This window comes from Ovis canadensis, chromosome 5 (assembly GCF_042477335.2).
Source record: "Ovis canadensis isolate MfBH-ARS-UI-01 breed Bighorn chromosome 5, ARS-UI_OviCan_v2, whole genome shotgun sequence".
Classification (NCBI taxonomy): Eukaryota; Metazoa; Chordata; class Mammalia; order Artiodactyla; family Bovidae; genus Ovis; species Ovis canadensis.
This window is the reverse complement of record NC_091249.1, coordinates 55,490,319-55,562,407: the sequence shown is the minus strand read 5'-3', so window position 1 is coordinate 55,562,407 and position 72,089 is coordinate 55,490,319. Positions and strand designations below refer to the sequence as shown.

At 42.0% G+C, this 72,089-nt stretch overlaps 2 protein-coding genes and 2 pseudogenes across 2 annotated transcripts; 3 read left to right on the top strand and 1 right to left on the bottom strand.

The window, feature by feature from the left end:
- Nucleotides 1-1,828: 1,828 nt before the first annotated feature.
- LOC138440600 (olfactory receptor 2AJ1-like) lies at nucleotides 1,829-2,573 on the top strand (annotated as a pseudogene).
- Nucleotides 2,574-8,326: 5,753 nt separating this feature from the next.
- Nucleotides 8,327-9,274, top strand: LOC138441814 (olfactory receptor 2T29-like). Its single transcript, XM_069592874.1, has one exon. The coding sequence runs from the start codon at nucleotides 8,327-8,329 to the stop codon at nucleotides 9,272-9,274; it is 948 nt and encodes a 315-aa protein (XP_069448975.1).
- Nucleotides 9,275-29,680: 20,406 nt separating this feature from the next.
- On the bottom strand, nucleotides 29,681-38,933 carry PGBD2 (piggyBac transposable element derived 2). Its single transcript, XM_069589664.1, has 3 exons — nucleotides 38,672-38,933; nucleotides 34,828-34,890; nucleotides 29,681-32,283 (listed from the first exon to the last, which is right to left on the bottom strand). The coding sequence occupies exons 2-3, from the start codon at nucleotides 34,842-34,844 to the stop codon at nucleotides 30,519-30,521; spliced, it is 1,782 nt and encodes a 593-aa protein (XP_069445765.1). The 5' UTR covers nucleotides 34,845-34,890; nucleotides 38,672-38,933; the 3' UTR covers nucleotides 29,681-30,518.
- Nucleotides 38,934-57,938: 19,005 nt separating this feature from the next.
- Nucleotides 57,939-58,700, top strand: LOC138441813 (chromobox protein homolog 1 pseudogene; annotated as a pseudogene).
- The last annotated feature ends 13,389 nt before the right edge of the window (nucleotides 58,701-72,089 follow it).

The following is a 72,089-nucleotide window of genomic DNA, read 5'->3' as shown; positions in this document are numbered from 1 at the left end:
GACTATTTTAATGGGCATCCATGAACTGTATGGACATCAAGGTGTATAACAGCATTTTATCAGATTATGTGACACAGAACTATAGTAATTATTCCACTACTGCCTGTGGTTACAGGATCAAAGCTCTGCAGCAATCTAAAGGTACCAATCAATTTAGTTAGTTATGTAGTTTAAGAGAAAATATGAAATACAATTTATGCATGTGTCTCTGGGGTTAAGAGGAGAATGTAACACAATGCACAGATATCACTACTGAATATGGACCCTATAGCTTAGCCAGGGGGCTTCCCAGGTGGCACTAATGGTAAAGAACCTGCCTGCCAAGGTAGGAGATATAAGAGACTTGGGTTCAATCCCTAGGCCAGGAAGATGCCCTAGAGGAGGGCATGGCAACCCACTCCAGTATTCTTGCCTGGAGAATCCCATAGACAGAGGAGCCTGGAAAGCTACAGTCCATAAGGTCACGAAGTCAGACATGACTGAAGTGACTTAACACGCATACACAGACCTTCTCCAGGACCAGGCTTCTCAAGCACAGCCTATATTTCCAACATCAGAATCACATGGGCTCCACTTACAGATGAAGGTTTCAGGAGCTCATCCTAGACCTAAGCATCCAGTTCTCTGGGAGTACATTTTATTAATAGTAAGCAGTCCATGTGGTCCTGGTACATAGTGATGTCTAAGAGCCACAAGTAAAAGCTCAAAGTGGTCCAAGAAACCAAGTAGAAAGAAAGAGACAGGGCAGCACCTCCTCCCTCTGGCTGAGGGACTCAAGGCAGAGGCCATTGTGTTCACAGAGATTCAATAAACTACTTTATCTGCATTTCACTCAGATATTTGGGTATTTCTTTTTCTGATGGATTAGGTTGGCTATCAATGCAAAGGGTAACTGGGGGAAGCTGTAAACCCTTGAGGCAATTTCCTTGTTTCTCTCTATATAAATGAAATAACATTCCATCCAAGTTGACTCTAAAATACAGTAAGAATGGGCATCAACTTTAAAAGTTGTGTCCTTTCTTATCCTTCCGAGAGATATCAAATTTAATCTTTGCTGCTTGTTTAATCTCTGAATACATTTGGTGCAGGAAGACTTAGAAAACCCATTCTACTAAGGGCAAATTTTTCTGAAGACCTAGTATATTTCAGCATTCATTGGCCCCTATCCTGAAGGAAATTCAACATCAAGTCAAATATGTGATATTAGAGTTTCCCAAAATACAATTGTTAACTTCAGGAGATGTGTTTAGTTCATGTTATACCTAAATTATAGATTTATTTCATTAAGGTATCCTTGTGTGATACCAAGATTGCATTGACTGAAACTAGGAATATGAAAAGATGCAGAAATATTAGAATTGTTCATATTATCAGAAGAAGATAATTAAAAGTGAAAACGCTTGCCTACAGGAAGGGTTAGGACACTGGTGGGGAAAAAAAATCTAGTGTCACTTTTATGCTCTAGTTATTAATTTTTCTCCTATGGTTTTAGCATCTTTATGAAGCAGATAAAATTCTGTTTTCAATCCTTCCAAAATGTTCTATGTTATGCCATCACTTACTAAATTTATGTTTCTGGTTTAATTCCTTTCTCATTTACACATGTGTTTAAAAGTCTCCATTTTCTTTTAGGTGAAGCTGGTAAGGAGACAACACGGAGACAGGAAACAAGACATTGAGCACAGATTTCATTCTCTTGGGCCTTTTCCCAGGAATGAGACATACTGATCTCCTTGTCTCTGTTGTCCTCCTCATCTACATCGTTGCTATCATAGGAAATATCAGCTTGATTCTTCTCATCTGGACAGATCCCCACTTTCATACCTGCATGTATTTTCTGCTTAGCCAATTCTCTCTCATCGACCTGATTTTCATCTCTTGCCTAGTCCCCAAAATGTTGGTCAACTTTTTCTTAGGGAAGAGAAGCATTTCCCTGATTGGCTGTGGGGCCCAGATCTTCTTTACCTCGACTCTTGGGATAGCACTGTCCCTTCCTGACACTCATTGCTTATGACCGCTATGTGACTATCTGTCATCCTCTCAAATACTCAATCATTATCAGCCACTGGGTCTTCCAGCTGATGGCTGTGGGGTCCTGGGTGGGAGGGGCTCTGGCATCCTTGGTCCACATGGCTTATGCCATGCACTTTCCCCTCTGTGGCTCCTGAGAGCTCTACCACTTTTTTTGTGAAGTCAAAGCCCTCATGAAGCTGTCTTGTGAGGACATATCTGCCTATGAGAAAGGACTAGTAGTGACCAGCATTGTTGGGGTTCTTCTCCCCACAAGCCTCATTCTGACTTCCTATACTCTCATCTTCCTCCAGGTCCTGCAAATGAACTCCCCCGAAGGCAGGAACGAGGCCCTGGCTACTACTCCTCCCATCTTACTCTGCTCACATTTTATTATGCCCCAGCCATGCAAATATACACGAGGCCTGGATCTTCTCACACCTCTGTTCTGAACCAGGCTCTCTTTGTTTGACACCATCCTCACCCCCATGCTGAACCCCCTCATCTATAGCCTAAGGAACAGGGAAGTTGTGGGCTCAATAAGGAAGATGCTCAGGATGTAACCTATTTCAAAGCAGGCTCCTATGTCCCATTGAGTAGACAGTTCAGAGTTAAGATCTCCCTGGAGGCAGTAGGATCTGATAAAACCCAATGAAACTCTCCCTGTCTTCATTTTCTCTCTACAAATGTAGACTTTATACCCTCTCTCCTGATAAAGTCAGTTTTAAGTAACTAAATCAATGAGTTCTCTGAGAGCAGAGGAGCACAAAAATACATCACTTCAAAGTAAATATATACGAGGCCTGAATAACAACCCGTTCTCTGTGTAAAAATAGCCTTTCTCCTAATCCCCTCAGCTTGCTTCATTTGTGTTGCTGGAGTGATAGGTCCCTCTTCTTTCGTTCATTTTTTAAAACTTATTTGATGACTGGAGGAAAATTGTTTTGCCATGTTGGGTTGGTTTCTACCGCACAACAACACAATTCAGCCCTCAGTTCAGTTCAGTTGCTCAGTCGTGTCTGACTCTTTGCGACCCCATGGACTGCAGCATACCAGGCCTCCCTGTCCATCACCAACTCCCAAAGTTTACTCAAACTCATGCCCATTGAGTTGGTGATGCCATCCAACCATTTCATCCTCTGTTGTCCCCTTCTCCTCCTGCCTTCAATCTCCCAGCATCCAGGTCTTTTCTAGTGAGTCAGTTCTTCAAATCAGGTGGCCAAAATATTGGAGTTTCAGCTTCAACATCAGTCCTTTCAATGGATATTCAGGACTGATCTCCTTTAGGATGGACTGGTTGGATCTCCTTGCAGTCCCAGGGATCTCAAGAGTCTTCTCCAACTCCACAGTTCAAAAGCATCAATTCTTTGGTGCTCAGCTTTCTTTATGGACTAACTCTCACATCCATACATGACTACTGGAAAAACCTTAGCTTGGACTAGATGGACCTTTCTTGGCAAAGTAATGTCTGTGCTTTTGAATATGCTATCTAGGTTGGTCATAACTTTCCATCCAAGGAGTAAGCATGTTTTAATTGCATGGTTGCAGTCACCATCCGTGGTGCTTTTGGAGCCCTCCAAAATAAAGTCTGTCACTGTTTCCACTGTTTCCCCATCTATTTGCCAAAAAGTGATGGGACCAGATGCCATGATCTTAGTTTTCTGAATGTTGAGTTTTAAGCCAACTTTTTCACTTTCCTTTTTCAAATTCATCAAGAGGTTCTTTAGTTCTTCTTCACTTTGTGCCATAAGGGTGGTGTCATCTGCATATCTGAGGTTATTGATATTTCTCCCAGCAATCTTGATTCCAGCTTGTGCTTTATCCAGCCCAGCATTTTTCATGATGTACTCTGCATATAAGCTAAATAAGCAGGGTGACAATATACAGCCTTGAAATACTCCATTCCTGATTTGGAACCAGTCTGTTGTTCCATGTCCAGTTCTAACTGTTGCTTCCTGGCCTGCATACAGATTTTCAAGAGGCAGGTCAGGTGGTCTGGTATTCCATCTTTTTAAGAATTTTCCAGTTTGCTGTGATCCACACAAAGGTTTTGGCATAGTCAATAAAGCAGAAATAAATGTTTTTATGGAACTCTCTTGCTTTTTCAGTCATCCAACAGATGTTGGCAATGTGATCTCTGGTTCCTTTGCCTTTTCTAAATCCAGCTTGAATATTGGAATTTCACAGTTCATGTACTGCTGAAGCCTGGCTTGAAGAATTTTGAGTATTACTATACTAGCATGTGAGATGAGTGCAATTGTGTGGTAGTTTGAGCATTCTTTGGCATTGCCTTTCTTTGGGATTGGATTGAAAATGGACTCTTCCAGTCCTATGGCCACTGCTGAGTTTGCCAAACTTACTGGCATACTGAGTGCAGCACTTTCACAGCATCACCATTTAAGATTTGAAATAGCTCAGCTGAAATTCCATCACCTCCACTAGCTTTGTTCATCGTGATGCTTCTAAGTCAGTGGAAATTTCCCAGGTCATGCAGGTATTAAAAAGTGGTGAATCAGAGTTTAAATCTCATTTTGCTTTGACTTCGCATTCCAGGATGTCTGGCTCTAGGTGAGTGATCATACCATCGTGATTATCTGGGTTGTGAAGATCTTCTTTGTATAGCTCTTCTGTGGATTCAAATGAGTCATCTCTTCACACCAGGTGGCCGAAGTACTGGAATTTCAGCTTCAACATCAGTCCTTCCAATGAACACCCAGGACTGATCTTTAGGATGGACTGGTTGGATCTCCTTGCAGTCCAAGGGACTCTCAAGAGTCTTCTTCAACACCACAGTTCAAAAGTATCAATTCTTCAGTGCTCAGCTTTCTGTATAGTCCAACTCTCACATCCATACATGACTACTGGAAAAACCATAGCCTTGACTAGATGGACCTTTGTTGACAAAGTAATGTCTCTATTTTTTAATATGCTGTCTAGGCTGGTCAAAACTTTCCTTCCAAGGAGTAAGCATCTTTTAGTTTCATGGCTGCAGTCACCATCTGCAGCGATTTGGGAGCCCACAAAAATAAAGTCTGACACAGTTTCCACTGTTTCCCCATCTATTTGCCATGAAGTGATGGGACTGGATGACATAATCTTAATTTTCTGAATCCAGGTTAAATCAATATTAGATATTTTGTAATGTGATTGACTCTGAAAAATTCATCTTAAGGCTATTATGACCAATTAGGATATACTGTTCACACTCATTATTACATTTAGCCATGAGGGCAATTCGATGAGAAAGTCTATTGTTATCACCAATTTGTAGATGAGGAAACAGAAGTGAGGAAGTCAGTGGAAATTTCCCAGCTCATGCAGGTATTAAAAAGTGGTGAATCAGAGTTTAAATCTCATTTTGCTTTTTAACCATCATCCTGCTGAGCAGATGGCTGAGAGTGACTTTTTTCCCTGAATGAATTTGGCTTTGCCCCCTGATAGCTGAGCTAATTACCTACCAGGGCTGGACTGAGCTGACACATTCCCCAGAGTGTTCACGGTATCTCTCTTGTCCACAGTGCTGTATTTAATCTCTGCTTCATGGCCTACCAGAGATATTCTGGATCAGCTATGAGCTTGCAGTACCAACTTAACCAAGTTCATCAGTTATAAGACTTTATTCCACTCATGAAGAGCCTAATGTTTGACTTGATGAGCTGCACAATACAAAGGAAGGTATAGAAGAATTAAGAATCTCCAGGAGGTGACAAGGATGACAACACGTATGATAACAAGGTAGCCCACAGTGGAGAAACAAGTAATTGTCTTAAGCTCTTGTGGGGAGACACAAGAATTAGAAATAATTTGTGACCCTCTGTGTGGGTTAACATCTTCAAAGTGCTTCAGAATAAACTCTCAGCTGTATGATAAAACCCTCCTGGAGAGTTGAGCAGCTGCATGAGAATTCAGTGAATTGCCAGACCCTGAGGCAGATTATTGGAGAAGGCAGTGGCAACCCACTCCAGTGTTCTTGCCTGGAAAATCCCATGGAGGGAGGAGCCTGGTAGGCTGCAGTCCATGGGGTAGCTACAAGTCGGACACAACTGAGCGACTTCTCTTTCACTTTTCACTTTCATGTATTGGAGAAGGAAATGGCAACCCACTCCAGTATTCTTGCCTGGAGAATCCCAGGGAGGGGGGAGCCTGGTGGGCTGCCCTCTATGGGGTCACTAGAGTCGGACACGACTGAAGTGACTTAGCAGCAGCAGCAGCAGCAGAGGCAGATTATATGTGATAAGTTCATGGGTCATCTGTATTTACATATACACAGTTTATAATGCTATTAAACTGATCAACTACTAGTTAGTAACTGGTGAGTTTAAGAAAAATAGTTAAACTCTTTGTGTTATAAACATTGGTGCAATCCTTTGTTCTCAGAAATGTGGTTTAGAGTCTCTTTTTTGCCCACCTGAAAATAAACATTGTTAATTGTCTATATTCCAATATAAAATAAAAGGTTTTTCTTTTAAGTTATCTTTGTTGTTTTCTAGGCTTTGGAAAGAAGTTCTAACTAAGTCAAATTTCAAAAAGAGCATCTTATTATTCAGGCTTCCTTGGTGGCTCAGTGGTAAAGAATCCGCCTGCTGATTCAGGAGCTGTGGATTTGAACCCTGGGTCAGAAAGATCCTCCAGAGAAGGAAATGGCAACCCACTCCAGTATTCTTGCCTGGGAAATTCCAGGGACAGAGGAGCCTGGTGAGCTACAATCCACAGAGTCCCAAAGAAGCAAACACATCTTAACATCTTTGTTGTTTTCTACTTTGGAAAGAAGTTCTAACCAAAACCTAGTTTCAAAAAAAGAATATTATTCAACATAGTCATAAATATTTAAAATACTGGCTTCAGATTTACACATTCACCAATGTATGCCCAAATTCATGCTTGAATTTGTAAATTCAACATACAGTCATAAAGGCCAGGGCAGGGCTGTATAGAACCCTCTCCCTAGTCACTCGTTTGTGAGATGAACCCAGTTCATTTGCTTACTTTAACACAAGGATATCATGTTGGAAAATCACTTTTTCAATTTTTTAAACTCAGAGATATGTGTGAGATAGCCATATCCAGAGCTGGAAAATTCATGTTGTTCATTTTGATTTTGCACAGGCCACCTCCCCTTAGTCGAAAGTCCAGCTCCACTCCACTTCTTGCTGAGCAACTCTAGGACCTTAGTTGTGCATAGAAGCTGGAAGAGCTGAAGAATGAGGCCAACTTGGATTTGGAAAATCATGGAAAATGCCAGCAGATAAAGTTTCTTGGGAGTAGAACAGAAATGTCAGCATGTGATTAAGCCATTTATATAATGATACTCTGCTAGGAATTCTGGTCTTTATCCCTGTTTTTTCAACTCTCTCTCTATGTATAGAAGCTTTTCATCCTTTTCTGTGTCCCATAAATTCTGATTGAGTGCCTGGTACCTGCCAGGTTCTATATTGGCACTGAGGAAACAATACTTAGTCAATTCTTTGCCCTCAGAGAACCTTCATTTTCACGGGGGGAACAAACAATAGATAAATAAACATGCAAATAATAGTAAGATTTCAGATGGTAAAGGAATATAAAATAAGGGCTAAGGAATAAAGCAAGCCAGTGATACGCTTCCAGTAGAATGATCAGGCAGACATAGCGTGCGAATAATGTTCGTGAGAAGATGGACTGAAAAAGGATACTTCTTCCATCACCAGTTGCTACTTGTTATTCTGTGTTGCCATCATGTCTTTCCACTTCCCAGATTTCTCCCTTATCCTTACTTATCCCACCTTCTCTTCTTGACATCTTTCTATAGAACTAGGCAGTAAAATTTCTCACCCATAACCAGGCCACCTGCTTGTGATCTCTGAGTTCCCTAAGGATAAATCTAGACTTAGTTGGAGAATCTATAAGCAATAAATATGCTGACATTCCAGATCCCAGTGGTGGCTGCGCATTAAAATCCACTTTGGAAGTCTGGGCGTATATCACACCACCAAGATGTATGGAATTTTCATACTGAATGAAGATCACACTTCTAATCCTTAACAAAATTATAGCCACAATGTGCTAAACAATGCTAAACAATATGACCAAAATATATTTTCTTCATTTGCATTGACTATCCTGTCAGATGGATTGCTAAATAATGTTTTTAAATATCAGTGGATGCCAAATCATTAATCTTGCCCACATTTAAATATACTACTACATATTTGAATTCACTTCATAAATATTTGATTTTCAGGAAAAGAGAAAAGTCAGTGGTATATTTACAAAGGAAGGGCAGTCTTACATTCTGTGCTTTTCTCCCTCGATCCTCTAGATCAAACCAGTCAACTAAGACATGAAGCAAGGAAATGAATCCTCCATTACTGATTTCATTCTCCTGGGCCTCTTCTCAGACTCCAGGCATCCTGGCCTTCTCATCATCATAATTCTGTTCATTCTTGGGGTTGCCATCACTGGAAACTCAGTCTTGGCCCTACTGATCTGGGGTGATGCCCACCTTCACACTCCTATGTATTTCCTACTCAGCCAGCTCTCTCTCATGGACCTCACCCTAATCTCCACCACTGTCCCGAAGATGGTCAATGATTTCTTCTCTGGACAGAGTTTCATCTCTCACATTGGCTGTGGAGCCCAACTCTTTCTTTACTTGATGCTAGGAGTGGCTGAGTGTGTTCTCCTGACACTCATGGCCTTTGACCGCTATCTGGCCATCTGTTACCCCCTCAGATACCCAGTCATCATGACCCCCAGAGTCTGTTTGCAAATGGCCATTGGCTCATGGGTTGGGGGTATGCTTATTTCCCTTATGCACACAGTTTATGCCATGAATTTCTCTACTTGTGACTCCAGGGAGGTTCACCATTTCTTCTGTGAGGTTATGGCCCTTCTGAAGCTCTCTTGTGAGGATACCTCAACCTATGAGAAGGTGGTGTTGGCATCTGGCATTGTTTTCCTCCTCATACCTTTTGGACTCATCTTGACCTCCTACATCCTCATCTTTCTCACTGTCCTCCATATGAACGCCCCTGAGGGAAGAAACAAAGCTCTGGCCACCTGCTCTTCCCACCTCAGTGTGGTGAGCCTCTACTTTGGTCCAGCTATGGTCATCTACATGACCCCAGGCTCCTCTCTCCCCGCAGATGTGGACCAGTGTCTCTTTGTGTTTGATGTTATCATCACCCCCATGCTCAACCCCCTTATCTATAGCCTGAGGAACAAAGAGGTATTGGAGGCTCTGAGGAACATTCTATGCAGAAAGCTGATGTTTGTAGTGAAAAGATGATGCCACTTAAAAAAAAAAAAGAACTCATATTCTCTATTGTTCCCCATTTAATGCTGGTGCTATTAGGAAAAATTTAACTTTGGATTTCAGTTTCAACAATATTAAAGAAATGACACTTTTTCTTTCAGATTTCAAGTAATGTGAACCATACTACAAAGGCAACAGGGGAATTCCTATTTAACAATGTTACGCTACTTGACTGATCATAACATAAATATCCAATTTTCCCAGAGCTCACAAATCAAATTCATAAGGAAACTGATGTAGGCATATATATTCAACAAGCTTTACAAGATTCAAGATAACCTGATAAATAACATGGTCCTAATGTACCTTTTCTAGCTGCTTTGGTGGCTCAGATGGAAAAGAATCTGTCTGCAATGCAGGAGACTCAGGTTTAACCCCTGGGTTGGGAAGATCCCCTGGAGAAAGCAATGACTACCCTCTCAAAGTATCCTTGCTTGAAAAACACCATGGACAGAGGAGCCTGGCAGGCTACAGTTCATGGGGTTGCAAAAAGTTAGACATGACTGAGAAACTAACCATGCACGCACAAAGTAGCTTTTCAATCACATGTCCTACACTTACCATCAATACACTCTAATTTGCACCATATTGGTATATTCAGGTTTGCACTTTTCAGATGATTTCATGAGTTCTCAATTTTATCATTCAGTTCAGTCCCTCAGTCATATCCAATTCTTTGTGACTCCATGGACTGCAGCATGCCAGGCTTCCCTGTCCATCACCAACTCTTGAAGCTTGCTCAAACTCATGTCCATCGAGTCAGTGAAGCCATCCAACCATCTCATCCTCTGTCATCCCCTTCTCCTCCTGCCTGCAATCTTTCACAGAATCAGGGTCTTTTCTAAGTCAGCTCTTCACATCAGGTGACCAAAGTACTGGAACTTCAGCTTCAGCATCAGTCCTTCCAACGAATACACAGGACTGATTTCATTTAAGATTGACTGGTTTGATTTTGCAGTGCAAGAGACTCTCGAGAGTCTTCTCCAACACCACAGTTCAAAAACATCAATTCTTGGGCACTCAGCTTTCTTTATGGTCCAACTCTAAGATCCATACATGACTACTGGGAAAACCATAGCTTTGATTGTGTGGACCTTTGTCAGTAATGTCTCTGCTTTTTAATATGCTGTCTAGGTTTTTCATAGCCTTTCTTCCAAGGAGCAAAATCTTTTAATTTCACCACTGCAGTCACCATCTGCAGTGATTTTGGAGCCCCCCAAATAAAGCCCGTCACGGTTTCCATCGTCTCCCCATCTATTTGCCATGAAGTGATGGGACCAGATGCCATGATCTTTGTTTTTTCAATGTTGAGTTTTAAGCCAGTTTTTTCACTATCCTTTTTCACTTTCATCAAGAGGTTCTTCAGTTCATCTTTGCTTTCTGCCATAAGGGTGGTGTCATGTGCATATATGAAGTTGTTGATATTTCTCCCTGCAGTCTTGATTCCAGCTTGTGTTTCATCCAGTCCAGGATTTCACATGATGTACTCTGTATCATGTAAGGCTCACCACACTGAGGTGGGAAGAGCAGGTGGCCAGAGGTTTGTTTCTGCCCTCAGGGGAATTCATATGGAGGACAATAAAATAAGTTAAATAGGCAAGGTGACATGATACAGCCTTGACACACTCCTTTCCCAATTTGGAATGAGCCCATTGTTCCATGTCCAATTCTAACTGTTGCTTATTGGCCTTCATAGACATTTCTCAGGAGGCCGGTAAGTTGGTCTGGTATTCCCATCTGTAGAATTTTCCACTGTTTGTTGTGAGCCACGCAGTCAAAGGCTTTAGTATAGTCAATGAAGCAGAAGTAGATATAGCAAGATCACTCTGATGGACTATGTGAATGTCCACAGCTCTGTGATTTACAAGGGATCTGAAGGCAGTGATACCGTCTCTTGTGCAAGGGAAACTTCTAATTATGCCTAATATATGCATTTAACACTGTTGTCTGTGCAATTTTCTAAAATATATACTCAGTAATTCTTTTAATCTGCACATCATTCCTGTGTTGTGGATATGTTTTAGTCCAGTTTTAAAAAGGAAAGAAGAGAGACATCAAAGGACGATTCCTCTAGACCAAGGATATTAGGTAGATGCAGTCATTTGGCACGTGCTTCAAACCCTGGTACTGATCTTTTAGAGATTATATTTTTAAATTGTTCCACAATATTGTTTCTGCTTATAGAGTTTATAAATCTAACCAAGTGTTTGCTAAACGGAAGCTATTCCACTATTTAAAACAAAGCACTTCTTGGAAGCTGTTTCTTAACAATCTCCCCCATCATGACCTTGCGTCTCTCCTTGTGCAGCATCAACTAGTACTAGGTTGTTTGATGGACAACTTTACACAGGTTTAAACTTTACACAGACTAGGGTGACTTCTGGGAAACTGCAAAAAATCGTATTTTTCAGATTCTTAATAATAGGTTTAAACTTTACACAGACTAGGGTGACTTCTGGGAAACTGGCAAAAATCATATTTTTCAGATTCTGGAGCACCAAATACTGGTGCTATGGTCAGTCATTCTGTTCTAGTTGAGCTGACTTAAGAGATGCTTGAATTGGGAGGATTCATTGGCAAATGGGAAAATTCCATATATGAGAAGGAAAAGGTGAACACAGACCATATTCAATTATGAAAATGCTTTTCTTAACTCAGATTATCAAGGCCCCTACTATTCATCTTCAAAAGAATTTCTTTATTTTCCATGAGGCCTTATAAGACTGAGTGAAAATAATGACTTTTCAAAATGTGAAATCATAATGCTTCTGTTGAAGCTGTGTCTGCAAAGGACCTCAAGGTGATGATTCAATTAGTTCTTAAAAAAATACATATAATACGTGTGAAATAGAGAGCTAGTAGGAAGTTGCTGTATAACACAGGAGCCCAGTCTGGCATTCTGTGATCACCTAGAATGTGAGATTGGAGGAGTGGAAGTAGGGGATATCTGTGTGTGTATATATATACACACACACACACACACACATATATATATATATACATATATATATATATATACACACATATATATATATACACACACACATATATATAATTACTTTGTCAACAAAGATCCATCTAGTCAAGGCTATGGTTTTTCCAGTAGTCATGTATGGATGTGAGACTTGGACTATACAGAAAGCTGAGTGCCGAAGAATTGATGTTTTTGAACTGTGGTGTTGGAGAAGACTCTTGAGAGTCCCTTGGACTGCAAGGAGATCCAACCAGTCCATCCTAAAGGAGATCAGTCCCTGGTGTTCATTGGAAGGACTGATGCTGAAGCTGAAACTCCAATACTTTGGCCACCTGATTTAAAGATCTGACTCATTTGAAAAGACCCTGATGCTGGGAAAGATTGAGGGCAGCAGGAGAAGGGGATGACAGAGGATGAGATCATTGGATGGCCTCACTGACTCAAGGGACATGGGTTTGGGTAGACTCTGGCAGTTGGTGATGGACAGGGAGGTCTGGCGTGCTACAGTTCATGGGGTTGCAAAGAGTTGGACATGACTGAGCAACTGAACTGGAACTGGATATATATATGTACATGTATACATATATATAAGAAGAAAGAAAGAAAAGGTGGAGATCTCAAATTAACAAAACATAATGAAAGAGAAAAAATAATAACCAATATCTCCCAAAATACAAAAAAGAAATCTATAAGAGAATGCTATGAACATTTGCCAACAAATTGCACAACCTAGAACAAATGGACATGTTTCTAGAAAGTTTCTAGACATATACAGCTGACCAAAACTGAATCAAGAAAAAACTAGATAATTGGAACAAATCCATCACTAGACATACAATAAAATTTGCAGTTAAAAAAAAAAAAAAAACCAACTCCCTGCAGACAGAAGTCCAGGACTGAATGGCTTCACTGGGGAACTCTATCAAACATACAAAGAAAAACTTATACCAATATTTTTCAAACTCTTCCAAAATATTGAATGAAAAGGAAAATTCCCAAAGTCATTCTGAGAGACCACAATCACTATGATTTCAAACCAGACAAACATACTCCCAAAAAATATATACATAGGCCAATATCTTTCATTAATATAGATGCAAGGATTCTGAACAAAACATTAGCAAACTGAGTCCAACAGCACATAAAAAGAACCATACACCATGATCAAGTTGGATTCATCCCAGGGTCACAAGGATGATTCAGCACATGCAAATCAATCAGTGTGATATGCCACACGAAACACCACAGAAACACATGATCGCATGAAACACACGATACACCACAGAAGCCACACGGTCATCTAAATAGATGCAGAAAGATCGTTAGATAAAATTCAACATCTATTCATGATAAAAAAAATCTCACCAAAGTGGGAATAGAGGGAACATAGCACAGTAAAAATCTCTACATGACAAACTCACAGCCAGCATAATACTCATCAATGAAAAGCTGAAACCATTCCTGCTAAAATTTGCAATAAGACAAGATGCTCACTCTCACCACTTCAATTCAACATAGTGTTGGAAGTCCTAGTGATAGCAATCACACAAGAAAATAAAATAAAATATATCCATATTGGAAGAAAAGAGGCAGAATTGTCATTATATGCAGATTACAAGACACTCCATATAGAATACCCTATAGACTACATATGAACACTATTAAAAAGGATACGCAAACTCAACAAGGTAGCAGGATACAAGATTAACATACAGAACTCCGTTGCATATCTTCACACTCATAATGAAATATCACAAAGAGAAAGTAAAAAGGAAAAACAACTTTTAAAATCACATCAAAAAATTAAATGAAATACTTAGGAATAAACCTGACCAAGGAGGTGAAATACTCTATGTGAGAACTATTAAACACTGATTAAGGGAATATTCCATGCTTTCAGATTGAAAGAATTCATATTGTTAAAATGTCCATAATACTCAAAGCATTCTACAATTTAATGCGATCTAGAAGGCACAGTGATAAAGAATCTGCTAGCCAATGCAGAAGATGCAAGAGATATGGGTTTGATCCCTGTGTCAGGAAGATCCCATAGTGTAGGAAATGGCAACCCAATCCAGTATACTTGCCTGGAACATTCCATGGATAGAGGAGCCTGGTGGACAACAATTATGAGACCACAGAGCCAGATTCGGAATGACTGAGCACACATGCAATGCACTATCAAATTATCCATGACATTTTCACAGAACTAGAGCAAATAATCCTAAAATTTATATAAAACCACAAAAGATCCAAAACTGTCAGAGCCACTCTGAGGGAAAAGAATAAAGCTGGAGGCATAACTTTTCCACACTTCAGACAATACTACAAATAGATAGCAATCAAAAAAGCATGATATTGACCAAACAGACACATAGATTAGTGGAACAGAATAGGAGGCCCAGGAGCAAACACTCACACCTACAGTTATTCATTTTTTGACCAAGGATGCAAGAGTATACAATGAAGAAAAGGCAGTGTATTAAGCAATGAGGGTTGGGAAAGCTGGACAGCACAGGTAAATCAACAAAGTTTGAAAGTTCCTTCACACCATACACAAAAATAAACTCAAAATGATGTAAAGACTTGAAAGTAAGGTGTGCCACCATAAAACTCCTAGAAGAGAACACAGGCAAAACATTCTCTAACAAATTGTAGCAATAATTTCTTAAGTCAATCTCCCAAGGCAAAAGAAACAGAAGCAAAAATAAGGTGGTTCAGATGGTAAAGTGTCTGCCTACAGTGTGGGAGAGCTGGGTTCTATCCCTGGGTCAGGAAGATCCTCTGGAGAAGGAAATGGCAACCCACTCCAGTATGCTTGCCTGGAAAATCCCATGGACGGAGTGTTATGCCCCGTGTCCGAGTCCCCAAAACTGAGAGAATAAGACGTCCACAGCAATGCAAAAGCAAAAAGGGGTTTATTGCTAGCTCGAGCTAGGGCCTAAGTCTCATCCAGCACAGTGGAATCTTGACAAGCGCCCCGAGCTCTAAATCACAGCTGCTTATATACAGGCGGTCTTTTGTCTCAGCAATAGTGTAGTTGGCGTGTGGTGATTGACTCAACCTTGGGTCATCGTGGTGATTGACTTAACCTTGGTGTCATGGTGGGGGGGGACCTTGGCGTCATTGGGGACCTTGGTGGGGCTTCCCAGAATTATAACTCTTGCTTACAAGAACCTGAGGCCTAGGCCTAGTGTGGCCTGTTGAGCCTGTCATGGCTCAGGTCAGGTCTCAACATTCCCCCCTGTCTCTTGATCATATAGAGGAATCTTCCTCTATCTGAGGGTCCAGGGTGATTCGTCTGAGTCCTGTCGATGGGTGAGCTTCATCTTTAAAGGGTTGGAAGGATGTGGTGTCACCTTCTATTCTCTCTGGGCCTTTTCCTGTTCTTTTGGAGTGGCACAGCGCACGTGGTTACAGTGCACCCAAGGTCCAATGCCGTCGACCTTCAGGGCAGTAGGGGTAGTAAGAACAACATAAGGGCCCTTCCATCTAGGCTCTAATGTCTTGATTTGTTGCCGTTTGAGGGGGTATTACGCGCTCGGAAGCGAAAGAAGGGAAGGAGAGTCACCCAGTCCCCATCAGTCTCTATTGCCAGTTTTGCCAAAGTTTTTTTAGAGTCTGATTCATTCTTTCTACTTGTCCTGAGCTCTGGGGATTGTATTCGCAATGTAGTTTCCATTTGGCCCCCAGAGCTAAGGCCAGTCCCTGAACAATTTGACTCACAAAAGCAGGTCCATTATCAGAGCCAATGGTTACCAGCAGCCCAAACCTAGGCACTATCTCTTTTAGGAGTTTTTCAGCTACCATTGTTGCTGTTTCCCTCTTAGTGGGATATGTTTCCATCCACCCAGAGAAAGTATCGACCAGAACTAACAGATAACGGTACCCATACTTGCCTGGCCTTACCTCTGTAAAATCTATCTCCCAGTGTTGTCCTGGCCTTTCTCCCTGGTACCTTATACCCGTGTGCTGTCTTTTTCCTGGTCTCATCATCTGGCACGCCTTACAGGCACGGACTATGTCTTATATAGTTGCCTTTTGTCGGGGAAACCGCAGACGCACTGTCTGTAAGAGTGCTAGAGTCTTTTTCTGTCCCAGATGGGTGGTCTGATGTAGGTGCGTGCAAAGGTGTCGACCCAAGTTAGCTGGAAGCAACAAGTTGTCATTTTGGTCTCAATACCATCTGTCTTTGCCCTCCGGACAGTTGGCATTTTCTTGAATCCAGCTTAGATCGAAAGAGGAATACTTGGGGGTTGGGGGCAGGGTTCCCATTTCTGGGAGTGGCAATCTCACAGTCAATATGGGGGTTTTACAGTCTCTGAGGGCTGCTTGAGAATCCCTTCAATGGCATGGGGAGTGTAGACCAGGAGCTGTTGTCCATATGTTAACTTGTCGGCATCATGGACCAGGAGAACAGTGGCTGTGATGATTCGGAGGCAGGGTGGCCACCCCGCGGCTATTGGGTCCAGTCTTTTAGAGAGGTAGGCTACAGGTCGCTTGCAAGGCTCCCACTGCTGCATCAAGACTCCCTTTCTTACTCCCAGTTTTTTTTTATCCACAAACAGTTGGAAGGGCTTAGATGGGTTAGGGAGAGCAAGGGCCGGGGCTTTCAGCAGAGCCTGCTGGTTCTTGAAATGCCTGTCTCATTGGCTCAGTCCAAGTCCAGTTTTTACTCTCTTTGCTCCCTTCATATAATGGCCGGGCCTTTTTAGCAAACCCCAAGATCCATAGCCTGCAATACCCAACAGTCCCAAGAAATTCTCTCACTTGACGAGGAGTAAGGACTGAGTATTGGGCCCCAGTGTCCACCATGAAGCTGACCGGTTTCTCCTCCACATGTATAGTTACCCAGGACTCGGGGAGGGGGACTGAGCCCTGACCCCCCCTAATTGTTATCATCTCCTGCATATAAGACGTGGGCCCCCAGGGAAGGTGCTTCTTCCCTGGTGGGCTTTTCCCCCAGTTTTCTTTTAGGGCACTCTCTTCTCCAGTGTCCTCGCTCTTGACAATATGCACATTGGTCCTTTCTTAGTCTTTTTCTTTTGTCTCTCAGCCTGACTTTACTAGTTCCCTGAGAATTAGCTCCTTGTCTCACCCCTGCAAAGAATATCTTTTTGATTCTTGCGGTTTTCCTCGGCCCTGAACTCTCTCTCTTTCCCTCTAACACTTTCTTTTCTTTCTTCTGGAGTTTCCCTATGGTTAAAAACCCTCTCTGCTGCCCTCACCAGGTCTTGTATGGATTGTTCCCCTAACCTCTCTATTTTCTGCAGTTTCCTCTTGATATCTGGGGCTGCCTGATTTACAAATGCTAGCATAATTGCCGCGCGTGACTCATTGGCCTGTGGGTCATGGGGGTGTACTGCCTAAAAGTTTCCATTAATCTCTCAAGGAAGACTGCCGAGCTCTCTTCTGGCTCCTGTCTAACCAGATTTACCTTAGCCAAATTTGTTGGTTTCCTGGCTTTTAGAGTCTGGCGGTACACTCGGAGACGCTCCCTACCTTTAGCGTGCTCGAAGTCCCATGGGGGCCACGTCAGCGGGAATCTCTCATCAATCAGATTAGGTTGCGTTGTAGGTCTCCCATCTACCCCTGGAATAGTTTTCTGTGCTTCCGACAATATTCGTTGGCGTTCCTCTGTGGTGAAAAGCACTTGTAATAGCTGCTGACAATCATAGTGGAAAAGGGCCAGTATTGGTACATTTGTTCCCCATCCAGGCGGGCTGGCCCCGCCCAAACAGGAAGTGCCTGGACCGTGGAGGTGGGGGCTTCCGGGCTGTCCTTGTCCGCCACATTGAGGGCTCCCCTAGTTCTTCCTCGAGTTCCCTGGGCGGGGCCCCCCTCCTGGGTTGGGGCCGAGGGTTTGGTATCCCTTCGTGTTCTTCCGGACGAGATCTGAGGTACCTGAGGGGGCAAAGGCAGATGCACATAGCGGGGTGGGGAGAGATCGGTTTCTAGGTCAATTAGGTTAGGATACAGTGAGGATTCCTGGAATATCGGCTTTACCTGGCCTTTGCTATCTTTGTATTTCTTTTCCTTTGGATGTTTTCATAACAAGTATCTGTGGGATAGACGAAGTGGGGGAAGGGGAAGTAAAGGGCTGGGGAATAAAAGGTCTCAGCCAGGCCGGTGGATTTTTTACCAAATCTTGTCAGACCAAAATATAGGGAGTTTGGTCTGGGTGTCCAGATGGGCCAGGAGTGAGCACTTTCTCTCTAATTGCTTGAATAATTGGCAGGCTGAAGGTTCCTTCTCGCGGCCAGCCGACATCAAAGGCAGGCCACTCGGCGGAACAAAAAATCATTAGTTTTTTTTTTTTTTTCACCAACACCGATATATTTTGTGCTCTAGACTTAAAAATCAGAAAAGTGGTCAGTCATAAGGGACAAAGGAGTAGAAGTTGCTTGCCCCATGATTACACAGAAGAACACAGGAGACAAAATGAACACACAAAGAGCAGAGACAATGCCGGCACTCACACAGACACGACAAACAGATAACAAATACACATTGGCCGAGAACACAGTACTAGGTCTTCCTGGGCCCCCCCGAAACTTCCTTTCCCTTGAGGTTATCTTACTAACAAGGTGTCCACAGAGCTAGCCGCCTTCCCAGCACAATGCTGGGCCTCAGCCTTATGCCAGCTAGGTTGACCTCTTTCAGGTTAAGGAACCCCTTCTGCCGGGAGGGTGTTATTCCCCTCAGTTAAAAGGAATCCCGGATGAGCCCCCAAATGTTATGCCAAGTGTCCGAGTCCCCAAAACTGAGAGAATAAGACGTCCGCAGCAATGCAAAAGCATAAAGGGGTTTATTGCTAGCTCGAGTTAGGGCCCAAGTCTCATCCAGCACAGTGGAATCTTGATGAGGGCCCCGAGCTCTAAATCACAGCTGCTTATATACAGGTGGTCTTTTGTCTCAGCAATAGTGTAGTTGGCGTGTGATGATTGACTCAACCTTGGGTCATCGTGGTGATTGATTTAACCTTGGCGTCATCAGGGAGGACCTTGGTGTCATCAGGGACCTTGGTGTTATCGGGGATCTTGGTGGGTCTTCCTAGAATTATGACTCATGCTTACAAGAACCTGAGGCCTAGGCCTAGTGTGGCCTGTTGAGCCTGTCATGGCTCAGGTCAGGTCCCAACAGGAGGAGCCTGGTAGGCTACAGTCCATGGGGTCGCAAAGAGTCAGACACGACTGAGTGACTTCAATTTCACTTTTCACTTTCCTGCATTGGAGAAGGAAATGGCAACCCACTCCAGTGTTCTTGCTGGGAGAATCCCAGGGACAGGGGAGCCTGGTGGGCTGCCGTCTATGGGGTCACACAGAGTCAGACACAACTGAAGCGACTTAGCAGCAGCAGCAGCATGCGGTAGTTTGAGCACTCTTTGGCATTTCCTGTCTCTGGGATTGTAATGAAAACTGACCTTTTCCAGTTCTGTGGCCACTGCTGAGTTTTCCCAATTTGCTGGCATACTAAGTGCAGCCCTTTCACAGCATCATCTTTTAGGATTTGAAATAGCTCAACTGGAATTCTATCACCTCCACTAGCTTTGTTCATAGTGATGCTTCCTAAGTCCCACTTGACTTTGCATTCCAAGATGATTGGATCTAGGTGGGTGATTACACCATCATGGTTATCTGGGTCATGAAGTTTTTTTTGGTATAGTTCTTCTGTGTATTCTTGCCACCTCTTCTTAATATCTTATGCTTCTGTTAGATCCATATCATTTCTGTTCTTTATTGTGCCCATCTTTGCATGAAATGTTCCCTTGGTATCTCTAATTTTCTTGAAGTGATCTCTAGTCTTTCCCATTCTATTGTTTTCCTCTATTTCTTTGCATTGATCACTGAGGAAGGCTTTCTTATCTCTCCCTGCTATTCTTTGGAACTTTGCATTCAAATGGGTATATCTTTCCTTTTCTCCTTTGTCTTTCACTTCCCTTCTTTTCTCAGCTATTTGTAAGGCCTCCTCAAACAACCATTTTGCCTTTCTTTTTTTCTTGGGGACGGTCTTGATCACTGCCTCCTATACAATGCTATGAACTTCTGTCCATATTCTTCAGGAATGGCCAGTCAGAGAGGCCCTCATCATAAAAACCTACAAATAATAAATGCTGGAGAGAATGGGGAGAAAAAGGAACCCTCTTGCACTGTTTGTGGGAATGCAAATTGATACAGCTACTATGAATAACAGTATGGGAATTCCTTAAAAACTAGGAATAAAACTACCATACGACCCGACAATCCTGCTACTGGGCATATAACCTGGGGAATCATAGTTGAAAAAGACACATGTACCCCAATGTTCATTGCAGCACCATTTACAATAGCTAGGACATGGAAGCAACCTAGATGTCCATTGACAGGTGAATGGATAAAGAAATTGTTGTATATGTACACAATGGAATATTACTCAGCCATAAAGATGAATGCTTGTGATTCAGTTCTAACAAGGTGGATGAATCTAAACCTGTTATATAAGTGAAGTAAGTCAGAAAGAGAAAACAATATTGTATATTAATACATATACATGGAATTTAGAAAGATGGTCCTGATGAACCTATCTGCAGGGCAGCAATGGAGATGCAGTTTAGAGAGCAGACTTGTGGACACAGCAGGAGAGGAGAGGGTGGGACAAACAAACTGAGAAGGCAGTAATGAAACATACATTACCATATGTAAAATTAGATAGCCAATGGTTATTTGCTCTATGATGCCTAGTGCTCAAATCCAGAGCTCTGCAACAACCTAAAGGGGTGGGATAGGGTGGTTGGTGGGAGGTAGGAGAGGGGTTCATGAGGTAGGGGAATATGTATACCTAAGGCTGATTCATGCTGATATATGGCAGAAACCAACACAATAATGTAAAGCGTATATTCTCCAATTAAAAATAAAATTAGAATCTCAAAGAGATGTCTGCATTCCCATGTTCACTGCAGCATTTTTCATAATAGTCAGGATACAGAAATAACCCAAATGTCCATTTGACAGGAGAACTGAAAAGAAAATGTGGCATACACATATAATGGAATATTGCTCAGTCTTTTTTAAAAAGAAGGAAATACTGCCATTTGTGACAACATGGATAAACCTAGAAGACATTATGCTGACTGCAATAAGCCAGACCAGGAAAACAAACACTGTATGATCTCAGTTCAGTTCAGTTCAGTCCAGTCGCTCAGTCGTACCTGACTCTTCACAACCCCATGAACCTCAGCACGCCAGGCCTCCCTGTCCATTACCAACTCCCAGAGTTTACCCAAACTCATGTCCATTGAGTCGGTGATGCCATCAAACCATCTCAACCTCTGTCGTCTCCTTCTCCTCCACAATCTTTCCCAGCATCAGGGTCTTTTCAAATGAGTCAGCTCTTTGCATCAGGTGGCCAAAATATTGGAGTTTCAGCTTCAACATCAGCCCTTCCAATGAACACCCAGGACTGATGTCCTTTAGGATGGACTGGTTGGATCTCCTTGCAGTCCAAGGGACTCTCAATAGTCTTCTTCAACACCACAATTCAAAAGTATCAATTCTTTGGCGCTCAGCTTTCTTTATAATTCAACTCTCACATCCATACATGACCACTGGAAAAACAATAGCCTTGACTAGACGGACCTTTGTTGACAAAGTAATGTCTCTGCTTTTTAACATGCTGTCTAGGTTGGTCATAACTTTCCTTCCAAGGAGTAAGTGTCTTTTAATTTCATGGCTGCAATCACCATCTGCAGTGATTTTGGAGCCCCAAAATATACACTGCTTCCACTGTTTCCCCATCTATTTGCCATGAAGTGATGGGACTGGATGCCATGATCACTTATTTTTAAGATAATAAAAAAGAAAGACTGGACAAAGAAAAGCCCGAGGCAAAGCTCTCATCCACTCCCTCACTACTGCCAATGTCACATCCCTTATCAACAGGCTTCTGGTGAATGGGATGCAGAACCAACTCAACTCAGCAGTTAGGAAAAAGACAAATGCAGTCCCACTGCCCCTGAAAAGTTCATTGACCTATCACAAATCTGTCTCCATGGAGAACGAAGCCACATGGCAGAAACCACTTCTTTCTGATCTAATTGGAAACCTCTCTCTGTGCGTGTGTTAGTTGCTTAGTAATGTCCAACCTTTTGCAACCCCATGAACTCTTCTGTCCATGGGATTTTCCAGGCAAGAATACTGGAGTGGGTTGCTGTTCCTTTCTCCAGGGGATCTTTCTGACCCAGGGACTGAACCCAGGTCTCCTGCATGGCAGGCAGATACTTTACCGTGTGAGCCACCAGGGAAATCTCTGAAAATGTCTTAAAAGAGAAGATAAAGTTATCTAGTGCAGAGAAATGAGATACTACAAAAGGTAAAAAAGACTAAGAAAAGACCTGCAACAGAGTGAGGGTAAGGCAGAATGGGAAACCAACTTTTCTCTTTTTAGACTGGAGTTTCTTTGGAAGGGAGAGTCTCTAACATAAGCTTAAACCTCACTGAAACAAAAATTAGTCTTTGTAGAAGACTGAAATTGTCACTGGTCCCTTATTGCCCTCTTCCTCTGAAATGAACAATTAGATGAGCAGCATCCTCACTATCAGACCAAGCTGCATCACTGAATATAGTAAAGTCATTCTTAAATTCTAAATAATTGATCTAGCATGATTTCAGTTCTTTTATTTGAATCTATTTCCTTCCATGAATGATCTAGATTCCACCTCATTTGCCATTTTTATTGTGATTTAACCAGCCTCCCTGCCCCTCTGTTTTCACTTAACAATATAAATGCTAAGAGCTAACTTTCTAATGCCATATATATATATACACACACACACACACACACACACATATGTATAGTGTTCCAACCCTGAATGATTCCAGAATTCTGCATTAGAGCTGCCCAGTGGTGAACCAATTGCAGAATCATCTCAGGAAAAGAGCATAAACAGCACCCTGTGCCCCCAAGGACAGGACTTTTCTCAGCAACCATCTCAGGACCTTTCTGTGAGTGACGACTATGCTTTCTCCCAAGTTTTTCTTACAGCATCCTTAATTTTGAAGACTTCATACAATACTAGAGATGCAATGACACACATTTTAGATGAGGAAACCAAACCCATCAATGTGAGAAAGAATTTGAACCAAAGAATTAAAGCTAGAAGGAATGTCAAAGATTCAGAGTGAGGGAAACAGAGAGAGAGACTGAAAAGGAGGAAAGTAGGGAGGTTGAAGATATATTTTCTCTAAGTTAATGTAACACTAGATGACTTTATTCCAAAGATTTGACACTAGGATTTCTCAGATTTAATTCATATGACACCAGCAACAAGAGTGCAAAACAAAACCACTCAGTTACAGTGACAGAGCTACCAAGTTGCTGTCACAGTTGGTTCTGCACAATCATCCACCAAGGATGAACCCAAATGTAGACTGTTACATGCAGTTTTCTGCACTGTCAACTCTGTTCATCCCCATGATGGTTTATTGAAGTACCTGACACTCCTGGATCATTTCTGGACCATGCTCACTAAGATCAAAGCTGTTATGCTCTTGGGGTGACCTAGGTATTGTGTAAGAATATCACATTCTTGAGGTAATCCAGGCAAGAATGGCCTCTTAATCCAAGGTTTCTGTGTTCATCAAACCAGGTAGCTGTTTAACATCAATAAAAAAAATTGCCATCTTCCACACATTCAAATATTACCACATGTCTGAACATACCTAATAAATAGAGCCAGAAGTAAAATGTTTATATTAACAAGATAGAAAAGTTTTGCGAAATTTACAAAACCACACACTCTGGTTTTCCTTCCCACAATTTTTCAGATGAAATCAATCAAGGCTAAACTATGAGGCAAGGAAATAAAAGTTAACACAAGACTTCATTTTCTAGAACTGTTCTCTAGAACTTCCTTGCTACGTCACTTCCACTCACCTTCTCTCCAGGTTGCTTGTCCCTGGAAACACAGATCTGAGTTTCCTTCATGCAATCTGCACCTTCTTCCCTGCCCTGCTTCATCCACCAACATCCCCAAGACAGCCTCCAGCTTCTAAAGAATAAGGAAGCACTCAAAAGGGCTGTGGAGCACATATTTTCTTTCACTGACATCTTATTTGCTGAATGTTTCGTCTTCTGTGTCTTCTGATCTATGGCTGTCACCCTTCCAAGGTTCCTGCTGAGTGCTTGGTTAGATGGCTTGTTTTTTCTAAACCTTATGGTTTGTGCCATATATTCCACCACCATTGTTCTGGAGCTGGTTCACACTGACTCACAAGAGCTAATTGTTAAATAATACTGCAAGTTGGTTGTTAAACCATTGATAGCATGGTGGAGGTATTCAGACTATGGCAGCTGAAAAAGACTATAAACTAATGCTTTTAATTTATTTTTTGTCTTGGAATATTTTTTTTGAGAGCTAATTTACCAACACATCACTGTCTCCACCTACACCTTGAAGGAGCATCATCATTTCTTCTGTGAAATCACTGCCCTCCTGAGATTCACTTCTGAATTTCACTAGACATAGTTTTTGATTTCAGGGTTTGTTTAACCTATCCTTTTTATAACTTACCCTCCTCAACCCCTCCAAGTACTCTGCTCAAGTGCTGAGCCCCTACTCTTGTGCTGCCGCTGTTACAACCCCAGAGACCACCCATGTACACAGGGAAAAACAACTTATTTTTCCCTTTGATTCACTGCACACCAACACCCCTCATTTATCATTTAAGAAACAAGGACAGTTATTCTATCATTCAAGAAATAAGTGAGAGGGTAACAGGCAGGACGACCAGGGGTCTCCAAATGGAGGAAATAGGCTGCAAGTGTCAGACATTTTTTTCTCTCTCTTAAGTGGCAGGAGGAAACAAACTAGTGATACATTTTCCCTCCCCTCCTCTATACAAATTTAAAAAGAGGTTTCTCCTAAAATACTGTGTTGGCATAATGACACCTGGTTCCACCTGAACTTAACTATTCTCAAACCTTGAGTTAACCAATGCATTTTTCTTATGGAAATGTTTGTCTTAAGCTATGTTAATGTACTACACATTTACCCCAGCCTCTGTCTTCAAGTTGGTTCTGCCTAATGGCTCAGAATCAACTTGACAAACCAGTATGTTATACTCAGACATTGTTTCTCTAATCTATGTAAGTGAAACTATTTGTATGGTAATCTGCCTTTCTACAAGATTCAAGTCAATCGTTTTATGTCCTGGGATGACTCATCTGGTGCCAAGATACATCTTATGGATGAGGGGCCTGGTGCCATTCTCTGAGTTTTAAGACATTGCTTTCTTTCATTAACAGACTGCTAGTAACTATATAACATCCAGCTAAAACTAGCAGGGGGGTATTCTTTCTGCCGTCTTCTGATGTCTATGTCAGAAGCTTTCTCTATCTCCTTTATACTTTAATAAAACTTTATCACATAAAAGCTCTGAGTGATCAAGCCTCGTCTCTGGCCCCAGATTGAATTCTTCTCCTCTGGAGGCCAAGAATCCTGGCGCCTTTTCGTGGCTCAGCAACAACCTTTCACAAGGACAGTTCTATCATTCAAGAACAGTTCTGAAGAGTATTAACATTCAACAAGGACAGTTCTGAAGAGTATTAAGATATTTAAACAAAACATTTGATGAAAACTGAACTGACATACCCAAGAAGCTCAAATGTTCCCAAGCAATAGGAAGAAACAGGAAGAAAACTACGAAGACCAGCATAATAAAATTGCTAAAAATCAGTGATAAGGAGACAGCCTTAAAGCACCTGGGGAGAAAGACACATTATGTACAGAACCAAGAGAATAAGAATTACAAGAGACTTACCAAAACAACAACAACAACAACAACAACGCAAGCCAGGAGACAATGAACAGGTATCTTCAGAGTACAGAAAGAAAAACTTGTTTATGCAGCAAAAACGACTTTTCAAAACTAATGTTAGTAAAAATGCCAGAGTAAGGACTTCTGAAAATAAATTTCATACCCATAAAAGCAGTGAAAACACTGGACATTTTTCCACAATCAACTTTTTCAGACTTCTGAAAATTAAACAACAGCTTTCAGCAAGCTGGTGAGGATTTACTTGAGAAAAATGGCTGAAACTTACTAAATCTGTGAGTTTTATGGCCTTTTAACTCATCTATTCTTATTGTTCCCTCTCCTGTTTAGCTATAATCCTGAAAAACAACAGCCTAAAATGGAAAAAACAGGAGCAGGGCAATAACTGGAGTGGCAAGTCAAGACTGGATCTCCTTCAAAGACCAATCCCCAGAGAATTATCATGTACTCTGTTTGCTGATTCCCTGGAAGATCCCCACTAGCAAAACCATCTATATTTGATCTGACTCAGCACTCATCCAGTACAAATAGGCCCCATAGGCATTTTGAAAAAAACAATCAAAGGCGACTGTTGGAACATAGTGACTACCAAAGGCAATACGTACTATTTGGGCAAAAATTGGTTAACCAAAAGACTTAAAAAGAAAACTTGGGCAATGAGATATCTATAGCAGACTCTGAAAAGCTTTCACACAGTCCTGGGATTCTTGAAGGCTGTGTGCTTTCATAGGATTGTGTACACTGCCAGAGATGTGTGCTTACTCAGGAATACCTGAGAAGCTCTAAGCACTCACTTCTGGTTAACAAGGAGGCTCAACAAAAGCTGGAGGTGAAGGCTGAGGTGAAACTGTACACTGCCTGACTGAATGCTGAAGGCAGGTCCCAACATGCAAACTGAGGTCCACAGCAAAGACTGGGAGACTTATGGGTTATAGGCTGAGGGAAGAGGGAAAATGAGTTGTTGTTCAACTGATACAGTTTCAGTTCTACAGATCTTTTGCACAACAATGTGAATGTATTTAACACCACTGAACTATATACACTTAACAACTGTGAAGATAGTAAATTTTGTATGTTTTACATTTGTTATTTTATAAAGACATAATTGTCTGGTAATCAATGAAGCCTTAAGACAAAGTCGTTTTCATTGTTCATTAGAAGAACTTCAATGTTATACATGTTTCCACAGTCTGGTATACTGTTTTTTGTTTGTTTGTTTTTGTTTTAGTTTTGTCCAGCTTCTTAACAACTGGAAGGATTTTGAAATGTCATTCAGAATAATCAGGAAAACTTTCATATCCTTTCCAGTTAAAAGATTCGTGAATGGTTCTGCTAGAGTAGACAAGGCAGACACTCTATTCAAGGGCTTCCCTACTTGTGGGATTGGGGACCAACCATAGTTTCATTTTGTACCCTAAATTCCTTTGGGAGTATGCCAACAAGGAATGTCATCTGGCCTTGACTGCCAGTTGTGATACTTGGTATTGTCTACACAGATTCTACTGTATTAGATCTGGCATCATTCAGTGGCCTGGAATAGTCTGCACATGTTCCTACATCATTTACAACTTGAGACTATCCATCAGTCTCAGCGGCAATTTTCCCTTCAGCTCTTAAGAAAGTATTAGTCACTTAGTTGTATGTGACTCTGCGACTCCAGGGACTATAGCCTGCCACGTTCCTCTGCCCATGGAATTCTCCAGGCAAGAATACTGGAGTGGGTAGCCATTCCCTGCTCCAGGGGAGCTTCCCGACCCAGGGATTGAAGCCGGGTCTCCTGCATTGCAGGCAAATTCTTTCCCATCTGAGCCACCACAGAAGTCACAACTGGCCATTCTGTAGCTTCTGGAAGCTTTACAAACTGTTCTTACAACCATTCAATTAATTCAGTTGGATGATTAGTTAGGTAAAAAATACCTGGTAAGTAAACGCTAAAATCTCAGGATCATTATGATGCAAGAGACGAAAACTGAAAAGTAAAATTTGATCAACAGACTTCTTAAAACAAATGCTTTTAAGTGTCCAGGCTAGATTCCTAAAAATGTGCCAAAGGTATAAACATTTTTTAACGTTCATTTTGAAAGCATTTCAAACCTACAAAAGTTCCAGTGGTACTAGATAGCTAGCTCCTATTACCTATCTTCCCCAGATGTTGACATCCTACATAACCATAGTACAATTGTCAAAGGCAGGAAATGAATATTTATAAAATGGTGTAACTTCAGACCTTATTCAAGTTTCATCAGTTATCCCACTAAACCTTTTTTGTGGAACCTGGCCAGTATCACACATTGTATTTGTTATACTTCATTGGTCTCATCTAATCTTGGACAGATCCTCCTTTTCATTTTCTTTTACAGCCTCAACACTTTCAAAAGGTATTAGCCAACTGTTCTATGAAATGTCCCTCAATTTGGGTCTATCTTGTGTTTTCTCATGATTTAGAATTCAGGTTGTATCTTCTGGGCAGGAATATCACAGTGTACCTACCATACCTGAGGTGAGATGGGTAGCACAGGGCATCTATATCTCAACACTGGTATTATGCTGCTGCTGCTAAGTTGCTTCAGTTGTGTCCGACTCTGTGCGACCACATAGATGGCATCCCACCAGCCTCCCCCGTCCCTGGGATTCTCCAGGCAAGAATGCTGGAGTGGGGTGCCATTTCCTTCTCCAATGCATGAAAGTGAAAAGTCAAAGTGAAGTCACTCAGTCGTGTCCGACTCAGTGACCCCGTGGACTGCAGCCCACCAGGCTCCTCCGTCCATGGGATTCTCCAGGCAACAGTACTGGAGTGGGGTGCCATTGCCTTCTCAACTTTGTTTGATTGTGGTGGTGTGCCTGATTTTCCCACTAAGTGGTTACTGTTTATTCCTTCTGGAAATCTTGTAAGGAAGTTCTTAGCCCTAAGGTTAGCATCTATGGATAGTTACTGCCTGCAGAATGACTGCTGTGACATTTGCCAAATAGCAGTATTTTATTTCCATCCTCCCTTCTCCATTTATTCATTGGGATTCTACTAAAAGAAGGATCTGTCCCTTTTCTCCCTTTTATTTACATCACAAGGGACCAGACATTTGCTTTTTTATGGGTATAAACAATTTTTAAGATTTTGGATGGACCTGTTAGGTCACCTTCAGAAAGGCTGTGCAGATTCATACTTCCTCAGGTACTGCATGAGTCTGTCACCTTTCTATACCCATACCAACAGGAATTATGTACAGATAAATTAATTGGTTTAAAAAAGGATATCTCAGTTCAGTTCAGTGGCTCAGTTGTGTCCGACTCTTTACAGCCCCATGGACTGCACCACCCCTGGCTTCCCTGTCCATCACTTATGTATCTTCACTGTTCATCTTCCATTTGTTCTTTTATATATAAGTGAACATTTTATTCTTGCCACCTATGTGTTTGTAGGATCCTTTTGCACTGAAGATACTACTACAAATGGAGTAATGTGAAACATATCTTCTCAATTTCCTCATGTTTTCCTTTGCTAATGGATGTTTTAGTTTTATATGGTCAAATATATTAATATACTCTTTTTATTTGTGCTATTGTAGCAAGTTCTTTCCCAAATAAAAATACTCAACATGCTTTCTTAGGTTTTTTATTAAGTCCAAATTTTTATATGGATTTCTTATATTCTTCTGGATTATATTCCACTAGGCTTTCCAATATAAACGTTTTTCTTTGTTTCAATACTTTCCCCCAAAGTTCAGGAATTTTTAAAGGCAGAAATTAAATCATTGGGGAAATATATTTAATCTTTAATAAATGATGCTGACCATCCTTTTGGGTGAAAAAATTCCCTCCTTCACACTATTTATAAAAATGGATTCCATATGGATATACATGTATTAGGAAAATATTTTTTATCAAGAAGATACAAACTCTATAAATCTAGTCAGCTGGATAAATAATGGCAGATTATCTACCCCTGGAAAGCTTGCTAGCATTAGATAAAAGTGAAATAAATATGATTAAGATATCCTTCATCATACTGATACAATATTGCCTATATCAGATTAGTATAACTGATAGCATATACTATAAAATCTTTTTACTGTTCACAAGTTTCTCTAAGGTTTTGGTTACATTCAATTGTTCTTACCAGACAGCTATACCCCAAAGGAAGAATTTTATTTGAATAAAAAGGGCCCATAAGTTGAAATAAATAGCTGTATAAAATATATCTTTACAAAAATTTATGATTACTAATATAAATATTAATGTATATTACATGTAAGCATAATAGAATATAATTAAAAGGTAACTGTAATGAAAATGGGGAAAAACACAAAACCAAATCAAGGACTCAGGTCTCTTTTTGTCAACACCACACATAAGTGCCCCAAATGCTCTATGTAATTAGCTGTAAACATCTCATTGCAAACCAAATATCCAGAGGGCTCCCTCTGCCCATCAGGCGTTACCGGATGTGGTATGCCCTGAAGCACTTGGCGTGGACGCCCTTCTGGCACTTCTCGCAGCGGGTGTTGGTCTGTGAGTGGCACAGGGCACATCGGGTCCTCTTGTCCTGGTGGATGATCCAGTGCCCAATCATGTCGAAGCGGCTCTCAGTTTCCAGCCGCCTGCTTCTCCTCCCTTGGGAAGATGTGTCTGCATTGCTCTCTAAGTACACACAGGCCACATATCTTCGGAAGGCCAGGAGGTCCACCTGGGCATCATGGCAACATATCCTATGCAGCTGCCAAGCATTGTTAAGGGCCGCATCAATAACATAACCAATGAAACTCGAGTACCACTTCATACCCCGGATCTTCACCTTGTACTTGGCGATGTTCTGGTCCATACGGCCGACACCCCCCACCTTCTCCTGGTACAGTCTCAGCAGGGATGGCTGATGAACCTGGGTCTGCATCTTGGCTGCTCCTGAGTGATGGCTCGTCAGCCCCACCGGCTCTATGCCCACAGCATTGGAGCAGATGTTGACCACACTGCTATCGTGCCAGCGGCACACAATGATCTCCTCACTCTCGTCAACTTTGTAATCAAACGAACCCCTCTTCATTTTCTTCAGTTCTTTGGGATCTTTAAGGGGACAACGCTCAGTTCTGTACTCACGAACAGTTCCTGTGGCCTTCACTCCTTTCTTCCTTAAAATGGACATCAATTTGACACTTGTAAAAACCTTGTCAAAAAATATGTGGTATGGCAGACAGCCACGCGTCTGAAGTGCGTCCACAAATTTCACTACCATACTGCCTCCCAGGTCCAGGCCCCTGTCTGGCTTAGTGAACAGTGTGCCCTGGGAGGGCTCAAACCACACCAGATAGCCCCTGCTGGTTGTCCCACACCAGATCTTGTAGCCCAGCCTCACAGGCTTCCCTGCAGGCAGCTGCTTAGACCCCCGGTATCCAAAGTATTCACACATGGATTCGCCAAAGCTATAGAACTCTTCCAAGGGTGCATGTTTCCGGAAATTGTAGTTCATGCGTACGATGAGAGGCCTGACCTTGGCAAACCTATCACTTTCATCAAGCTCATTGTTATCTGCAAAATGCAGGTATGAGAAGATCAGTTCAAATCTGTCCCTTCGAATTGCATCAGCCACAAGATGGTGATGTGAGTCAGGAGATGTTTCCCAAAACATCCTTCTCCTTGGATAAGAGATATACCCACTTAAAATCAAAATGCCCAAGACACACTTCAATTCCTGGGCTGTGAGACCCAGGTTGACATTTTTCTGCCTAGCATAACGATTGGTTTCATTAACAATAAAATTAATCGTTCCTTCATCAAAAAACAGTTCAAAGAGACCTACAGGACTCAGTTCCTGGCTTTTGAGATCTTCCATATGAGGATCTGTTGCTGTCCAACTGCTGAAGTCCGGGTGGATATCTCTTTTGGTCCAAATACGTTGAGGTTCCACTACTGCCTTTCGCTTCTTCGTGGCTGGCTGCAGCTGCAGGTCATCCTCCTCCTCCTCCCCGGTGCCAGAGTCCTCAGGAACCACAAAAGCATGCAGCACATTACCAGGCACATGGGTTCCTCGCTGGCCATCTTCATCACCTGAGTCTTCATCAGTGAAGTCCCCTGCAGCATTTTTGGGCGGTGCAATGAAGATCTCCTCCCTACTGTGGCCAGATTCCTCCTCTTCCAGAGCATTCAGAACCTCAAGTAACTTCACAGACTTCAGCTTTGAGCTGGTACTTCTCCCAGTAGAGAGGCCGCTGCAATGACAGGAAACAGAATGAAGAGAGGCCATGCAGGAAAGCTAGTGCTTCAGCAGAAAACTCCACCAAACCACTGCTCAAGAGGGGGGCACGCCCACTGTAACAGCATCTCAGATCCAACACCACCAGGCAATGTGCCAGATAAGTCAATGTTCCAGACAAACACAGATTACTCTTCTAATCTGTGCTTTAATAAAGGGAGGCATTCTAAAGAGGTATTCCATACTTCCTTTCCTTCTCAAGTCTTTGAATAGAGGATTCCCTCTAGTGATGAGTCCAGACGCCACTGTCATCACCTGGTTAACAGTAACTGCCGATGGGAAGGTTGGGCTGCTGAAGTGACCTCCACTGATGTCTCTTGACTTAGTGACCAGAGCAGCCCTGCTTTTGTGCTTCTGCCTTACCTCTCTCTTCCCTTGTTCTTACTCACTTGACAAATATAAGTTTCCTCACTTCCCAAATTCTCATTATCCCTACCTGAACTCTCACTACCCAAATTCAAGACCTAGCCAGATTCAGACAGATTTTCAGATGGCTCCCTCAACATCTGTATACTGCCTGCCAAATGGATTGAAAACATGGAAACCCCTGCTATTCTAATTCTGCCTGTCCATGTGGGAACCAAATACAAGAGATGTTTGTATTTAGTGCTGCTCAGGGACTACAGTGGCCATACTCCACTCCCCAATCTGCATAGCACTTGTTTCCAAATGAAGGAAACAAATGACATATCAACAAGCAAGTAGCTATACAGGATGGCATCAGGTAGTGATGAGAGCCATCCTGAATAAGGGACAGAGAATACAGCTGTATTCAAGTAGCTGGGGGTGCTACTTTAGACAGATGATGAGGGAAGGCTTACAGGGCAGACAGACTGGCAACGTGAAGGAGTGAGCCTTGCAGACAGTTGGACACAGGGTATCCCAGATGGAGAGAACTGCAGGTACAGGCACAAGACCCTGTGGCCGAAGGGACTTGATGTCTATGAAGAGCAAGGAGGTTAGTGACACTGCAGACCACAGTGAGGGGAGAAGAGTAGAGCAGAGGTAGCTAGGTCCAGGGCCAAGGCTCCACAGGGTTCCAGAGTCCTGATGAGGACTTCCAGGTTATCAGAGGAAGTCCCTAAGGGGTACGGAGCAGGACAGTGAGTGGTCAGTACATCACTGTGGCTATGAGAACAGACTGGACTTGAGAAGGTGGGCACGCTGATGTCCTATTTCCTGGCCACTGCATGAGAAAAGCCACACACCAGAGGGAGGATAAGATTTTACCATGAAGGCTATTTCTCTGCAGGCCTGCCCTATAGTTTTGGAGTTTAGGTTGCACTAGAGACTCACTCCAACCTCAGTTTCAGGGCATTGGCTCCACCAGCCCCCATGCTAGAGGCTAGGGCACAAGACATCTGACCTCTGGGGAGGTGAAGTACACCTCAAGCTCCCTGGGCCAGCCAGAAAGGGAGAGGAAACCTGAAACTCTCCCTCTCCACAGACCTCAGACGAAGACATGTTCTCAAAGAGCATCAGCCCTTTTCATGCCCTCTCCAGCCATCCATGGTCTATAGCAGCAGATCCACACCTGCCCAGCCATGGTCTTGGCTAATCTCACCACTCAAGCTGTTGCGCACCCACAGGCCCTCAAACACCTTCTCTGCCTGGCTATTCACACCCTACAGTGAGAAAGCTTGCAGGAACTTAGGCAGCCCCACACAGAACCCTCTTGTGTCTTGAAGGATGGGGAAAGCAAATCACATCTTTAGATCAAGTGTGGAACTAGAGCTACACAGCTGCATCCACACTCCCTTGTCTGCCTTGCCTTTTCTCCTATCTTCCTTTCTCCTCTCCCTCCTTGGTGCTTCATAGACAACAAGTGCTTAGGGTGGCTGGCAGGACTGAGACCTGAAAATGTTATAAACTTGGCCATTCAAAAGCAAAGGGGTAAATACAGTTAGCCTTGAATAACACAGGTATGAACTATGTAAATTAAGAGAAGACTCTTGAGAGTCTCTTGGACTGCAAGGAGATCAAACCAGATCATCCTAAAGGAATTCAGTCCTGAATATTCACTGGAAGGACTGATGCTGAAGCTGAAGCTCCAGTACTTTGGCCACCTGATGCAAAGAACTGACTCACTGGAAAAGACTCTGAGGCTGGGAAAGATTGAGGGCAGGAAGAGAAGGGGACAACAGAGGATGAGATGGTTGGATGGCATCACTGACTCGATGGACATGAATCTGAGCAAGTTCCGGGAGTTGGTGATGGACAGGAGGCCTGGTGGGCTGCAGTCAGTGGGGTCGCAAAGAGTCGTACACAACTGAGAGACTGAACTGAACTGAACTATGTGAGTTCACTTATACATGGATTCTTTTTCAGTAAATATGTACTAGAGTACTACACGATCCTCAGTTGGAGCCAGCAGTGCAGAGGGCTCCATTATAAAGTTACACACAGATTTGTGAATGCACAGAGGTGAGCAACCCTAGTACCTATGTGTTGAAGAGTCAACTATACTAGCATAAAGTCTTTCATCAAACATTATTCCTACCTTGAAGATGAAGCCATGATATACTGGGAACACAGGTTATCTTTACTTGCAGAGTCTAAGAATCTGTAAGAAAATGGAAGTCAGTTTTAAGAAATCATATGCAAGACAATAGGACCTTCTCTATCATTTGAGGGAAAAAAATCTCCAGATTCACTACCAACCAGAGGGAACTGGATCAAGTACACACAGAAAATTATGTGTAGTTGACTGGCTAGTCAGAGGAGAAAAGAAGAAGCTCCTCCATCTCACACCTCACAACAAAATACATTCTGGGACAGGGTTTCCCATGATCAGAACTATTGGCATTGTGTTTGTTGTAGGGGGCTTCCCTATGTATTATGTGATGTTTAACAGCGTCCCAGGCCTCCATTTATTATGTAATAATACTGGTATTATTGTTCTACTGGTATGTACCAGTAGAACAACTATCCCACTGGTTGTGAAAAACAAAACGGTTTCTAGACATCACCAAGTGTTCCCTACTACTGTCCTACGTCACTGCTGCCAATAGAACTTGCCACAATGATAGAAATATTTTGTATCAGTGCTATCCAATAGAGTAGGCATGAGACACATGTGGAGATTAAGCACCGGATATATGGCTAGTGTGACTGAGACACTGAATTTTTAATTTTATGTAATTTTTAGTAATTCTAATTTACATAGTCACATGTGGACTGTAGCTACTTTTTAGACAGTGAAGTTCTAGATTTATTAAGCACTAATTGCAAAAAAAAAAAAAAGGAAAACTTTAAAACTTTTGAAGTATATTAATGACCACAGCATGGGGAAACTTTTCTTTTAGAAAACACAGAAACTCAAAGGAGGATGGACAATTTTAACTATATCAAACTTCCAACAAATCTGTAGTAGGTTGTTTTTGAACTGTGGTGTTGGAGAAGACTCTTGAGAGTCTGTTGGACTGCAAGGAGGTCAAACCAGTCAATCCTAGAGGAAATCAACCTTGAATATTCACTGAAGGACTGATGCTGAAGCTGAAGCTCCAGTTATTTGGCCACGTGATATGAAGAACTGTCTCACTGGAAAAGACCCTGATGCTGAGAAAGATTGAAGGCAGGAGAAGGGGACAATAGAGGACACAATGGTTGGATGGCATCACCGACTCAATGGACATGAGTTTGAGCAAGCTCCGGGAGATGGTGAAGGACAGGGAAGCCTGGTGTGCTGCAGTCCATGGGGTCGAAAAGAGTCGGACATGACTCAGTGACTGAACTGACTGATCCCTAGAAGCCAACACAGTCCCTGGCATGTAACAGGCACACAGTAAATACTTTCTGAACTGAACAACTTCTGCTGAAGAACAAATGGCCATACTACAGGGCATTCTCCTAATTCTATAGCAGGATTTCATTTTCATTTTAACTTTTTGGCTTTAAGACAGCTATTTACTAAAGTACTAAGGAACTCAATACTTAATTCACCCTAACAAAAATGCATTCCTAAAGATTCTCTAAAACTTTGCATAGGAAATGTCTAGCAATGGAGAGCCAACTGATACAGTGGACTCAAACAAGAACAGAAGGGATAGCTAGGCAGAAAGGGTAGGAAAAGCCATTTCTCTCTTTCTCTGGCTGTGCTCCTCAGTCCCTCCATTCCCTACTGTATGGCCCTTCCATCCTTGCCCTTCTTGACAGAACCACCAGAGGAAATGGACAAGAGTAAACAGTGCCTCTGCAGGCTAAGCGAAGTCCCAACGGGAATGATTTCCAGAAAGAGACACTCCTTTAGCAAACACATAAGTGACTACTAGACACCTAAGCATGTATAAAATCACTACTCTAACAAGGCTACCAAAAAGAAGAGGTAGGCGAGATTAAGATCTACAAAACAGGACTTGGTTAGATCTAGTCAGGAAAGTCACAGAACTTCTTTCTAAGGAAAGGATAATTAGACCTCCCCTAGGAAAGAAACCCTCCAAAAGAGTACAAATTCCCCGAGGAGGCAGAGAACAGCATCCCAAGCAGAGGAAACAGCAAATAAGCGGGAAAGCAAAGACAATTAGGACAGGGTAGAGAACCCAAGGGAGAGAGTGTACAAAGAGACTAGATCAGCTATGCCATGTCTTGAAGGCACTGTTTAAAGAGACTTATCTTTATCGTAAAGCAAAGGGAAATCAAAAAAGGTTATAGGCAGAGCATGACACAGTGGGGTTTACATTTTAATGAGTTTATTCTGACTGTGGTATAGACAGCTGAGTGGGGGCACCAAAGCAGATGTAGGGAGATAAGAGCAATAATCAGAATGGTGGGGCATACGGCAAAAAGTGGGCCAGTCCAAGTAGGATTCAAAAAGTAAACCAACAAGTTTGGATCATTGAGGGGATGGGAGAGGGCTGATCAGGGAGGCCTCCCAGAGTTAAGGCTTAGTGGCTAGGGTAGGGTGGTGCCATTCACAGAGGCCAGGAGCACAAGAATGGCATGAGATGTGGGTGATTTGGAGCTGCGTCTTGCACATATTGGGATGGAAATGCCTTTGAGATAACCCAGAAAGGTACTGAAAGGCCACAGTCCCTCTGGGTCTGAGAAGTGGCCTGGGCTAAAATCATTAGTGAGTCAGTTTTCTGAGGATTTGTGGAAGCCCCAAAGCCACAAGAATCCCTGAAGCCACAGGTGATACCCAGGGAGGAAGCCCACATTGAAAGAGAAGCTGGAAAAGGAGGACATCTTCAGAGATGTCTAAGAGATCTAAGGGCAGGAGGTTGACCTGAGAGATAGAAAAACCAGGAGATGCTGAGCAGTCAAGGGCCAGATGTGTCAAGGCACAGGTGTGCAAAGCTGTGGCTCAGTTGGACATTCTCCGTTGGACATTCCCAGAGGCTCAGCTGGACATTCTCAACTGGCTCTGGCACCCAGGAAGAAAAGGCTGTTAGATTTGAGATCTGATGTTCCTAGAGCCATTCTGAAGGATCTTGGAGGTGAGGGGACCTCTAGTGCTTAAAATATTAAATTTTCCAATGAGACAGGACATCTAAATGGAACTAAATCCTTACTTGGATCCCATACCACAAAAAGGAAATGGTTGAGAAGAGCAAAAAAATTCTGAACAAGGTCTGTAGATCTTTGGTGTCCTGGTTCCGCTAACTGCTCTCTTAAGTAAGATGTTAACATTTGGGGAACCCAGGTGACTCGAATGTAGGGATTCTTTGTATTAGTTTTCAAAATTTTCTCATTTTTTAAAGTTACTTAGAAAAAACATTTTTTAATAAGACATTTTATAAACGTAAATGCCTCAAAGTCAAGCCAGGTGCAAAACGGCTCAAGAATGGCCTTTGTGAGATACGGGGGCCCTCCTTCTCATACTCATCTCAATGCTAAACAAAAAAGGGTAAGAGAGGAAAACAAAGATGCTATGCAACCTCAGCGATCCCAGAAGCAGGCAGAAACTGGAAATGCCAAAAGCGCCCTTCACACAGCGTATCCCCACGCAGAACCCCCTCTCTCCCTAAAGGGCAAGGCCTCTAAGCCCGCCCGATCCCGCCGACCCCGCCCACAGATGTCCACCCGCTCCGCCCCCAGCGTCAGCCCGCCCCAGCCCCAGCTCCGCCCACAGCAGTCCTTCCCGCCCCAGCCCGGCCTTGCCCCGCCCCCGATCCCGCCCAAGGGCCCTAGCCATTCCTCCCTTAGCGCATACTGCGTTAGCGGGCCCCCGCTTCTCCCACAGCCCAGCCTAGCCCAAAGGCTCCCACCCCCACGCTCGCTCCGCCCCAGTTGACCCCGCCCCGGTGCCGGCCCCGCCTTCCGCCCCAAAGGGGGACCCCCTCAAACGGCTCTCTGAACTCGAAGCCCCGAGGTCTGTTGTGCCTGTACCAGTCACACCTACTCACCGTCCGCCCGCGGCAACGAGGCCCAACGCCTGGGGCACCGTTGAGAAAAAACATCGCTACGGTCCTCCGCTCCCACATCCAAGAGGGGTATAGTAGGCGGTGCAAGCGGAGCGACCTCGACCTGCGATGAACAGACTGGAGCCTCGTGGTTCGTGCCAGTTACCACTCGTAGCGCGGAGCCTAGAGCTTCTCGGCGTTGCTGGCATCGGCCGTCGCGGCAGCGCAACGTCCGGCAAGAGAGCGCTCCACTCGCCTTCGGCCCGCCTTCCGCTCCCCGCCCAAGACACACCCCTGCTTGGGACACGCCCCCGATCCCAGCAACCAACGAGACTTTGGGGCTTCCGCGGTGCTTAGGGGAAACCCGGAAGTGCCTCTGAAGCCAGGGCCAGGGCAGTGAAATATACTCGGCCCCTCTTGCACCCTCCACTCGCCCGGTTCCTTTACTTGCTAGCCTAGGCACTTTCCTCTCTATTACTAACGGAGCCACGAAACCTTTTTTCTCTCTAGCTGGGTGGTTCTCCAATATAATTCAACAACAGCTTTCGCTTGGGAACATGATAGAAATGCATATTCTGGGGCTCCATCCCAGAAATACCTAATCAGAAATTCCGAGGCTTGGCCCAGTAATCTGGATAACCTGCTCAACTTTACACCTTGGACTTTTTAGTTTGGATAATTCTTTGTCGTGGAGGCCTGTCCTGTGTATTGCAGGTAGGATCACCAGATATAAATCAGGGTGCTCAGTTAAGTTCGACTCTCAGATAAAATATATACCCCAAGGTTAATAGATTGGCATGCTGCAGTCCATAGGGCGGCAAAGAGTTGGACAAGACTAAACAATAAGATTAATCTAGCAGTTAAGTATTTCATCTGGTGACGCTGTTGTTCAGTCCCTCAGTCCTGTCCAATTCTTTGTGACTCTATGGACTGACTGCACGCAGCATGCCAGGCTTCCCTGTCCTTCACCATCTCCCAAAGTTTGCTCAAGCTCATGTCCGCTGAGTCGATGATGCCATCCAACCACTTCATCCTCTGTCTCCCTCTTCTCCCCATGCCCTCAATCTTTCCCAGCATCAGGGTCTTTTCCAATTGGCTTTTCCCATCAGGTGGCAAGGTATTGGCGTTTCAACTTCAGCATCAGTCCTTCCAATGAGTATTCAGGGATGAGTTCCTTTAGGATTACTGGTTTGACCTCCTTGTTGCCCAAGGGACTCTCAAGAGTCTTCTCTAGTACCACAGTTCAAAAGCATCAATTCTTCAGCACCCAGCCTTCTTTATGGTCCAAATTTCACATCTGTACTTGACTACTGGAAAAACCATAGCCTTGAATATGTGAACATTTATCAGCAAAGTGATATCTCTGCTTTTTAATGGTAGGTTTGTCAAGCTTTTCTTCCATGAAGCAAGCATCTTCTAATTTCATAACTGCAGTCACCATTCACAGTGATTTTGGAGCCCAAGAAAATTAAGTCTCTCACTGTTTCCATTTTTTCACCATCTGTTTGCCATGAAGTGATGGAACCAAAATGCCATGATCTTAGTGTTTTGAATTTGGAGTTTTAAGCCAGCTTTTTCACTCTCCTCTTTCATCAAGTGGCTCTTTAGTTCCTCTTTGCTTTCTGCATAAGGGTGGTGTCATCTGCATATCTGAGGTTATTGATATTTCTCCTGCAAGCTTGATTCCAGCTTGTGATTTATCCAGCCCAATGTTTTGCGTGATATACTCTGCATATAAGTTAAATAAGCAGGGTGACAATGTGCAGTCTTGACATATTCCTTTCCCAGTTTTGAGCCAGTCCATTATTCCATGTCTGGTTCTAACTGTTACTTCTTGAGCAACATACAGGTTTCTCAGGAGGCAGGTAAGGTGGTCTGGTATTTCCATCTCTTTAAGAATTTTCCAGTTTGTTGTAATCCAGACAGTCAAAGTCTTTCTCATAGTCAGTGAAGCAGAAATAGGTATTTTTCTGGAATTCTCTTGCTTTTCCTGTGACCCAACAGATGTTGGCAATTTGATTTTTGGTTCCTCTGACTTTTTAAAATCCAGCTTGTGCATCTTGAAGTTCTTGGTTCAAGTACTGTTGAAGCCTAGCTTGAAGGATTTTGAGCATTACCTTCCTAGCATGTGAAATGAGCACAGTTGTGCAGTAGTTTGAACATTCTTTGGCATTGCTCTTCTTTGAGATTGGAATGAAAACTGATCTTTTCCTGTGGCCACTACTGAGTTTTCCAAATTTGATGGCATATTGAGTGCAGCCTTTTTATACTGTCCATGGAGTTTTTGTGGCAAGAATACTGGAGTGGTTTGCTGTTCCTTCCTCCAGGAGATCAAACCAGTCAATCCTAAGGGAAATCAGCCCTGAATATTCATTGGAAGGGCTGATGCTAAAGCTGAATCTCCAATACTTTGGCTACCTGATGTGAAGAGCCAACTCACTGGAAAAGACCCTGATGCTGGGAAAGACTCAAGGCAAAAGGAGAAGAGGGCAGCAGATGGTTGGATGGCATCAGTGATTCAATGGACATGAACTTAGTGCACTCTGGGAGATGGTAAGGGACAGGGAGGCCTGGTGTGCTGCAGTCCATGGGGGCACAAGGAATCAGACACAACTTAGCGACTGAACAACAATGAGTGAAGCACTTTAACAGAATCATCTTTTAGGATTTGAAATAGCTCAGCTGGAATTCTATCGCCTGCATTAGCTTTGTTCATAGTAACGCTTCCTAAGGCTCACTTGACTTCACACTCCAGGATACCTGGTTCTCTGGGAGTGACCACACCATCATGGTTATCCAGGTCATTAAGACCTTTTTTGCTGATTCTACCTATAGGTATTTTTATTTGCTAAATCTGGCAGCACTGAGTTAGGCTTTTGAGCATCCCTTGGCTGTATCCCCTAGGGGCCAGTAGCAAACCACACCCCCTGTTCCACTAGTTATGATAACATCAGCTACAAACTGGTACTTGCCATGGGTGCTTTCCATCTACTTCTACAAGGATTAAGTCATGTGCGGCTGCAGCTGCTGACCTTCAACACTCCCTGAAGGAGTTGAGGCTGGAGAGAAGAAATGAGGCGCTCCGTGCTCAGAGAAAAACTGGCAGGACAGGTTCTTCAGATAGTTAAGTATTCTCAGGAGCTGATTTTATGAGCCCACGTCTCATATCATCTCATATCTAGAAAAGCACCAAAATCCTTCATGGTGATGACTGTTTCTTGTGACTAGCAGAAGCTTCACGAGACTAGTAGAAAGTTTTTGGAAAATATGTGCTCGATTGCAGGTACTCCCCCCATTACTAAAATCACATATATACTGATCTTTCTCCCTTGCCTCTGTGGAGCAGTTTCTCAGAGGTATCTGAGGTGCCTCGAATAAAACTTAACTCTCACATTGTGCCTTTTTTTTTTTTTTTTAGTTGACAACAACTAAAATTGTCTGCAGGTGCTCTGAAGGAGGTGGTGGGCAAAGTCCCCCTTCCACCTAGGATTACCCCCATCTCCTCCCTATACACACACTTTGAGGCTCAGCTCCATAAGGCATATATGAGTGTACTTTACAGTAAAAGGTGCCTTGACCTCCAAGGGATTTTCTAAACACAAAAATCCCTGGGACCAAATCATGCTAAATATTCAAGAAGGGGGCCAAGTAGTAAAGATTCTGTATTGGCTTCTCTAAGTTGGCATTTCTCCATAAGGATTTTGGTTAGTGTAAAGTGTAAACCACCTAGGTCAGGAAAATAAGTCATCATCCTCATTTGTGAGATTCTGGAGCCAAGGGCACACTCAAGTTTGTCATTGTTTATTCCACAAATCTGTATTGATGGCCTGCAAACAAGATATAGCAGAGAACAGAAAAGTTCTTATTCTCATTGGAGTCTCTTTTTAATACAAGAGGCACTCAAGAAACAGTGTCAAAGGTGATAGGTGCTGTGAAGAAAAAGGAAGTAAGTTAAGTGGGTAGATGAGTTCTGGGAGGGTGGGGTGCTATTTTAGGTAACATAAGTGCAGTGTTTCCTATCTTCCTTTGTTCCCCATGCCTACATCTCATTCATTCACACATTAGGCAAGATCTGTTGCAGTAAAAACAGAAATGAGTGAATGGCCTTTGGCACATACCAGTCAAACAGGCCTGCAGGAGTTAAACAATCTTTGTTGTTCTTTGGCTGTTGCTACTAGCAAACACTTGTAGCTGAATTGTCCTTTACAAAGCTAATCACTCTCTGACTGATATATAGATTATACTCTGCACCTGGCATTCTTTGCCCCCTACACTCTTGTAGCATTCTGCATTTCAAAAAGAAGGTCATGGGCCAATAACTGCAGGGTCACTAGACCCAGTTGCTGAGTTGCCTGATGGCAGCTGTGGCCATTTTGAGACTACAGAAGAAAAAAAAAAATGCAAGACCTTTAAGAGGATATAAAACCTCTCCCTATTCCTGAGCAAGGGGGGCACAGCTCTTGAGGAGCCAGCCAGCTGTGTTTCCCTTTTCCTTGGCAAAAATAATAAAGCTACTCTTTTCTGTTTACCCCAAACTCTGTCTCTGTATTTCTATTTGGCATTGGCAGACAGGGAGCCAAGATTTTGGCAACACAGCTACTGAATGCCCATTCTGTGACAGACACTGCTTACATTCTAGTGAGAGAAACAGATAATAAACAAACTGGTAAAATATGTGATATTTATTATAAGTGGAAAGTTCTATGGAGAAAATAAAATCAGAAAAGGGGGATGTTGTATCCTGTTTTAATATTGCGGTCATGGAAAATATCCCTGAAAAAAATTATATTTGAGGGAAAAGCCAAAAGATGTGAAGAATAAGCCACTCAGAATTCAAGCAGGGAAATACTTGAGATGGGGAGAATAGCATGTTCAAAGACCCTGAGGTGGGATGTACCCCAACACTTTGGAGGAATGGAATAGCTGCAGCTGAGTAAAGAAGGGGAATCAAAACAGTGAAGTTGGAGAGATGATAAGTTATATGCCAGATATGTGGCCAGCCTCTGCATGCATTTAGGGTTCTAGTGGAGGAAGAATGCAGTCTGATGAAGCTTTTATAAACGTCCTCTGAGGTGAAGCAAGAGCAAAGAACCAGCCAGGAGTCTACTGCAGTGGTTCAGACCAGAGATGATAGTGACTTAGAAGGTGCGAATGGTGGAGCCAGAGAGAAATGGAGCATTCGGAAAGTATTTTCCAAGTAGAGTTAAGATTTGCTTATAGATGGGATGTAGATCATGAGAGTAAGGAGTCAGGGAACACTCAAGGTTTGGGGCCTTCACAGGTGGAAGAATAGGGTTGTCATTGACTGAAAAGGGCAAGATGGCAGAAGGAGCAATTTTGGTGGGAGAGGAGGAGTCTGGTGTTAGATACATAATCCTCAGCATTCAAAAAAATAAGATCATGGCATCTAGTCCCATCACTTCATGGCAAATAGGTGGGGAAAAAAATAAAAACAGTGACAGACTTAATTTTCATGGGCTCCAAAATCACTGCGAACAGTGACTGCAGCCATGAAATTAAAAGACGCTTGCTCCTTGGAAGAAGAGACACGACAAACCTAGACACGTATTAAAAACCAAAGACATCACTTTGCTGACAAAGGTCTGCATACTCAAAGCTATGCTTTTCCAGTAGTCGTGTACACATTGAGGTTTGGCCCATAAAGAAGGCTGAGTGCCAAAGAATTAATGCTTTTGAACTGTGGTGCTGGAGAAGACTCTTGAGAGTCCCTTGGACAGCAAGGAGATCAAACCAGTCAATCCTAAAGGAAATCAACTCTGAGTATTCATTGGAAAGACTGATGATGAAGTTGAAGCTCTGACAATTTGGCTACCTGATGGGAAGAACCAACTAATTGGAAAAGACCCTGATGCTGGGAAAGATTGAGACCAGGAAGAGAAGGGGGAGACAGAAGATGAAATGACTGGATGGTATCACTGACTCAATGGACTTGAGTTTGAGCAAACTCTGTAAGATAGTGAAGGACAGGGAAGCGTGGCGTACTGCAGTCCATGGGGTTGCAAAAATCAGATATGACTGAGTGACTGAACAACAACAACAGCATAATCCTCATTCTTTTGGGACCTTGCTTCACAAGTTAGTGGAGGTGACTGACTGGCTTTCTTTTCTAGATGGAGAAATACTTACTCAACTCATACCCACCTCTGTCTTAATTGATGGTTAGGATCCTGAGCTAAGTCATATTCTCCTGCATAAATGCTCAGTAAAAATCTGAGATTTGCCTGGATGACTGGTTTGTTACACTCAGAATTTATCTTGCTCATATAAATAATGAAAATATTCACAATCCCTGGCTGATTCATAGAGTTTAGCCTGGGAAGAATTACACAGTACCATACCCCTCCATTCTAGATCCCCAGTTCCTTCCTCATCAGATAACAGAAAGGGTATGCGAAAGGATTTCACTATTCACACAGCAGTACATGTGCTGGCTACTGTGGCTCTTCATTCACAAATCACCTCAAATAGAGGATGGAGGACTCTGAGAACAAGAGGGCAACACTCTTCCAGAATAAACCTGCATACAAACCACTAGAAATATCAGATCCCTCTTGTGGGATATTAGGATCATAGAGATCTGGGGGAGAGGGGGTCTAAGATACAGGGAGGAATAAGCATAGATCAAAATTGAGAAGAAAATAACCGTGAAAAGATGGACTGAGGTGGAAAAGAGAAGAAAGAGGGGAATGATGGGATAGTGCCAGGGTCCTCAAAGTGAGCCCACCTAGTAACTCAGGTGCTCTCTCCTTGACTGATGTTACCTTAAAACAATAAAACAAGCAAGTATTTTACCAGCAAAAATGAGTTTATCGGGGGGCAGCAAAGAACTGCAATTATGGAGAACCATATGCAAGTTCTATAAAACGAGAATAAACCTTTTATAGAAAAAAAGATGTTGGGATGGGCTGTTACAATAAGTCCACTGAAGTAGAGTGACTTTTCATTGGCTGAGTTGTGACAATGTCACGTTGGTTTTGCTGTTGCCAAACAAGGAGAAAAACATCTTTCTTTCTCATGCTGGCAGTGGGTAAAGTAGGGTCATTTCCAGCCAGAGATGCAAAGCAGGTGTCTTCCTATTGAGATTTGTATTGACATGGAGTGGTATATGTGTGAAGCGTCCCATTCTGGCCTCCCGACTCTAACACAGTTCCCTTTTATTACTTTTGACACTCAGCTGCCTTCTCAGAGTACACTGAACGAATTTTTTAAAATAAACATTTCTTTGCTAGCGGTATTGGAGGTCTTAACCAGCACTGTAGTATATTGATTGATGCTCCCTCAAAAGCTGTATCCACCCAGAACCTCAGAATATGACCTTATTTGGGATAAGAGTCTTTGCAGATATGATAAAGGTGAAGTGAAATCATCATGGATTATGGTGGGCCTTAAATCCAATGATGAATGTCCTTGGTGTTTTTTGTCTTGTGGCTGCATCAGTTCAATCTCTGCCTCTTCAACATGTGTCTACGTGTGCCTTCTGCTTTTCTGTCTTTTTATAAGGACATCCATCATCTCACTTTTGTGCTTTAAGCTGTTGCTCATAGTACTTTGGCAAAACAAACAAAAAATGTGTTCTGTTAGTTGTCTAGGTTTAGGGCTCAGCATGGTGGAATCTTGGTTTTCATGTATTTTAAAATGTTAAAATCACTTTTGTAGATTATTTTTATTTTAGCTAGAGCTTTTTTGATGGCTTTGGTTAAAGTTTAACTTTATTTCTTATTTCTCTTTAATACACTTGGTGCCGAATTTTGTTGAGTTAGCATATGCTCACAGCGACTGGTATGAAATTTATCAATCCTTATATATGCTTCTGAGTATAACTCAGTCAAACTTTCATTTATTGCAGAATTTTTATTATTGCTGTGTCCCATGAAAGTGAATTGAGCAAGGAGTAATGAGCTACGAAAACGCTACATAGCGTGCTCAGTGCTTGCTCCTTTCAGCTTTTTATAATGTAGAGAGAATTCTGAGAGCGTTCGCATCCAGAGAGCATTTGTCACCTAGGGAGCATTTTGATAATGTTACATGTGAACGCTAGCACATGTAACTTTGTCAAAAATTAATTACAGATGTTTGAAGAGCCCATGTAGACATTTTCAGGGCCTTGCTTGGAATTAAGCACATTAACAATATTTAAAATTTGAATTGGAGACTAAACAATATGCCACTAAATAACAAAGAGGTCACTTAAGAAATCAAAGAGAAAATAAAAAATACCTAGAAACAAAAGACAGTGAAAACCCAACCCCAAACCTACGAGATGCAGAAAAGCAGTGCTAAGAGGGAAGTTAATGGCAATACAATCCTACCTCAAGAAACATGAAAAAGTCTCAAACAGCCTAGCCTTACACCTAAAGCAATTAGAGAAAGAACAACAACCCCCTCCGCCCCCTCCCCGCCCCCCGCCCCAAATCCTCAAAGTTAGTAGAAGAAAAGAAATTATAAATATCAGAGCAGAAATAAATGCAGGAGAAATGAAAAAAACAATAGCAAAGAGCGATAAAACTACAAGCTGCTTCTTTGAGAAGATAAACAAAATAGATTAACCATTGTGTTAAATCACTTCAGTTGTGTCTGACTCTTTGCTACCCTATGGACTGTAGCCTGTCAGGCTCTTTTGTCCCCGGGACTCTCCAGGCAAGAACCCTGGAATGAGCTGCCATGCCCTTCTCCAGGGGATCTTCCCAACCTGGGGAGGGAATCCACATCTCTTACACCTCCTGCATTGCTAGATGGGTTCTTTACCACTAGTGCCACACTAGCCTGACTCATTCAGAAAAAAGTGAGAAGGCGCAAATCAATAAAATTAGAAGTGAAGAAAGGAGAAATTACGATTGACACCACAGAAATACAAAGGATCATAAGAGACTACTACAAGCAACTATATGCCAACAAAATGGACAACCTCAAAGAAATGGACAAATGTTTAGAACAGTACAACCTTCCAAGTCTGAACCAGGAAGCAACAGAAAATATGAACAGACCATTCACAAGCACTGAAATTGAAACTGTAATAAAAAATCTTCCAACAAACAAAAGCCCAGGGCTGGATGTGACAGGTGAATTCTATCAAGCATTTAGGTAAGAGTTAACACTTATCCTTCTCAAACTCTTCCAAAAATTGCAGAGGGAGGAATATCCTCAAACTCATTCTATGAGGCCATCGTCACTCTGATGTCAAAACCAGACATAATATTACACAAAAAAGAAAATTACAGTTCAGTATCAGTTAAGAACATAAATGCAAAAATCCTTGATGGAAAACTAGCAGATAGAATACAATAATACATTAAAAGGATCATACACTACAATCGAATGAGGTTTACACCAGGGGTGCAAAGAGTATATATGCAAATCAATCAATGTGATACACCACATTAACAAATGAAGAATGATGTAAAAAAATTGGGGATGAAAAGGAGGAAAAAACCTACATGATAGAATTAGAAAAATCAGCCCTTTAAACCAGAATTCTTTCTAAAATGTAAATTTTGAAATTGTCTTTAATTGAGAAATAGGATGTTTTAAAGAAAAAAATTTGGAAAAAAAAGTTTTAAATTTATTATCTTATAAGCAAATTTCAAATAAATCTGTTGTAGCTCATTTATAAATGAGCTTCAGGGGGTTGATGATTTTTTTAGGGTGTTTGTAAAAATGCCATAAGACATATTTAAGGAGGAAAAGGAACGTGAGGAATTAAACTTCTATCTTGATTTAAGTGATCACTGACTTTATTTCACGTGTATGCATATACATCTACATGTGTATGTGTGCGATACATTTTTACATATTAAAATTATCATGTCTGCCAAACGTGAACTAAATGACACTTTACAGTTGATGATGTTGATAAATAACATTCAGTTATAGCTCAGCTACCTGAGCTTAAGTGTCAAGGCCTTCATTAGCCATGAGAAGAATCACAGGCTACTCAACCATTAAGTATGCCACATGCATGACATCACAGCTCTATGGGACCACTAGCAGATTAGTCATCTGTTCGTCAAGGTGTCTTATTTAGGGGAATGCATGAAGTTTTTAGGCAAGATGGCTCTGAAAAAAGAATCAGATGCCAAGTATAGAGTCAAACTAGAATCTCTTTCTATTAACAGGCCCAGGGCCACGAAAGTAGCATTAACCAAGAGGCTGCTGTTTCCCCAAACTTGCTTGTTAACGAATGATACTGACTGTGATATACATGCTGATGAGAATTGAACTGATTGAATGCACTCTGTATGATTAAGGAGTTAATGTCCTATGTAAAATTTAAAGTTACTATTGGTAAAGAATATCCATGGAGATGATAAACACGTGCACAATTAAACATAATATGTATTACGTAACACCAAGAATACAATGTACATGCTTATGGTAATATATTTATATTATATAGTATTAACTCCATGATACTTATGTATGACAACATATAGTATATACTATACAAAATTAAACACACATAGCATTAATAGAAATATTAATTGGGGGGAAAGACACGGAAACTTGGCATACAGAGGAATACGTCACTTTTTTTCACATCTTCTATATAGATACAGCACATGAAAAGAGTTTTGAATACAAAGAATTCATGTATTTAAAAAAAATATGTCCTCATATTTAAAAAGTATTATTTATCCAAATTAAATACAGAGTCCGATAATCCATGTATAATGCCCTTTCCTTCATTTAAACACTTGAAGGAGACGTGGTCTCTAACTGCCATGTTGACAATAGACGAGTAGGGGCCAGCAGATGCAAGGAGAGAAGCTGGGAGGCTACAGAGAAATCCAGACAGAAGATGGTTGTTGGTATCAGGATGGGAGCAGGGGAAGTACTGAGAAGTAGAAAGTAGAGCTGATGGAATCTGCTGATGTGAGTGTGAGAGGTGTCCAGAACGACCCCCTGCATTTTGTCTCGAGCAGCTGGAAGTGTGGGGATATTTTTATTTAAACCGGGAAGATAGCAAGTTTGGGCTGGGATGGACAGAAATTAGCAGATCAGTTTGACCTATGTGAGGTGCTTATTAGATATCCCAGTAGACTCATGTAGATCTGCTGGCTAGACAGATAGACTGGGGTAGGCAGAATATAAATGGTATTGAAAGCTTCCAGCCTCAAGGAAAGCACAAACCATGCGGGTAAGTGGATTGGATTGCAGGGTATAAGTGGAGCTTCTTCCAGGCCACCTGTCCTCCCAATCAGGGAGGCTGAGCTGAGTGAACTTCAATATCAGAAAGTCACATTTCCAATTAAATGAGGGAACTGATTAACAGGGTTCTGAATAAAGCAAGGGTTGACTTTGTTTTTCCTGGTCCACCAAAGACAGACAGGAGTCTTTCTCCACCCTCATACCTATGTTGCTGCTTCTCCTTCAGCAGCTTTCTCAGGGTCAGAGTCCATCAGTCACAGCATCCTCAAAGGCAGTCTTGTCACAGATTTGCTGCCTTGAGCAGCAGACCCCTCGCTGCTCACATCCTCCCCCTTATATTTTATACCCAAGTGTGTGTTCAGTTGGGCTGGCAATATGGCCTCTGCATGTATGGGGGCCACTCATACCAAAAAGCACTAACACTGCAGGATTGGGACTGGTCTCCATGAAGTCAGAGCAAAACTAGATAGCAGCCACAGTCGCACCCCTCTGGCTTCTTTCTGTTTGAATTCCCAATTAACAGCATGTTGTTGGGGATCCCCGAGACAATTCTCAGCTTCAATAGAAGGATTCACAGAACTGAGAAAATCTTTTATATTAATTGCTATGGTTTATTACAGTGGAAGGATACAGAGTAAAATAAGTAACAGGGTCCAGGTTCCCCCCAAAACATACAGGACCCTGAAAAGACCAGGAGCAGGCTTCCAGGTGTTCTCTCCTGGTGGAGTCATACAAACAGTGCTTAGTTCTCCAGTGATGACAACACAAAATACTATCATCCAGAAAATCTCACCTGAGCCTTGATGTTCAGAGTTTTATGGAAGTTTTTATGGTTGACCTTAGTCTCCAGCCCTTGCAGAGGTCAAGTTGACACTGCATGGCCCAAGGTACCCAATATAACTCAAGTTATTGTTGTAGACTATATGAGGTGGCCCAAGCCCCAGGCAAACAAAGACTCTCTTATCAGACAAGTTATTCCAAGTTCTTATAAGTTACCTCCCAAGAGCCAGGCAAAGCCTTCTTTGGAATGTGGAAGGTTTGGAAGCTCCAGACCTCTTTAGTCTTTAATGCCTAGACCTCATAAAGGGCTTAGAAACTTTCATTTCATTGGTCATTTCCTAGAAAAGAAGAAATCAGCTGTAAAGCCTTTGACTACAAGGGGTTGGACTTTTCTTCAAAACATATTTTAAAAGTATCTTTGACGATTTTCTTGTGACTTTCCATCAAAGCACATAATTCTTATTAAGCAAAAGGAATCATGGGGCCTCCCTGGTGGACCAGTGGTTAAGAATCCACCTGCCAATGCAGGGCACACGGGTCTAGGAAGATTCCACATGCCTTGAGGCAATTAAGCCCATGCGCTGCAAATGCTGACCTTGCAACTAGAGAAAGCCTGCACACAGCAACAAAGATGCAGAGCAGCCAAAATATATAATTAATATTTTAAAAAGAATGATAAGTTACTGAATCAAAATCTTCAAAATTTACAAGAGGAAACTCAAAAAATTTACCCCATATTCCACTCTCATAATTACAGAGTTTCCCAGAAATATCTGTGACACAGCCAATCCACATAGTCCTTACCCTCTGGGTCTCCCTGATATCTGGCCCCAGGGTCGACACCTAGAAGAAAGTACAGTGTGAGCATCTCTCAGGCTAGTGGGTTGCAGGCAGGGATTCCCCGTCCTTCAGAGAACCATTAATGTCCAACATTTTGAAAAATGAAATGGAAGACAAGATGAAATTCAGGCATCACACCTGGTAGAGGCAGATTCTGTATACCTTCTATTTCAGTTATGTTAACTGTAAGTATGAGTATCTGTGTGTGTGACTGTGTAAGTATAGGAGAGTATGTGAGGAGGTGTGTGTACATGAGTGGGCTGGGTCTTTTCTTGACGTATATTACTCTTATGGCCCTTTGGCTGGTTGGAAGAAGCATGGTTAAGTGGTGAAGGATAAAAGTCAAAGGCCCAGAGGCCTGGCCTTGAGTCCTGGCCCTGCATCTTAGGGATTTCGTGACTCTGGGTAATTTTCTTGATCTCACTGAGTTTCAATTTCTTTTTAAAAAAAAAAAAAGTAACTACCTCAAGGTTATCATAAGGACTGAATAAAAATTAAATGTAAAGCATCTAGTACCATGCCTGGCTCAGTAAGTACTATTTATTTTATTTTCATCATTCTTATTACTGTTGCTATTATTATAGATCATGGTCAAACATGAGAAACAGTGTTTGAGAAATAGTAACCTAGAGGATAGGATTAACAAAGCCAAAGTCAGTGCCTTCCATCAAGCCAGCCCGGTTTTTTAACACCTGAAGAAGGGATGGTGGTTTTGCATAACTCAAGCCTGAGGGATAGATGCTCACTTTAGGTTTGAGTTCCCCTGTGGGCAGTGAGTGGACAGACTTACTTCCCAAAGCAATGGCTGGACACTTGCCCAGGCTGGAACATTCCACTTTTTGTAACACATGTTCCTCCCACCACCTCTTAACTCAGAACCTGTCTTTGCTAATCAAGTTTAACATCATCATCAGTAACAAGACAGACTGACATCAGGTATCCCCTAATATAATGTTTTGGGAAGGACGCAACATCCTTTCTGTGACACTTGACCAGAATGTAAATCCTCATTTAACAATGAGTAAAAAGCCAAAAAAAAAAAACAAAAAACAAAAAACCCAATCTGAGAGCCATTCACAGACTTAAAGAATAAACTTATGGTTGCCAGGAGGAAGGGATAGCTAAGGAGTTTGGGATGGACATGCACACTGCTGTAACAAACCAGGACTTACTGTATAGCACATAGACGTCTTCTCAGTGTTATGGGACAGCCTGGATGGGAGAACGGTTTGGGGGAGAATGGATACACGTATATATATGGCTGAGTCCATTTGCTGTTCACCAGAAACAATTACAATGTTGTTAATTGGCTATACAAAATTTTTTTTAAAAATCACGGTATCCTTGATTGGACACAACACCAAAAAATGCAATATGAGATACTGTTTGGACATTAGTGAAGAAGCTCGTGAAATGTAAGTAAAGCCTGTAGTTTAGTTAACTCCCTGCTTTTGATAACTGTACTATGGTTAGTGTTAGGAGAACCTGACTAAAAGGGATTCTCTTTTTACTATTTTTGTAACTTCTCTGTAAGTTTAAAAGTTTTTCTAAATAAATAGCAAACGTGTCTATGTGTGTATACAGACATACACATATATGTATGTATGCATATAAACATATATATGCATATATGTATATGTGTGTGTATATATATATATATATATATATGATCCACGTTGAGTGAGTTGGCTGCCAGCAAGCCACAGGGTTTTGACCCTGTTGAGTTTTTCTGATTAGCCTGCTCTTTGAGAAAGCATGATTCTTTCACTGCAAGTTCCCTGTTGACTGTTTGCATTATTACAGAAAAGTAAGCATCTATTTTTTTTTTTAAAGTTTCCTATTAAACACTCCAGGGAGGACCCATGTGGCACTGGTTAGGGAGGACTTATTATGCTAAGTCCATAGGCCCCACCAACATTCTTTGTCGCCAGAAGGCCAGGCCACATGTGCTGTGGGACCTGAGCCACACATGAAAACCAGATCCTCCAACCCCCATTTCCCATCCCAACACCTGGGAAGATACTTTTCAGTTGAACTGTTTGTTCAAAACCTGAGTCTGTATAATTTTAATTCAAAGAGATCAAACTTTCAGATGGAGCAGAAACAATCCCTAAAGGAGTCCTGAAAGTGATGAATCTCTTGGTACCAAATTAACAATCACCTTCATTTCTCAGCTCAAAAGAATAATTAGTCCCAGAGGATAGAACTCATTTAGTTGATCACATTAGGATGGATATAGACAACACTATTTCTATTAATGGATATACACTTAAGTATCAGGCTGATGATATTGATACTAATAACATCATTAACAAGAATTTATTATTGCATTATTATTAACAATGCATACCACTGACAACTCTAATTTCTACCTTTATGCCAATAAACTGTAAGCATCCCCCATAGAAACCTGGCAGGAGCTGAGAGTTCTGTCTTCATCACTTTGCCAGTTTGGATGTGGGGCAGGTTTTGCAAACCAGAGATAATCTCAGCAAAGCCTTTGGCAACCACTGTCTGCACAAAATATCTTAAAACAGATTATTAAAGGGAACACATCATACTTTGATGTATGCATGCAGGATAGGAAAGCTTGCTACGAAGAGATCAATTTCCAAGCTAGCTAAGAGCAGAAGCTTGACGGGGACTTGACAAGATGAACTTGTGAAAAATGTTCACCCAGCAAGGACTTTGTACAAGAAATTTTGTTCTAACATCAAATTTAATATATAGGCTGGTCTCAAGGGCTGCATGTATTTATTTAGCAATTACTATGTATTTGATTGTGTAGCAGGATACTAAAATAGGATTCTTTCTGTTTCAGTTTAAACTGAGTCACCGGGAGTTCCCTGGTGGTCCATGGTTAGGACTCAGTGCTTTCACTGCTGTGGTCCATGTCCAGGTTCAATTCCTGGTCAGGTAACTAAGATCACAAACGCAGTGTGGCCAAAACAAAGAAATAAACTGAGTCACCAATCTGAGGGACATCAGATACCACACTGTGAGACAGATCTCTGGATGAAGAATTTAGGAAAGAAGCAATTGGGGAGCCATTCCCTGACTCTTTTCTCTTCTTATCGATGTAGATAGATGGGGGTGGTGATGGAGATCAACAGGACTGATGAGATTCTTTGTCAAGCCCTGTTGATGGTGAGAAATGGGGTGGGATCCTTTTATTAGTCTTGAGTCTAATAATGCAAAGGGGTGTTGTTTCTGAAGTGAGACTAGGTTTGAAAATTCAAATGATGGTAAATCTGTAAAATAGCAATTTTCTATTACTGCTATAACAAATTAAATGCAAATCTATTGGCTCCAGTTCAGTCACTCAGTTGTGTCCGACTCTTTGCGACCCCATGAATCGCAGCACGCCAGGCCTCCCTGTCTGTCACCAACTCCCAGAGTTTACCCAAACTCATGTCCATCGAGTCGATGATGCCATCCAGCCATCTCATCCTCTGTCGTCCCCTTCTCCTCCTGCCTGCAATCCCTCCCAGCATCAGAGTCTTTTCCAGTGAGTCAACTCTTCGCATCAGGTGGCTAAAGTATTGGAGTTTCAGCTTCAGCATAAGTCCTTCCAGTGAACACCCAGAACTGAGCTCCTTTAGGGTGGACTGGTTGGATCTCCTTGCAGTCCAAGGGACTCTCAAGAGTCTTCTCCAACACCACAGTTCAAAAGCATCAATTCTTTGGCACTCAGCTTTCTTCATAGACCAACTCTCACATCCACACATGACCACTGGAAAAACCATAGCCTTGACTAGACAGACCTTTGTTGGCAAAGTAATATTTCTGCTTTTGAATATGCTATCTAGGTTGGTCATAACTTTCCTCCCAAGGAGTAAGTGTCTTTTAATTTTATGACTGCAGTCACGATCTGCAGTGATTTTGGAGCCCCAAAAAATAACGTCTGACACTGTTTCCACTGTTTCCCCATCTATTTCCCATGAAGTGATGGGACCAGATGCCATGATCTTCATTTTCTGAATGTTGAGCTTTAAGTCAACTTTTTCACTCTCCTCTTTCACTTTTATCAAGAAGCTTTTTAGTTCCTCTTCACTTTCTGCCATAAGGGTGGTGTCATCTGCATCTCTGAGGTTATTGATATTTCTCCCAGCAATCTTGATTCCAGCTCGTGCTTCTTTCCAGCCCAGCGTTTCTCATGATGTACTCTGCCTATAAGTTAAATAGGCAGGGTGACAATATACAGCCGTGACGTACTCCTTTTCCTATTTGGAACCAATCTGTTGTTCCATGTCCAGGTCTACCTGTTGCTTCCTGACCTGCATACAGATTTCTCAAGAGGCAGGTCAGGTGATCTGTTATTCCCATCTCTTTCAGAATTTTCCACAGTTTATTGTGATCCACACTCTATTGGCTTAACACAATACAATTTTTTGGTCTTACTGTTCTGAAAATCAAAAGTCTGGCACAGGTCTTGCTAGGTTAAAGTCAAAATGTTGGCAGGACTGTGTTCATTTTGGAGACTCTAGGGGCAGTATGTTTCCTTGATTTTCCAGTTTCTAGAAGCTATCTGCATTCCTCTGCTTATAGCCCCTTCCTCTATCTTCAAAGGATCTTTTTTTTTTTTAAAGTGATTTTATTTATGGTTGTGCAGGGTCTTCCTGCTGCGTGGGCTTTTCTCTAGCTGTGGCGAGCAGGGGCTGCTCTCCAGTGGCGGGGGCGTGGGCTTCTCACCGCGGTGGCTCCTTTTGTTGTGTAACACGGGCTCTGGTGCCCACATACCTCAGTACTGTGGCTCCTGGGCTCGAGAGCCCCGGCCCAGTGGCTGTGATGCAGGGGCTCAGCTGCTCTGCTACATGTGGTCTTCCCAGACCAGGGGTGGAACTCGCGTCCCCTGCTTTGGCAGGGGGCGATCCTTTACCACTGAGCCGCCAGGAAGTGAAGTGAAGTGAAGTCCCTCAGTCGTGTCCGACTCTGTGTGACCCCATGGACAGTAGCCTACCAGGCTCCGCCGTCCATGGGATTTTCCAGGCAAGAATACTGGAGTGGGCTGCCATTTCCTTCTCCAGGAAAGCTCTCGGGCATATTTTAGACTCTAGTTTTCCATGCTCCTATCTGGTGAGAGAGGCCTGGGAGCCGGGAGTCCTCAGTCACAGTGCTCGCTCTGCCATCAAAAGCTCTGCCCCTCCCTCAGTCGTGTCTGACTCTGCCGGCGAGGCTCCTCTGTCCATGGGATTTCGCAGGCAAGATTACTGGAGTGGATTGCCATTTCCTTCTTCAGGATCATTGTTGAGCCAAGTCCTTTCCATGTCACTTCATTCTGAGCTGCTCTTCTGCTTCCATCTTCTACATTTAAGGGACCCTTTGATTGTATTTGGTCCACCTAGATAATCTAGGATAATCTCTCTATTGCAAAGTCCATTGATTAGCAAACTTATTCTATATACTCTATGTGCAACCTTAATTCTCCTTTTCTATGTTACATAATATATTCACACGTTCTGGGGATTAGAATGTGGATTTGGGGGAGATCATTGTTATGCCCATCACAGATGCCTAAGAGTGAGTATAAGAGGCCTGAGTATGTGCATGTGTGCATGCTAAGTTACTTCAGTTGTGTCCGGCTTTTTGTGACCCTATGGACTGTAGCCCTCCAGGCTCCTCTGTCCATGGGATTACCTAGGCAAGGTTCAGGAGTGGGCTGCCATGCCCTCCTCCAGGGGCTCTTCAACACAGGAATTGAACCCACATCTCTTATGTCTTCTGCATTAGCAGGTGGGTTCTTTATCACTAGGACCACCCAGAAAGCCCAAATGTGCCCTGGCCCTCTTCAAATTTTCTCCTGTAAACAGGAACTGACTATCCTTCTGAACACATTTTTAACAGACTGTAGTAGACATGGAAAATTGTGTTTAACCTTTCCACAAATGGTGATTGATTATGATGGAAGAAATTTTTACACATTGGGGTTTGAGAAAGTCATCCTACTCACCACATTATGATGACTGTTTTAAAGCTTTTGGCTTGTCACTCGATAAATCATTGACTGCTTTCTGTGTCAATAAGCTTAGCACTACATCATCATTTGTAGGGCTTCCCTGGTGGCTCAGATGGTAAAGAATCCGCCTGCAATGTGGGAGACCCAGATTCGATCCCTGGGTCGGGAAGATCCCCTGGAGAAGGGAATGGCAACCCACTCCAGTATTCTTGCCTGGAGAATTCCACGGATATCGGAGTCTAGCGGGGTACAGTCCATGGGGTTGCAGCAACAAACACAACAACATTTGCAGTATCTGAGAGTTATCCCATTATTCATTTAACAATGATTGTTTTAAAAATCCCTCAGTGAATGAATCACATTTAGATTTTTTTCAACGTTTCTCATATAAAAACAATACTTTTGGAGGGTCGCCCTTTGGCCTGAGTAGACTAAGACAACGCTACATGGGTTGGGTGGGCGGCTGGGGGATTGGGCTGGAGTCGAAACATAGTAAATTGGGAAGAGGACGGACGGGGCAGCCTGGGCGCTTGAACCAGCGTAGGGAGGGTTGACGACTGCAAGACCCGAGCAGCGTCATCCTTTATACCAGAAAGCTGGTGGGCCCTATGGGGAAAAAACAAAACAAGGAGAAAGTGGAGGAGGTGCTAGAAGAAGAGGAAGAAGAATATGTGGTGGAAAAAGTTCTAGACCGTCGAGGGGTAAAGGGCAAAGTGGAGTATCTCCTAAAGTGGAAGGGGTTCTCACATGAGGATAACACATGGGAACCAGAAGAGAACCTGGATTGCCCTGACCTCATTGCTGAGTTTCTGCAGTCACAGAAAACAGCATACGAGACAGATAAATCAGAGGGAGGCAAGCGCAAAGCTGATTCTTATTCGGAAGATCAGTGGGGGAGAGCAAACCAAAGAAGAAGAAACAAGAGTCAGAAAAGCCACGAGGCTTTGCCCGGGTTTGGAACCAGAGCGGATTATTGGAGCTACGGACTCCAGTGGAGAACTCATGTTCCTAATGAAATGGAAGAACTCTGATGAGGCTGATCTGGTCCCTGCCAAGGAAGCCAATGTCAAGTGCCCGCAGGTTGTTATATCCTTCTATGAGGAAAGGCTGACGTGGCATTCTTACCCCTCAGAGGATGATGACAAAAAAGATGATAAGAATTAACTTTCTTGAATACCAGCCCCTGTCACATCTGACTGTGGGTTTCAAGTGGGGAAAGAAGGAGTTCTCCTTGTCTTGACACCATGAAGGTCGCTTGAGAAGATGTCCTTTGAAGAGCCAGTATAGTTTCTGTGCCCTACAGCAGCCCAGGGCTTCAAAGCCGCTCCATGCTGTTTGCACACCCATCCCGGTGGAGGGGAAGGAGGGTCAGTGTTTCAAGGCAACCCGTTCTGAACTTTGCTGAAAAAAAAAAGCAAAGGGCCTTCTATGAAGGACAAAACGTAGAATGGGATGTGGGAGAGCAAGAGATACTGTAGGTCTTCAAAGAGCATCTCCACAACCCACACAGCCTTCTTCCCGATAGTGTTAACTCTGCATTTTTACAGTGTAGCATGTGTGTAGTTTTTGGCTATTACTGGTGTATTATTTGGGGTGGGTGGGGTGGGGTGGGAAAGAAGGGAGATGGGTTAGGATCATTTTTGTTAAAATTTGGGGAAACGGTGAAACAAAGGAAAGAACAACTAATAATGATTGGGTTCAGTGTCCAGAATATTGTATCCTTTCAAAAAATGTCATTGGCAACCTAAATGAGGACTGTGAGAAACTGTTTAAAAGCTGTGAATGCCTGAAACTTAGAAGCCAAGTTATTCCCCTGCCTGAGCTTAATGCTGTTCCCAACAAAGGAATAAGAAACTACCAAAGCTCCATTTGGGAGATGGAAACTGGTTGAGGAGGAAAAGTCTTATTGGAGTGTATACACAGGCAGATCATTCTGTCTTAGAGGTGCTGCTCATGAAACTGACAAGAAGACCCTTTCTTTTCCTGTTGTGAAGTTACAAATATCAGCTTCTCCATCCAAGCCACTGGTGAAGTATTTCGGGAAGGGCAGAGAGTGGTATAGGAGGTAAGTAGGGAAAGACAAGGGCCAGTGCTCATCGGGTGGAAAACTCTTCAAGCCTCTGTTTTTTGAACTTTGAAACCATTGGTGGCGGGGTGCAGTCACTGACAGCACAAGTTCAAGAGCTGAATGATTTCAAAAGCCCTGGTCTCAGGAGAAGATAAATTTTCTTACTGGGCAAGTGGTTCACTTTAAAACAAAACAAGTTTTTTAATCCTAAGAATTAACTAAAATCCAAAACGCTGTCTTGAGTCATGAGATCCATCAGTTGTTGACATCGTCTTGATCTGCATCTAGAACTCCACCGTAATTTTTAGGCGTGTGTTAGGTTTTTGTGAAAACTTTTGTTTAAATGTAAACTTCGTATCAACACTGTCAGTTTTTTGTCTTAATAAAACTATATAGATTTATAAAAAAATAAAAAAATAAAAATACTTTCATGAGCCTCCTTTATGTATCTTTGCAACATTTGAGTAATTATTTCCTCAGAATAAATTCCTAAAAGCATTATTGCTGGGTAGCAGGGAATGTATTTTTTTAAGGGTTTTACATATATATTACCAAACTTTCCTCCAGGAAAGTTATGTCAATTATTTTATTTAAAACTTCACAAATCCCATACTCTTAAAATGATTGTCATCTTAATCTATTTTTTTGCAGTTTCTTGTCCACCTTACTTTTTATGAATTGACAGCTTTTTATGAATTTTAAAAATTAATTTATAAGATAGCATATGTTAAGAATACTACTCTTTTGTCATGAATTGTACTCATGTTTATGTTTTGTCTTTTATTTTGCTTATGCTGGGTTTTTGGTTTCCATAATGTTTAGTTAGTACTATGTTTAGAAAGACCTTCTGCACTTAGAGCAGATTAAATAATTCATCTGTATTTTTAACTAATACTTTTACAATCCTCCCCGTTTTTTGGTTGTAAAAGCCTTAGCTGAGGATTCTAGAAAGTTGGTCTTGGTGGTAGAGTTTTTATTGTATTCAGTCCTAGAAACAACCAGAGAAACTAGATGGCAAAAACTCATCAACAGTGTTTATAACAATATTAAGTGACAAGCTATCTCTATGAGGGCTTCCCAGGTGGTGCAGTGGTAAAGAACTAGCCTGCCACTTTTCGGGAAACTAAGAGATGAGGGTTCGATTCCTGGGTTGGGAAGATCCCCTGGAGAAGGGCATGACAACCCACTCCAGTGTTCTTGCCTGGAGAATCCTGTGGACAGAGGAGCCTGGTGGTCTATGGTCCATGGCATGACAACCCACTCCAGTGTTCTTGCCTGGAGAATCCCGTGGACAGAGGAGCCTGGTGGTCTATGGTCCATAGCATTACACAGAATTGGACAGCACTGAAGCAACTTAGCACACATGCCTGCACATATCCATATAAATCCAAAGTACCCAGTGGGGTGAGGACAAAATAGAGGGTCACAACACCAGCATGCTATTGGAGTCTGTGTGGGGGAAGCAAAGCAAAACAAGAAGATATCTGACAACCTGAAAACAGGAGAACAACAAAATTGTCAATAGATATTTATTGGGAAATTTAGCAAGCCAATTTGAGAACAGCAGATGAAATTAGAAGGGATTTTGCCCAATCCAATAGTGACTGTGCTCTGAAAAAACAGGGATAGACCAGGAAATGTCAGAGAGTGAGCAACCACTTTTTAGCAGCAAGAGAAGGGATAGCTCCATGAAGTTAGAAAGCTATCCTGAACCATGGCTCCTAATGTGTAGGAAAACAAATTTCACAGGGAAGTGAACAGCAGAAAAAAAATCAAGATCAAATTGTTACGGAACCAAATAGGGTCCTCTCACTTGTTCACAATATAGCCAATTGATTGATACCAGGTTGTGGTAAAGTACAATATTTATTGCAAGGCCAAGCAAGGAATATGGACTGCTAATGCTCAAAAGACCTGAACTCATCAATGGCTTTCAGGGAAAGGTTTTTAAAGACAGGGTAAGGGAGAGAGTTGCAGAGTACATGATCACTTCATACACGTTTTTCTGATTGGTTGGTGGTGCGGTAATTAGGAATGAACATCATTAGCCTCATGGTTCAGATTGGTCTGGAGCCTATGTGCTTGTGGTAGCATGCAGTTAACTTCCTCCACCAGATGGGGGTTTCAGTATCTGCAAAGTACCTTAAGGACATAACTTAGAATATCATCTTTGGTCCCGGAGAAAAAGAACTAAAGACGTTCGGTTTAATGGCCAAAATATTATTATTTTGTCTTGCTTGACTGTTTTCCTTTGTTTCTGCATTTTCTCACTTCCTCTATTAAATCTGTTCTTTGGAACTCAGGGAAGGTTTAGGAGGCTAAAGTTTTTCTACAAACATGAGGCATGGCACAAGAAGGGGCTGGAGTTGTCTGTCTCAGAAAGGCCCCACAGAGTTCTCCTTGGGTTTATTTTTGTTGCTCAGTTGCTATGTCATATCCAACTCTTTGTGACCTCATGGACTGCAGCAGGCCAGGCTTCTCTGACCTTCACTGTCTCCTGGAGTTTGCTCAAATTCACATCTATTCAGTCGGTAATGCTATCCTACCATCTCATTCTCTGCCCCCCTATTCTCCATTTGCTTTCAATCTTTCCCAGCATCAAGGTCTTTTCCAATGAGTCAATTCTTCACATCAGATGGCCAATGTATTTGAGCTTCAGTTACAATATCAGTCATTCCAATGACTATTCAGCATTGATTTCCTTCAGGATTGACTGGTTTGATCTCCTTACAGTCCAATGGACTCTCAGGAGTCTTCTCCAGCACAATTCAAAAGAATCAATTCTTCAGCACTGACTTTGGAACCTAAGGAAATAAAATCTGTCACTGATTCCAATTTTTCTCCTTCTATATGCTATGAAGTGATGGGATTGGATGCCATGATCTTAGTTTTTTGAATGTTGAGTTTTAAGCCAGCTTTTCCACTCTCCTCTTTCACCCTTATGAAGAGGCTCTTTAGTTCCTCTTCACTTTCTGCCATTACAGTGGTATCTTCTGCATATCAAAGTTTGTTGATATTTCTCCCAGCAGTCTTGATTCCAGCTTATGATTCCTCCAACCCAACATTTAGCATGATGTATTCTACATATAAGTTAAATAAACAGGGTGATATTATACAGCTTTGTCATACAACTTTCCCAATTATGAATCAGTCAGTTGTTTCATGTTTAAGATTCCAACTGTTGCTTCTTGACCTGTATACAGGTTTCTCAGGAGACAGGTAAAGTGGCCTAGTATTCCCATCTCTTTAATAATTTTCCACAGTTTGTTGTGATCCACATAGTAAAAGGCTTTAGCTGAGTCAATGGGGCAGAAGTAGATGTTTTTCTGACATTCTCTTGCTTTCTCCATGATCCAACAAATGTTGGCAATTTGATCGATGGTTCCTCTGCCTTTTCTAAACATAACTTGTACATCTGGAAGTTTTCAGTTCATACAATGCTATTATAAGAAAAAAGAGAGAATAAGAGTGAAATAAAATCTCTACAAATAATGGAAATAAGCTATAAAGACATGCCAATGACACAAATCACCCATGAGTTCAAAAATAACTAAAATAGACTTAGAAAATAACAGAAGATGTGAAAAAACAACAGAAATCAAAAATAGAAAAACATTGGAGTTTTTGTTTAGGAAAGAATTAGAAAAACAGAAAAATTGATACCACGATCGAAAACTTAACTAGAAAGAATACAAAAATAAAAGATCATATCAAAAAATGTCTTAATACAAATAGAAGATGAGAGGAAGAAAACAATTTTAAATCAATAAGAAATGAAAATTATTCAAGATAATTTTAAAGATTTAACATAATAAGGAAAATCTACAATATGGATAATGTGAATACATTATAAAGAAAAATAAAGCAAAGTAACAACAAATTCTAAAGCTAGAATTTAAAAAACTTTCAAGAAAGAGACAAAAAAAGATTTGAACCTATATTTGGAAGAGTACACCATAAGTCTACATATACCAACCTAGAATGAGTGATACTGAGATATATAAACTAGTAAAATTATTGGATTTGAGAGAAAAAGAAAAATCAGTTGAGAGCGTTCACAAAAAGACTAAGTGACTTGGCAAGAAAGAAATTAGGTTATCATCAAAATTTGGCAGCACTCATACATCATGCGAAGAGTTGACTCATTGGAAAAGACCCTGATGTTGGGAGGGATTGGGGGCAGGAGGAGAAAGAAGGGGACGACAGAGGATGAGATGGCTGGATGGCATCACTGACTTGATGGACATGAGTTTGAGTGAACTCTGGGAGTTGGTGATGGACAGGGAGCCTGGTGTGCTGTGATTCATGGGGTCGCAGAGTTAGACATGACTGAGCGACTGAACTGAACTGATACCAAAAGAAATTGACATTAAAATACTCAAGGAAATTAGTGAGTTTATAATTAATGATTAATGATTTTATCACCAACAAAATTGATACATATTGTGACCAAAGGGAATAGACAAAAGGTTATTATCATGCAAGAGCTCAAAGAAAATTGTTCCTTTTGTATGTATCTGCTAGAGAATGGGCTTTAGACAAAGAAAATGATAGGAGAAAACTGACATAAAGAATATAAGGGGACATTAAGTACAGAGTTATTTGTAGAACTAATACTAAATAAAGGTTGACAGACTGAGAAAATAGTTTGTAGTGTCTATATGGTTCAATCATGCAAATATAGTACAAACGTATTTTAAATGGTGAGAGACTGGACAGAAAAAATATTAATCTGTTTTCAGTAATTATAAAATTGATGGCAGTATTAGTATTACCTTTGTTGAAACTGTTGCATATGTGATATAGGGGAAAACAAACATAATACTAAATCATGTTGCATGGGGATGACCCAGAGAGATGTTGTGGGGAGGGAGGTGGGAGGGGGGGTCATGTTTGGGAACGCATGTAAGAATTAAAGATTTTTTTAAATTAAAAAAAATAAAATTAAATAAAAAAAATACTAAATCATGCTAATTCCATTATTTCCTCTTTTCTTGAGATCCAGGATTCTCAGGGTTTAAGAAATGAGGTAAAGATGTATTATAGAAGAGAATCAGTTTTAAAAATCTTTGAAGCTGCATTTAATATGTAAGTATGAATGTATGAAGTGTCTAATGTTTCCATTCTGTCCACTGAAAAGGCTTATAAATAATAACCAACCAAGTAGCATTGAGTATTCCTCACCCTCAATGTTGATGCATTGAGCATCAACAGCTGCTAATATCATAAATGACAAATTAGACATGAGGTTCCTCTTGATGTAGGAATATACCACCGAGTGACTTCACTTTCCCTTTTCACTTTCATGCATTGGAGAAGGAAATAGCAACCCACTCTAGTGTTCTTGCCTGGAGAATCCCAGGGATGGGGGAACCTGGTGGGTTGCCGTCTATGGGGTCGCATAGAGTCAGATACGACTGAAGCGACTTAGCAGTAGCAGTAGCAACACCCTCCAGAACAGATCATGGTTTTAAAATACCATTTCCTTGTTAAAGAAACCAAAGAGACTTGGACAAATGGTTGATTTCAGGTCCAGAACAAGAAATACACAAGACAAGCCTAGAACATCTTGTAATGCTAGAAACCCAAGAATCTAGAAGAATTACAAGGGTCATGACTAAAGTACTTGAAGGTCAACTTGAAAGGGCTACCACCAGTCAAAGATGGGACAATTATGTTTCAAGATGGGACAATCTGAACTTCAATAATGACAATCACTGCAAAGGGTTACAATGAATCCTATATGCTTAAAAATCACAATTTCATAATGATACCAAAAAATTATTTGGCTACACTTGGAGAATTATATAGCATAGAATATTATCTTGAAAAGTAGTGAATTAAAGAGAAAAATTTATCTCTCTTGTATGATTTATACCAATACGTATAGAAGTGGAAATGCCTCTTTATAAAAAGTATTCCAACTAATAAAAAAAGAAATGATTGTTTTAGAATATCACATTTGTAACTCCCAATGAAGTAATGGACTTAATGGATTTGGGCATTGAGCATCAACAGCTGCTAATATCACAAAAGACAAATTAGACATGAGGTTCCTCTTGATGTAGGAATATATCACCATCTCCTGCCAAAGGGAACAAACCTGGATCTGACCAAGCCTCTCAACCAGTTAACCCAAAGCTCTGAGGACAGAGAAGCAGGTTAAACAGCACCACAAGTTTGCAAACAGCGATGTGCAAACTAGGAGAAACTACAAGTCGAACACCCAGCATCTTTAACAGATTGTGAATTGTAAAATGAAGGAAGGCTGAGACTAAATCATAATGTCCGGGGATGTTCTTTGAGTGATTAAGCTATAGAGAAACGCAGATGAAACTGTTATGAAATCAGATGGAGGTTGCTTTGCTTCTTGAGACCAGTGTGACTGAGGTGGGCACAAGGAAGGGGCAATTGGATGACTGATTTTTTGCCCGGATGGCAAAAAATGGGTGGCAATTTGTAAAATGTGTTATGTCATTTGTTGGTTTCCTGTATTTGTGCTTCACTTAACAATAAAAGTAGTTGCAAAAATTTAGTCTATCTGGATTTATTTTGCTTTGGCATTGAGTAGTAATCTAATTTTATTTATTTTTCCCAAATGGCTAGTAGCTTTGTAGAACTTAATAAGAGCCACAGACCCAAGTGACAACTCATATAATACATTAAAAAGACAGTTACTTTTTCTTAATTGTTAATGAAGTTGGACATAGAGAAAAGGCCTTCATGATGTAGGTTTAAAACTCAGGTAGAATGGACATATGCCCAAGGGAAATAATACTTATCACTACCAAAAGTCATGCGCTAAAATGCTCTCACGACTTTAGTCTCAAAAGCCAAAAGCTGGAAACCACCCAAATGTTCATCAACAGTGGGATGAGTAAATAGCTGCGGCATATCATGAGTGTCAAAAATGATACCAACTTACGATACCAACAACATAAATATATGCAGGATTCCCCGATGGCTCAACAGTGAAGAATTCACCTGCCAATGCAAGAGAAATAGGTTCCATCCTTAGTCCAGAAAGATCTCACATGCAGAAGAGCAGTTAAGCTGGTGAACCGCAATTATCGAGTCTGTGCTTTAGAGCCCTGAAGCCAAACTCTGAACCTGGGGGCCACAGAGCCGGTGCTCCACAACAAGAGAAGCCCCTTTAATGAGAAGGCCACACACTGCGGCTAAGAGTAGCTCCACTTGCAGCAACCAGAGAAGACCCAGCACGGCAACAAAGACCCAGTGCAGGCAAAATAAATAAATAAATAAAATGTGTTTAAACAAATATGAATCGGTCCTACAAACACAGAGCTGAGAGAATGGCGATGCTGTCTAAATGAAGTTCAAGAACAGGTCATAATAACTGTATTTAATGCATTAAATTTAAAATACAATTAAAATTTAAATTTAAAAAGTAAGTAGCAAGGGAAAAATAGGTAGAAAAGTCAGGACGAAGTAGGACATCTAGGTAAAGCATTAAGCATAGGAAATATTCGATGCCAGTTTAGTAGTTCTCAGTTCAGTTCAGTCGCTCAGTCATGTCCAACTCTTTGCAACCCCATGAATCGCAGCACGCCAGGCCTCCCTGTCCATCACCATCTCCCGGAGTTCACTCAAACTCACGTCCATCGAATCCGTGATGCCATCCAGCCATCTCATCATCTGTCGTCCCCTTCTCCTCCTGCCCCCAATCCCTCCCGGCATCAGAGTCTTTTCCAACGAGTCAACTCTTCGCATGAGGTGGCCAAAGTACTGGAGTTTCAGCTTTAGCATCATTCCTTCCAAAGAACACCAAAGACTGATCTCCTTCAGAATGGACTGGTTGGATCTCCTTGCAGTCCAAGGGACTCTCAAGAGTCTTCTCCAACACCACAGTTCAAAAGCATCAATTCTTCGGTGATCAGCCTTCTTCACAGTCCAACTCTCACATCCATACATGACCACAGGAAAAACCATAGCCTTGACTAGACAGACCTTAGTTGGCAAAGTAATGTCTCTGCTTTTGAATATACTATTTAGGTTGGTCATAACTTTTCTTCCAAGGAATAAGCATCTTTTAATTTCATGGCTGCAGTCACCATCTCCAGTGACTTTGGAGCCCCCCAAAATAAAGTTTGATACTGTTTCCACTGTTTCCCCATCTATTTCCCATGAAGTGATGGGACCAGATGCCATGATCTTAGTTTTCTGAATGTTGAGCTTTAAGCCAACATTTTCGCTCTCCTCTTTCACTTTCATCAAGAGGCTTTTTAACTCCTCTTCACTTTCTGCCATGAGGATGGTGTCATCTGCATATCTGAGGTTATTGATATTTCTCCTGGCAATCTTGATTCCAGCTTGTGTTTCTTCCAGTCCAGCATTTCTCATGATGTACTCTGCATAGAAGTTAAATAAGTAGGGTGACAATATACAGTCTTGACATACTCCTTTTCCTGTTTGGAACCAGTCTGTTGTTCCATATCCAGTTCTAACTGTTGTTTCCTGACCTGCATACAGGTTTCTCAAGAGGCAGGTCAGGTGGTCTGGTATTCCCATCTCTTGAAGAATTTTCCACAGTCTATTGTGATCCACACAGTCAAAGGCTTTGGAATAGTCAATAAAGCAGAAATAGATGTTTTTCTGGAACTCTCTTGCTTTTTCCATGATCCAGCGGATGTTGGCAATTTGATCTCTTGTTCCTCTGCCTTTTCTAAAACCAACTTGAACATCAGGGAGTTCACGGTTCATGTATTGCTGAAGCCTGGCTTGGAGAATTTTGAGCATTACTTTACTAGTGTGTGAGATGAGTGCAATTGTGCAGTAGTTTGAGCATTCTTTGGCATTGCCTTTCTTTGGAATTGGAATGAAACTGACCTTTTCCAGTCCTGTGGCCACTGCTGAGTTTTCCAAATTTGCTGGCATATTGAGTGCAGCACTTTCACAGCATCATCTTCCAGGATTTGAAAGAGCTCAACTGTAATTCCATCACCTCCACTAGCTTTGTTCATAGTGATGCTTTCTAAGGCCCACCTGACTTCACATTCCAAGATGTCTGGCTCTAGATTAGTGATCACATCATCATGATTATCTTGGTCGTGACGATCTTTTTTGTACAGTTCTTCCATGTATTCTTGCCATCTCTTCTTAACATCTTCTGCTTCTGTTAGGTCCAGACCATTTCTGTCCTTTATCGAACCCATCTTTGCATGAAATGTTCCCTTGGTATCTCTAATTTTCTTGAAGAGATCTCTAGTCTTTCCCATTCTGTTGTTTTCCTCTTTCTTTGCATTGATCGCTGAAGAAGGCTTTCTTATCTCTTCTTGCTATTCTTGGGAACTCTGCATTCAGATGCTTATATCTTTCCTTTTCTCCTTTGTTTTTCTCCTCTCTTCTTTTCACAGCCATCTGTAAGGCCTCCCCAGACAGCCATTATGCTTTTTTGCATTTCTTTTCCATGGGGATGGTCTTGATCCCTGTCTCCTGTACAATGTCACGAACCTCATTCTATAGTTCATCAGGCACTCTATCTATCAGATCTAGGCCCTTAAATCTATTTCTCACTTCCACTGTATAATCATAAAAGATTTGATTTAGGTCATACCTGAATGGTCTAGTGGTTTTCCCTACTTTCTTCAATTTCAGTCTGAATTTGGTAATAAGAAGTTCATGATCTGAGCCACAGTCAGCTCCCAGTCTTGTTTTTGCTGACTGTATAGAGCGTCTCCATCTTTGGTTGCAAAGAATATAATCAATCTGATTTCGGAGTTGACTATCTGGTGATGTCCATGTGTAGAGCCTTCTCTTGTGTTGTTGGAAGAGGGTGTTTGCTATGACCAGTGCATTTTCTTGGCAAACCTCTACTAGTCTTTGCCCTGCTTCATTCCGCATTCCAAGGCCAAATTTGCCTGTTACTCCAGGTGTTTCTTGACTTCCTACTTTTGCATTCCAGTCCCCTATAATGAAAAGGACATCTTTTTGGTGTGTTAGTTCTAAAAGGTCTTGTAGGTCTTCATTAAACCGTTCAACTTCAGTTTCTTCAGTGTTACTGGTTGGGGCATAGACTTGGATAACTGTGATATTGAATGGTTTGCCTTGGAGATGAACAGAAATCATTCTGTCATTCTTGAGATTGCATCCAAGTACTGAATTTTGGGCAAGAAGCTCAAGGCTCGCAGATGAAGCTCTGGGCAGGGCAGCAGTGGCCAGTCCATCATTCTCCCTATACTGAGGCCAGTGAGAGTGACAATACTGAGCACAGAGTGCAGAGCTAGAAAGGGACCTCAGCAATCTTCTTGCTCAGAGTCTCCAAACTCAGTGCTGGGGACCCAAAAGCTGCAAACATTCTTCAGTAGAGGTAGGAGGGGTTAGGAAGAAGAGGGCAGGGAAGACCAAGAATCCTGAGTGCCACTGAGAAAGGTGCACAGGGCACACAGTGGGGAAAACAGCCCCTTTGCTGTCTGAGGTCTGGCGGTAAATAGCACTGACCAAACAAGAAATCAAAGCAGCAGTCCAGCCAAGGAGTGTACAGCTGCGAGAACTGCCTCAGTTCTGGGTTGTGTGGCTGGAGCCCCAAGATTAGTAAGCAGGTCGGTCCACTCTCCCACTTCGCTGGGGTCTCTCCTCCCTCACCCTCTTCTTCTCACAGAACCAAGAGTAACCCAGAGACTCCAAGACTGACAAAAACTCACACTGAAATGTAAGCTGCCCCTAATTTGTGAGTCACTGTGGGTCATCTCCTCTCACATGATGCTTCTGATGCTGGGAGCAAGGATGACATTCAGAAAGGCCAGGAGCCAGGCTCCGCTGTCTCCACCATTTCTAGCTGTATGGTGTGGCCTTGGAGGTTGACTTGGCATCTCTAAGCCTTGTTTTGATCATCTATAAAACTGAAGCAATAGCACTGTACTGTTAGATGAATTATAATATGTAAAGTACAGAACTGGCTCAAAAAGAGGGCCCAACCTTTGTGATTACTCGCACTGGAGCCAAAACCTTGGGCTTCCAATTCACTTGCTTGTTGCACAACTGTGAGCCAGTTCTGCCCCTCCCTGACCCAGGACAGGGTCCATTCTCACTTTTCCTCTTCTCCACTGCCCAGCACCACTCTGTGCGGAAACTTCTCCCTCAGAAACTCCTGCATACAGAAGGAAAATGAGCTTAATTATGAGGATGATTAGAGAGGCAAGAGGTATGATTTACTGAAAGTTTATGTCTCTGCCAAATTCATGTGTTGAAGCCTTGACCCACAATGTGATGTTGTTGTTCAGAGCTGGAGCCTTCAGAAGGTAGTAGGTTTAGATGAGATCATGAGGGAGGAGCCCCTGGATGGGAATAGTGCCTGTAGAATAAGAGGAAGAAAACAGATCCCTCTCTTCCTTCACTGTGTGAGGACATGTCAGGTAGGTGGCTATCTGCAAGTCAGGGAGGACCTGAAGGTCCTGAGGACCCAAGTCTCAGGAGGGTGAGAACAGACCTCAGAACTTCCATTTCAAACCCAGCTTCTGCCACATGCCTCAGTCTTCAGCAACACAGACCACAGAAGACTATCTTCACATCCTGATTCGGAATTCAGTCCAACATTTCTCACATGCTTTTTCTCAGCCAGACACCAGGCTAGGGGCTGGAGCTTCGACAACAAATGTGAGGTTTGTTGACCTGAAATAAATAGACTGCCATTTTTTATTTCTCCAGCAATGATGGGTCTATTTGGGTTCAGCAAAGAATTACAATTCAGGGTCTGCAACCATGGCAAGCCACATGCAAGTCTCTTGCACAGCAAAGGAAGGAGAACACTTTTATAGAGTGAAAAAGGAAGCTGGAAGGGTTATCATAAGCCAAGAGTTCCGGGGTTGTTGGCTGAGTCTTCACCAGAAACACCATCTCTTCATCCCACCTGGGCTCTGCTGTCATTGCAAGGTATGAGGGCTCCCCCTTCTGGTCTCCCAATCCTATTTAAATGAGGTTTCTGTTGTTTGATTTTTTTTTTTTTTTGTATTTTCCCCTTTGAAGCAAGAACTTTCTTTGAAAGCAGAACTGGTCAAGAATTAGGATTTTTGGTTTCAGCGACTTTTCGTCTCAGCATCAAGAAGGACCTTTGCTGGGTATAGTGTCTCAAATTGGAGGGAAATGGCACATTTTGGAGACCTATTAAGGTCACATTCAAATAACAAGGAGGGGTAGGAGAGAGAAGTCTCAAGAAGGTTTTACCTAAAGCCCAAATATCTGTTATCAAGATCACAGATATATGAAGATCATATGAAGTGTTATGTATCATCAGAGGTTGGGCAACAAACTTCCAACAGGCCTGGTCCAGATATTTTAGAAAAGTAATCTCATCAGATGTCATCTACTTCAGTTTGAGGAAATCAATACTTTTAGGTCACCAGACAATGTGTAGATTCAGTCAGAGTTTGGCACTTTTTAAAGGTATATCACATGAATCCAAGAGTCTATTCCTTGGAGTTTGGCAGCACAAGGGTTGGTTAGCAGTACCTGATTGGAGTCTTTCCAGTGAAGTTAAGTAGAGTTCTTCTGGAGGGGACTTTTGCAATATGAAATATCTAGGTTGCAAAGTATAATATGATGCTTAAGGCCTTTATTTCCAAAGAGCTCACTGTGAAAAAACTTCTCTATCAAAG

Coding starts and splice junctions, on each gene's coding strand:
- LOC138441814 (XM_069592874.1), top strand. CDS start 8,327: ATGAAGCAAGGAAATGAATCCTCCATTACTGATTTCATTCTCCTGGGC.